This window comes from Ranitomeya imitator, chromosome 5 (assembly GCF_032444005.1).
Source record: "Ranitomeya imitator isolate aRanImi1 chromosome 5, aRanImi1.pri, whole genome shotgun sequence".
Classification (NCBI taxonomy): Eukaryota; Metazoa; Chordata; class Amphibia; order Anura; family Dendrobatidae; genus Ranitomeya; species Ranitomeya imitator.
The window spans coordinates 551,904,492-551,976,580 of record NC_091286.1 but is presented as its reverse complement, the minus strand read 5'-3'; the positions used below and the strand labels follow the sequence as shown (position 1 = coordinate 551,976,580).

Below are 72,089 nucleotides of genomic sequence, written 5' to 3'. Positions count from 1 at the left end.
TGCTGCACCCATCCTGCGCCCCCATCCTGTCATGTGCTGCGTCCCCATCCTGCTTCCCCATCCTGTCATGTGCTGCACCCATCCTGCGTCCCCATCCTGGTATGTGCTGCACCCATCCTGCGTCCCCATCCTGGTATGTGCTGCACCCATCCTGCGTCCCCATCTTGCGTCCCCATCCTGTCATGTGCTGCACCCATCCTGCGTCCCCATCCTGCGTCCCCATCCTGTCATGTGCTGCACCCATCCTGCGTCCCCATCCTGTCATGTGCTGCACCCATCCTGCGTCCCCATCCTGTCATGTGCTGCACCCATCCTGCGTCCCCATCCTGGTATGTGCTGTACCCATCCTGCATCCCCATCCTGTCATGTGCTGCACCCATCCTGCGTCCCCATCCTGTCATGTGCTGCACCCATCCTGCGTCCCCATCCTGTCATGTGCTGCACCCATCCTGCGCCCCTATCCTGTCATGTGCTGCACCCATCCTGCGTCCCCATCCTGTCATGTGCTGCACCCATCCTGCGTCCCCATCCTGTCATGTGCTGCACACATCCTGCGTCCCCATCCTGCGTCCCCATCCTGTCATGTGCTGCACCCATCCTGCGTCCCCATCCTGGTATGTGCTGCACCCATCCTGCGTCCCCATCCTGCATTCCCATCATGTCATGTGCTGCACCCATCCTGTCATGTGCTGCACCCATCCTGCGCCCCCATCCTGTCATGTGCTGCACCCATCCTGCGCCCCCATCCTGTCATGTGCTGCACCCATCCTGCGTCCCCATCCTGTCATGTGCTGCACCCATCCTGCGTCCCCATCCTGTCATGTGATGCACCCATCCTGCGCCCCCATCCTGTCATGTGCTGCACCCATCCTGCGTCCCCATCCTGGTATGTGCTGCACCCATCCTGCGTCCCCATCTTGCGTCCCCATCCTGTCATGTGCTGCACCCATCCTGCGTCCCCATCCTGTCATGTGCTGCACCCATCCTGCGTCCCCATCCTGGTATGTGCTGCACCCATCCTGCGTCCCCATCTTGCGTCCCCATCTTGCGTCCCCATCCTGTCATGTGCTGCACCCATCCTGCGTCCCCATCCTGTCATATGCTGCACCCATCCTGCGTCCCCATCCTGCATCCCCATCCTGTCATGTGCTGCACCCATCCTGCGTCCCCATCCTGGTATGTGCTGCACCCATCCTGCATCCCCATCCTGTCATGTGCTGCACCCATCCTGCGTCCCCATCTTGGTATATGCTGTACCCATCCTGCATCCCCATCCTGTCATGTGCTGCACCCATCCTGCGTCCCCATCCTGTCATGTGCTGCACCCATCCTGCGTCCCCATCCTGTCATGTGCTGCACCCATCCTGCGCCCCCATCCTGTCATGTGCTGCACCCATCCTGCGACCCCATCCTGTCATGTGCTGCACCCATCCTGCGTCCCCATCCTGTCATGTGCTGCACCCCTCCTGCGTCCCCATCCTGCTTCCCCATCCTGTCATGTGCTGCACCCATCCTGCGTCCCCATCCTGGTATGTGCTGCACCCATCCTGCGTCCCCATCCTGCATCCCCATCCTGTCATGTGCTGCACCCATCCTGTTATGTGCTGCACCCATCCTGCGCCCCCATCCTGTCATGTGCTGCACCCATCCTGCGCCCCCATCCTGTCATGTGCTGCACCCATCCTGCGTCCCCATCCTGTCATGTGCTGCACCCATCCTGCGTCCCCATCCTGCGTCCCCATCCTGTCATGTGCTGCACCCATCCTGCGCCCCCATCTTGTCATGTGCTGCACCCATCCTGCATCCCCATGCTGGTATGTGCTGCACCCATCCTGCGTCCCCATCCTGCATCCCCATCCTGTCATGTGCTGCACCCATCCTGCGTCCCCATCCTGTCATGTGCTGCACCCATCCTGTGTCCCCATCCTGTCATGTGCTGCACCCATCCTGCGTCCCCATCCTGCGTCCCCATCCTGTCATGTGCTGCACCCATCCTGCGTCCCCATCCTGGTATGTGCTGCACCCATCCTGCATCCCCATCCTGCATCCCCATCCTGTCATGTGCTGCACCCATCCTGCGTCCCCATCCTGCGTCCCCATCCTGTCATGTGCTGCACCCATCCTGCGTCCCCATCCTGGTATGTGCTGCACCCATCCTGCGTCCCCATCCTGTCATGTGCTGCACCCATCCTGCATCCCCATCATGGTATGTGCTGTACCCATCCTGCATCCCCATCCTGTCATGTGCTGCACCCATCCTGCGTCCCCATCCTGTCATGTGCTGCACCCATCCTGCGTCCCCATCCTGTCATGTGCTGCACCCATCCTGCGACCCCATCCTGTCATATGCTGCACGCATCCTGCGTCCCCATCCTGTCATGTGCTGCACCCCTCCTGCGTCCCCATCCTGCTTCCCCATCCTGTCATGTGCTGCACCCATCCTGCGTCCCCATCCTGGTATGTGCTGCACCCATCCTGCGTCCCCATCCTGCATCCCCATCCTGTCATGTGCTGCACCCATCCTGTCATGTGCTGCACCCATCCTGCGCCCCCATCCTGTCATGTGCTGCACCCATCCTGCGCCCCCATCCTGTCATGTGCTGCACCCATCCTGCGTCCCCATCCTGTCATGTGCTGCACCCATCCTGCGTCCCCATCCTGCGTCCCCATCCTGTCATGTGCTGCACCCATCCTGCGCCCCCATCTTGTCATGTGCTGCACCCATCCTGCATCCCCATCCTGGTATGTGCTGCACCCATCCTGCGTCCCCATCCTGCATCCCCATCCTGTCATGTGCTGCACCCATCCTGCGTCCCCATCCTGCGTCCCCATCCTGTCATATGCTGCACCCATCCTGCGTCCCCATCCTGTCATGTGCTGCACCCATCCTGCGTCCTCATCCTGTCATGTGCTGCACCCATACTGCGTCCCCATGCTGGTATGTGCTGTACCCATCCTGCATCCCCATCCTGTCATGTGCTGCACCCATCCTGCGTCCCCATCCTGTAATGTGCTGCACCCATCCTGCGTCCCCATCCTGTCATGTGCTGCACCCATCCTGCGCCCCTATCCTGTCATGTGCTGCACCCATCCTGCGTCCCCATCCTGTCATGTGCTGCACCCATCCTGCGTCCCCATCCTGTCATGTGCTGCACACATCCTGCGTCCCCATCCTGCGTCCCCATCCTGTCATGTGCTGCACCCATCCTGCGTCCCCATCCTGGTATGTGCTGCACCCATCCTGCGTCCCCATCCTGCATCCCCATCCTGTCATGTGCTGCACCCATCCTGTCATGTGCTGCACCCATCCTGCGCCCCCATCCTGTCATGTGCTGCACCCATCCTGCGCCCCCATCCTGTCATGTGCTGCACCCATCCTGCGTCCCCATCCTGTCATGTGCTGCACCCATCCTGCGTCCCCATCCTGCGTCCCCATCCTGCATCCCCATCCTGTCATGTGCTGCACCCATCCTGCGTCCCCATCCTGCGTCCCCATCCTGTCATATGCTGCACCCATCCTGCGTCCCCATCCTGTCATGTGCTGCACCCATCCTGCGTCCTCATCCTGTCATGTGCTGCACCCATACTGCGTCCCCATCCTGGTATGTGCTGTACCCATCCTGCATCCCCATCCTGTCATGTGCTGCACCCATCCTGCGTCCCCATCCTGTAATGTGCTGCACCCATCCTGCGTCCCCATCCTGTCATGTGCTGCACCCATCCTGCGCCCCTATCCTGTCATGTGCTGCACCCATCCTGTGTCCCCATCCTGTCATGTGCTGCACCCATCCTGCGTCCCCATCCTGTCATGTGCTGCACACATCCTGCGTCCCCATCCTGCGTCCCCATCCTGTCATGTGCTGCACCCATCCTGCGTCCCCATCCTGGTATGTGCTGCACCCATCCTGCGTCCCCATCCTGCATCCCCATCCTGTCATGTGCTGCACCCATCCTGTCATGTGCTGCACCCATCCTGCGCCCCCATCCTGTCATGTGCTGCACCCATCCTGCGCCCCCATCCTGTCATGTGCTGCACCCATCCTGCGTCCCCATCCTGGTATGTGCTGAACCCATCCTGCGTCCCCATCTTGCGTCCCCATCCTGTCATGTGCTGCACCCATCCTGCGTCCCCATCCTGTCATATGCTGCACCCATCCTGCGCCCCCATCCTGTCATGTGCTGCACCCATCCTGCGCCCCCATCCTGTCATGTGCTGCACCCATCCTGCGTCCCCATCCTGTCATGTGCTGCACCCATCCTGCGTCCCCATCCTGCGTCCCCATCCTGTCATGTGCTGCACCCATCCTGCGCCCCCATCTTGTCATGTGCTGCACCCATCCTGCATCCCCATGCTGGTATGTGCTGCACCCATCCTGCGTCCCCATCCTGCATCCCCATCCTGTCATGTGCTGCACCCATCCTGCGTCCCCATCCTGTCATGTGCTGCACCCATCCTGTGTCCCCATCCTGTCATGTGCTGCACCCATCCTGCGTCCCCATCCTGCGTCCCCATCCTGTCATGTGCTGCACCCATCCTGCGTCCCCATCCTGGTATGTGCTGCACCCATCCTGCATCCCCATCCTGCATCCCCATCCTGTCATGTGCTGCACCCATCCTGCGTCCCCATCCTGCGTCCCCATCCTGTCATGTGCTGCACCCATCCTGCGTCCCCATCCTGGTATGTGCTGCACCCATCCTGCGTCCCCATCCTGTCATGTGCTGCACCCATCCTGCATCCCCATCATGGTATGTGCTGTACCCATCCTGCATCCCCATCCTGTCATGTGCTGCACCCATCCTGCGTCCCCATCCTGTCATGTGCTGCACCCATCCTGCGTCCCCATCCTGTCATGTGCTGCACCCATCCTGCGACCCCATCCTGTCATATGCTGCACGCATCCTGCGTCCCCATCCTGTCATGTGCTGCACCCCTCCTGCGTCCCCATCCTGCTTCCCCATCCTGTCATGTGCTGCACCCATCCTGCGTCCCCATCCTGGTATGTGCTGCACCCATCCTGCGTCCCCATCCTGCATCCCCATCCTGTCATGTGCTGCACCCATCCTGTCATGTGCTGCACCCATCCTGCGCCCCCATCCTGTCATGTGCTGCACCCATCCTGCGCCCCCATCCTGTCATGTGCTGCACCCATCCTGCGTCCCCATCCTGTCATGTGCTGCACCCATCCTGCGTCCCCATCCTGCGTCCCCATCCTGTCATGTGCTGCACCCATCCTGCGCCCCCATCTTGTCATGTGCTGCACCCATCCTGCATCCCCATCCTGGTATGTGCTGCACCCATCCTGCGTCCCCATCCTGCATCCCCATCCTGTCATGTGCTGCACCCATCCTGCGTCCCCATCCTGCGTCCCCATCCTGTCATATGCTGCACCCATCCTGCGTCCCCATCCTGTCATGTGCTGCACCCATCCTGCGTCCTCATCCTGTCATGTGCTGCACCCATACTGCGTCCCCATGCTGGTATGTGCTGTACCCATCCTGCATCCCCATCCTGTCATGTGCTGCACCCATCCTGCGTCCCCATCCTGTAATGTGCTGCACCCATCCTGCGTCCCCATCCTGTCATGTGCTGCACCCATCCTGCGCCCCTATCCTGTCATGTGCTGCACCCATCCTGCGTCCCCATCCTGTCATGTGCTGCACCCATCCTGCGTCCCCATCCTGTCATGTGCTGCACACATCCTGCGTCCCCATCCTGCGTCCCCATCCTGTCATGTGCTGCACCCATCCTGCGTCCCCATCCTGGTATGTGCTGCACCCATCCTGCGTCCCCATCCTGCATCCCCATCCTGTCATGTGCTGCACCCATCCTGTCATGTGCTGCACCCATCCTGCGCCCCCATCCTGTCATGTGCTGCACCCATCCTGCGCCCCCATCCTGTCATGTGCTGCACCCATCCTGCGTCCCCATCCTGTCATGTGCTGCACCCATCCTGCGTCCCCATCCTGCGTCCCCATCCTGCATCCCCATCCTGTCATGTGCTGCACCCATCCTGCGTCCCCATCCTGCGTCCCCATCCTGTCATATGCTGCACCCATCCTGCGTCCCCATCCTGTCATGTGCTGCACCCATCCTGCGTCCTCATCCTGTCATGTGCTGCACCCATACTGCGTCCCCATCCTGGTATGTGCTGTACCCATCCTGCATCCCCATCCTGTCATGTGCTGCACCCATCCTGCGTCCCCATCCTGTAATGTGCTGCACCCATCCTGCGTCCCCATCCTGTCATGTGCTGCACCCATCCTGCGCCCCTATCCTGTCATGTGCTGCACCCATCCTGTGTCCCCATCCTGTCATGTGCTGCACCCATCCTGCGTCCCCATCCTGTCATGTGCTGCACACATCCTGCGTCCCCATCCTGCGTCCCCATCCTGTCATGTGCTGCACCCATCCTGCGTCCCCATCCTGGTATGTGCTGCACCCATCCTGCGTCCCCATCCTGCATCCCCATCCTGTCATGTGCTGCACCCATCCTGTCATGTGCTGCACCCATCCTGCGCCCCCATCCTGTCATGTGCTGCACCCATCCTGCGCCCCCATCCTGTCATGTGCTGCACCCATCCTGCGTCCCCATCCTGGTATGTGCTGAACCCATCCTGCGTCCCCATCTTGCGTCCCCATCCTGTCATGTGCTGCACCCATCCTGCGTCCCCATCCTGTCATATGCTGCACCCATCCTGCGCCCCCATCCTGTCATGTGCTGCACCCATCTTGCGTCCCCATCCTGTCATGTGCTGCACCCATCCTGCGTCCCCATCCTGTCATGTGCTGCACCCATCCTGCGTCCCCATCCTGGTATGTGCTGCACCCATCCTGCGTCCCCATCCTGCGTCCCCATCCTGTCATGTGCTGCACCCATCCTGTGCCCCATCCTGTCATGTGCTGCACCCATCCTGCGTCCCCATCCTGTCATGTGCTGCACCCATCCTGCGTCCCCATCCTGTCATGTGCTGCACCCATCCTGCGCCCCCATTTTGTCATGTGTTGCACCCATCCTGCGACCCCATCCTGTCATGTGCTGCACCCATCCTGCGTCCCCATCCTGTCATGTGTTGCGTCTCCATCCTGCTTCCCCATCCTGTCATGTGCTGCACCCATCCTGCGTCCCCATCCTGGTATGTGCTGCACCCATCCTGCGCCCCCATCCTGTCATGTGCTGCGTCCCCATCCTGCTTCCCCATCCTGTCATGTGCTGCACCCATCCTGCGTCCCCATCCTGGTATGTGCTGCGCCCATCCTGCGTCCCCATCCTGCATCCCCATCCTGTCATGTGCTGCACCCATCCTGCGTCCCCATCTTGCGTCCCCATCCTGTCATGTGCTGCACCCATCCTGCGTCCCCATCCTGCGTCCCCATCCTGTCATGTGCTGCACCCATCCTGCGTCCCCATCCTGTCATGTGCTGCACCCATCCTGCGCCCCATCCTGTCATGTGCTGCACCCATCCTGCGTCCCCATCCTGGTATGTGCTGCGCCCATCCTGCGTCCCCATCCTGCATCCCCATCCTGTCATGTGCTGCACCCATCCTGCGTCCCCATCCTGCGTCCCCATCCTGTCATGTGCTGCACCCATCCTGCGTCCCCATCCTGTCATGTGCTGCACCCATCCTGCGTCCCCATCCTGTCATATGCTGCACCCATCCTGCGTCCCCATCCTGGTATGTGCTGTACCCATCCTGCATCCACATCCTGTCATGTCCTGCACCCATCCTGCGTCCCCATCCTGTCATGTGCTGCGTCTCCATCCTGCTTCCCCATCCTGTCATGTGCTGCACCCATCCTGCGTCCCCATCCCGGTATGTGCTGCACCCATCCTGCGCCCCCATCCTGTCATGTGCTGCGTCCCCATCCTGCTTCCCCATCCTGTCATGTGCTGCACCCATCCTGCGTCCCCATCCTGGTATGTGCTGCACCCATCCTGCGTCCCCATCTTGCGTCCCCATCCTGTCATGTGCTGCACCCATCCTACGTCCCCATCCTGCGTCCCCATCCTGTCATGTGCTGCACCCATCCTGCGTCCCCATCCTGTCATGTGCTGCACCCATCCTGCGTCCCCATCCTGTCATGTGCTGCACCCATCCTGCGTCCCCATCCTGGTATGTGCTGTACCCATCCTGCATCCCCATCCTGTCATGTGCTTCACCCATCCTGCGTCCCCATCCTGTCATGTGCTGCACCCATCCTGCGTCCCCATCCTGTCATGTGCTGCACCCATCCTGCGCCCCTATCCTGTCATGTGCTGCACCCATCCTGCGTCCCCATCCTGTCATGTGCTGCACCCATCCTGCGTCCCCATCCTGTCATGTGCTGCACACATCCTGCGTCCCCATCCTGCGTCCCCATCCTGTCATGTGCTGCATCCATCCTGCGTCCCCATCCTGGTATGTGCTGCACCCATCCTGCGTCCCCATCCTGCATTCCCATCATGTCATGTGCTGCACCCATCCTGTCATGTGCTGCACCCATCCTGCGCCCCCATCCTGTCATGTGCTGCACCCATTCTGCGCCCCCATCCTGTCATGTGCTGCACCCATCCTGCGTCCCCATCCTGTCATGTGCTGCACCCATCCTGCGTCCCCATCCTGTCATGTGATGCACCCATCCTGCGCCCCCATCCTGTCATGTGCTGCACCCATCCTGCGTCCCCATCCTGGTATGTGCTGCACCCATCCTGCGTTCCCATCTTGCGTCCCCATCCTGTCATGTGCTGCACCCATCCTGCGTCCCCATCCTGTCATATGCTGCACCCATCCTGCACCCCCATCCTGTCATGTGCTGCACCCATCTTGCTTCCCCATCCTGTCATGTGCTGCACCCATCCTGCGTCCCCATCCTGTCATGTGCTGCACCCATCCTGCGTCCCCATCCTGGTATGTGCTGCACCCATCCTGCGTCCCCATCCTGCGTCCCCATCCTGTCATGTGCTGCACCCATCCTGCGCCCCATCCTGTCATGTGCTGCACCCATCCTGCGTCCCCATCCTGGTATGTGCTGCACCCATCCTGCGTCCCCATCCTGCATCCCCATCCTGTCATGTGCTGCACCCATCCTGCGTCCCCATCCTGCGTCCCCATCCTGTCATGTGCTGCACCCATCCTGCGTCCCCATCCTGTCATGTGCTGCACCCATCCTGCGTCCCCATCCTGTCATATGCTGCACCCATCCTGCGTCCCCATCCTGGTATGTGCTGTACCCATCCTGCATCCCCATCCTGTCATGTGCTGCACCCATCCTGCGTCCCCATCCTGGTATGTGCAGCACCCATCCTGCGTCCCCATCCTGCATCCCCATCCTGTCATGTGCTGCACCCATCCTGCGTCCCCATCCTGCGTCCCCATCCTGTCATGTGCTGCACCCATCCTGCGTCCACATCCTTTCATGTGCTACACCCATCCTGCGTCCCCATCCTGTCATATGCTGCACCCATCCTGCGTCCCCATCCTGGTATGTGCTGTACCCATCCTGCATCCCCATCCTGTCATGTGCTGCACCCATCCTGCGTCCCCATCCTGTCATGTGCTGCTCCCATCCTACATCCCCATCCTGTCATGTGCTGCACCCATCCTGCGTCCCCATCCTGTCATGTGCTGCACCCATCCTGCGTCCCCATCCTGGTATGTGCTGTACCCATCCTGCATCCCCATCCTGTCATGTGCTGCACCCATCCTGACCCCCATCCTGTCATGTGCTGCACCCATCCTGCGCCCCCATCCTGCGTCCCCTTCCTGTCATGTGCTGCACCCATCCTGCGCTCCCATCCTGTCATGTGCTGCACCCATCCTGCGTCCCCATCCTGGTTTGTGCTGCACCCATCCTGCGTCCCCATCTTGCGTCCCCATCCTGTCATGTGCTGCACCCATCCTGCGTCCCCATCCTGTCATATGCTGCACCCATCCTGCGCCCCCATCCTGTCATGTGCTGCACCCATCTTGCGTCCAAATCCTGTCATGTGCTGCACCCATCCTGCGTCCCCATCCTGTCATGTGCTGCACCCATCCTGCGTCCCCATCCTGGTATGTGCTGCACCCATCCTGCGTCCCCATCCTGTCATGTGCTGCACCCATCCTGCGCCCCATCCTGTCATGTGCTGCACCCATCCTGCGTCCCCATCCTGGTATGTGCTGTACCCATCCGTCATCCCCATCCTGTCATGTGCTGCACCCATCCTGCGTCCCCATCCTGTCATGTGCTGCACCCATCCTGCGCCCCCATCCTGCGTCCCCTTCCTGTCATGTGCTGCACCCATCCTGCGCTCCCATCCTGTCATGTGCTGCACCCATCATGCGTCCCCATCCTGGTATGTGCTGCACCCATCCTGCGTCCCCATCTTGCGTCCCCATCCTGTCATGTGCTGCACCCATCCTTCGTCCCCATCCTGTCATATGCTGCACCCATCTTGCGTCCCCATCCTGTCATGTGCTGCACCCATCCTGCGTCCCCATCCTGTCATGTGCTGCACCCATCCTGCGTCCCCATCCTGGTATGTGCTGCACCCATCCTGCGTCCCCATCCTGCGTCCCCATCCTGTCATGTGCTGCACCCATCCTGCGCCCCATCCTGTCATGTGCTGCACCCATCCTGCGTCCCCATCCTGTCATGTGCTGCACCCATCCTGCGTCCCCATCCTGTCATGTGCTGCACACATCCTGCGTCCCCATCCTGTGTCCCCATCCTGTCATGTGCTGCACCCATCCTGCGTCCCCATCCTGGTATGTGCTGCACCCATTCTGCGTCCCCATCCTGCATCCCCATCCTGTCATGTGGTGCACCCATCCTGTCGTGTGCTGCACCCGTCCTGCGCCCCCATCCTGTCATGTGCTGCACCCATCCTGCGCCCCCATCCTGTCATGTGCTGCACCAATCCTGCGTCCCCATCCTGTCATGTGCTGCACCCATCCTGCGTCCCCATCCTGCGTCCCCATCCTGTCATGTGCTGCACCCATCCTGCGCCCCCATCCTGTCATGTGCTGCACCCATCCTGCGTCCCCATCCTGGTATGTGCTGCACCCATCCTGCGTCCCCATCTTGCGTCCCCATCCTGTCATGTGCTGCACCCATCCTGCGTCCCCATCCTGTCATATGCTGCACCCATCTTGCGTCCCCATCCTGTCATGTGCTGCACCCATCTTGCGTCCCCTTCCTGTCATGTGCTGCACCCATCCTGCGTCCCCATCCTGTCATGTGCTGCACCCATCCTGCGTCCCCATCCTGGTATGTGCTGCACCCATCCTGCGTCCCCATCCTGGTATGTGCTGCACCCATCCTGCGTCCCCATCCTGCGTCCCCATCCTGTCATGTGCTGCACCCATCCTGCGCCCCATCCTGTCATGTGCTGCACCCATCCTGCGTCCCCATCCTGGTATGTGCTGCACCCATCCTGCGTCCCCATCCGGCATCCCCATCCTGTCATGTGCTGCACCCATCCTGCGTCCCCATCCTGCGTCCCCATCCTGTCATGTGCTGCACCCATCCTGCGTCCCCATCCTGTCATGTGCTGCACCCATCCTGCGTCCCCATCCTGTCATGTGCTGCACCCATCCTGCGTCCCCATCCTGGTATGTGCTGTACCCATCCTGCATCCCCATCCTGTCATGTGCTGCACCCATCCTGCGTCCCCATCCTGTCATGTGCTGTTCCCATCCTGCGTCCCCATCCTGTCATGTGCTGCACCCATCCTGCGCCCCCATCCTGCGTCCCCATCCTGTCATGTGCTGCACCCATCCTGCGCTCCCATCCTGTCATGTGCTGCACCCATCCTGCGTCCCCATCCTGGTATGTGCTGCACCCATCCTGCGTCCCCATCTTGCGTCCCCATCCTGTCATTTGCTGCACCCATCCTGCGTCCCCATCCTGTCATATGCTGCACCCATCCTGCGCCCCCATCCTGTCATGTGCTGCACCCATCTTGCGTCCCCATCCTGTCATGTGCTGCACCCATCCTGCGTCCCCATCCTGTCATGTGCTGCACCCATCCTGCGTCCCCATCCTGGTATGTGCTGCACCCATCCTGCGTCCCCATCCTGCGTCCCCATCCTGTCATGTGCTGCACCCATCCTGCGCCCCATCCTGTCATGTGCTGCACCCATCCTGCGTCCCCATCCTGGTATGTGCTGCACCCATCCTGCGTCCCCATCCTGCATCCCCATCCTGTCATGTGCTGCACCCATTATGCATCCCCATCCTGCGTCCCCCATCCTGTCATGTGCTGCACCCATCCTGCGTCCCCATCCTGTCATGTGCTGCACCCATCCTGCGTCCCCATCCTGGTATGTGCTGTACCCATCCTGCATCCCCATCCTGTCATGTGCTGCACCCATCCTGCGTCCCCATCCTGTCATGTGCTGCTCCCATCCTGCGTCCCCATCCTGTCATGTGCTGCACCCATCCTGCGCCCCCATCCTGTCATGTGCTGCACCCATCCTGCGTCCCCATCCTGTCATGTGCTGCACCCATCCTGCGTCCCCATCCTGTCATGTGCTGCACCCATCCTGCGTCCCCATCCTGTCATGTGCTGCACCCATCCTGCGTCCCCATCCTGGTATGTGCTGCACCCATCCTGCGTCCCCATCTTGCATCCCCATCCTGTCATGTGCTGCACCCATCCTGTCATGTGCTGCACCCATCCTGCGCCCCCATCCTGTCATGTGCTGCACCCATCCTGCGCCCCCATCCTGTCATGTGCTGCACCCATCCTGCGTCCCCATCCTGTCATGTGCTGCACCCATCCTGCGTCCCCATCCTGCGTCCCCATCCTGTCATGTGCTGCACCCATCCTGCGCCCCCATCCTGTCATGTGCTGCACCCATCCTGCGTCCCCATCCTGGTATGTGCTGCACCCATCCTGCGTCCCCATCCTGTCATGTGCTGCACCCATCCTGCGTCCCCATCCTGTCATATGCTGCACCCATCCTGCGCCCCCATCCTGTCATGTGCTGCACCCATCTTGCGTCCCCATCCTGTTATGTGCTGTACCCATCCTGCGTCCCCATCCTGGTATGTGCTGCACCCATCCTGCGTCCCCATCCTGTCATGTGCTGCACCCATCCTGCGTCCTCATCCTGGTATGTGCTGCACCCATCCTGCGTCCCCATCCTGCGTCCCCATCCTGTCATGTGCTGCACCCATCCTGCGCCCCCATCCTGTCATGTGCTGCACCCATCTTGCGTCGCCATCCTGTCATGTGCTGCACCCATCCTGCGTCCCCATCCTGTCATGTGCTGCACCCATCCTGCGTCCCCATCCTGGTATGTGCTGCACCCATCCTGCGTCCCCATCCTGTCATGTGCTGCACCCATCCTGCGTCCCCATCCTGCGTCCCCATCCTGTCATGTGCTGCACCCATCCTGCGCCCCCATCCTGTCATGTGCTGCACCCATCTTGCGTCCCCATCCTGTCTTGTGCTGCACCCATCCTGCGTCCCCATCCTGCGTCCCCATCCTGTCATGTGCTGCACCCATCCTGCGTCCCCATCCTGGTATGTGCTGCACCCATCCTGCTTCCCCATCCTGTCATGTGCTGCACCCATCCTGTGTCCCCATCCTGGTATGTGTTGTAGCCATCCTGCGTCCCCATCCTGGTATGTGCTGCACCCATCCTGCGTCCCCATCCTGTCATGTGCTGCACCCATCCTGCGTCCCCATCCTGCGTCCCCATCCTGTCATGTGCTGCACCCATCCTGCGCCCCCATCCTGTCATGTGCTGCACCCATCCTGCGTCCCCATCCTGGTATGTGCTGCACCCATCCTGCGTCCCCATCCTGTCATGTGCTGCACCCATCCTGCGTCCCCATCCTGTCATATGCTGCACCCATCCTGCGCCCCCATCCTGTCATGTGCTGCACCCATCTTGCGTCCCCATCCTGTTATGTGCTGTACCCATCCTGCGTCCCCATCCTGGTATGTGCTGCACCCATCCTGCGTCCCCATCCTGTCATGTGCTGCACCCATCCTGCGTCCTCATCCTGGTATGTGCTGCACCCATCCTGCGTCCCCATCCTGCGTCCCCATCCTGTCATGTGCTGCACCCATCCTGCGCCCCCATCCTGTCATGTGCTGCACCCATCTTGCGTCGCCATCCTGTCATGTGCTGCACCCATCCTGCGTCCCCATCCTGTCATGTGCTGCACCCATCCTGCGTCCCCATCCTGGTATGTGCTGCACCCATCCTGCGTCCCCATCCTGTCATGTGCTGCACCCATCCTGCGTCCCCATCCTGCGTCCCCATCCTGTCATGTGCTGCACCCATCCTGCGCCCCCATCCTGTCATGTGCTGCACCCATCTTGCGTCCCCATCCTGTCTTGTGCTGCACCCATCCTGCGTCCCCATCCTGCGTCCCCATCCTGTCATGTGCTGCACCCATCCTGCGTCCCCATCCTGGTATGTGCTGCACCCATCCTGCTTCCCCATCCTGTCATGTGCTGCACCCATCCTGTGTCCCCATCCTGGTATGTGTTGTAGCCATCCTGCGTCCCCATCCTGGTATGTGCTGCACCCATCCTGCGTCCCCATCCTGTCATGTGCTGCACCCATCCTGCGTCCCCATCCTGCGTCCCCATCCTGTCATGTGCTGCACCCATCCTGCGTCCCCATCCTGGTATGTGCTGCACCCATCCTGCGTCCCCATCCTGTCATGTGCTGCACCCATCCGGGGGCCTGAGCAGGCGGGGACACCGGCGCGCTATGGGGGTCTGGTGCCGGTATCGCCACCAGCTCTGGCCCCCCAGCACTTACTATACTCACCTGTCTGTCCCGTTCCAGCGCTGCGCTCCGCCATCTTCCCGGTCTCCTGGCTGTGACTGTTCAGTCAGAGGGCGGCGCCGGCGCGCATTAAGCGCGTCATCGCGCCCTCTGAACTGAAGGTCACAGGCCGAAGACCGGGAAGATGGCGGCGCTCAGCGGTGGAACGGAGGACAGGTGAATATGGCCGATACTGACCCTCCTGGCGGTCCCTGCTTCTCTGTTGGAGATCGCGGTGTGCGTTCAGTGTGAACGCATACCGCGATCTCCCGGGAGTGTCACTCTGTGAGGCCCAGACTGCGCCGGCGCTTGCGCCTGCACAGTCTATAAAGGCTTCGGACAGAGTGACGCTCCCAGCGTTATATTATAGATACCATAATACATGCCCTCTGTAGTCCCATTGGTGGTGTCTGGTTATCTAGATTTTTCTCTTGGGAAATTTCTCATCATGCGCACAAAAAAACGCAAACGCAAGAAAAAACGCAGCGTTTTTTTAACCGCATGCGTCTAAAAAACGCCGCGTTTGTACGCGTTTATATGCGTTTTTTCAACCACTTGCGGATGCGGATTAAACGCTGCGGATTTAAACGCAAATGCGAAACTAGCCTTACATTTGCATGGCATGGAGTCAACTAACATCTGATACCTGCGAGCAGATGTTCCATCCCAAGCTGGCTGGATTACATTCCACAGTTCTTTTATATTCTTAGGTTTTGTATCAAAAACAGCAGTTTTCATGTCACTCCACAAATGCTCCATCAGATGGAGACCTGGGGACTGACCTGGCCACTTTATACAATCAATGTGGTTGCTCTGGAACCAGAATGTTGCCCTGCTCAAATACCCATTTCAAAGGCAGTTCTTCTTCAGCATAAGGCAACATGACCTCTTGCAGTACTTTGATATATTCAAACTGATCCATGGAGCCTGGTATGCAATAAATTGGCCTAAATCCATAGGATAAGAAACATTCCAAAACCATTATGCTTGCACCTCCATGTTTTAGAGTCTTGAATTCAGTGTTTATGGGTCAACTCACTAACTGTCTGTGGCCTTTGTCTACAGAATATTGCGCCATTTCTCTTTAGGCCAGTCAGTGTGTTCTTTGGCAAACAATTTTTTCAACACATCTTTTTGGCTTCACGTACGAGTCGGCTGATGGTTGCAGGATTCACAGTTAACTGAAGATCTTCTTTGAGCTACATTAGATGCCTTTGCCTTTTTTTGTGATTCTACGATCTGTGGATGGTGGTATTTATTTTCCTACCACTTGTTTTGTTTGCCATTTTAAAGAATTGGAAATCTTTTTTCCTGAAAATCCAATTATTTTCTGCACTTCTTAATGTTTTCCCGTTTCCAATCAACTTCTTGATCAAAGTTTTCTCCTTCGGTACAATGTCTGTAACGAACCATGTTATGCACTGAGCAAGAGCTAAAACCAGCAGGAACAACATTTGCTGCCCTACTTTAAATAAGGGCAATAATCGACACCGGTTTCTTCACAAAATGAATGCTGGTTGTCCATTACTCGCCTACACCTAGTCATGATTTTTTTCACATCATGTATGATCTTTCTTCCAAAAACCATAATTAAGTGCGTTAGTGATGTTGGCCTATTATTTTGCACATAACTGTAAAGATAATCACATAAAAAGCCTGAAAACTTTGCATCACATCAGTTTCTTTCTTGTCTAAGCAAGAAAGCAGACCTCACTCCACACCCACATAAAAACCTGCTCAATTATACAGAACACAGGCAACTCAATCTGGAAAGCCTGAAGCAGAAAAGACGACTCCTCAACAACGGACTGAGGATGAATCTTCTGCAGTGTTATTCATTTGAAGGGCAGTTCCAGTAAAAATGTAAACTTAGCAGTAGCACACAACATGATCTCCTTTTGTAATAAGAGCATGGCTTCCACATAGTAGCACTTCATGGCTGTTACCTCCATAAGAATTCAATCAAAGTCATACCAAAAGTCAGGATTTTCATGCATTCATGGCAAAACCAGTGTTTTATCTTGTTGGTGAACCCTAGGATCCCTGAATACTTCCACTATAAAATGTAGCAGTTAAATATTCAGAATTTTCCCAGGATACTGATACTATCAGGTCAGAGGGGTATTAGGCAAATGTTTAGGGCTCATGCAAGTGCCCATATACATGAGCACGAAGTCAACGGAACCAGCAAACTTGTTTCAACCATATAGAACAATGGTTTCAAGCACTAGTCTACTTACGAATGTTCGTTCTAGTTCAAAAGGCAGGGCAGGCCATGCTAGGTTATTTTTTTTTTTTTGCCCGATCAATAGTACTATCTGTATCATTGGGCTGAAATCTAACACGGCAGATGCAGTTAGATCTTTTCTGGCTGCCAAAGGACCCACATATGTCTCGTGTATAGGCACCTTTTAGACCAGACCTACAGAATGGGTTTGCTCTCAAAGGTCATTTTGACCAAGATTGCTGTATACCACAGGATAGTACAAATGAATGGTACTAATATAAGCAGGTCATTACTACAAATTCTAAATTGGTGACTTGTGTCCAGTGGTACTTCATGGGTGTCAATGAGACCCCATTCACTTAATGCTGTGATATAGCATCAGTCTTTGGCAGAGGGATCTGTGGTGGAGTCGAAGTTACTGTGCAGCCCCAGCCTTCTGTATATAGGCCTTAACACTCTCCATGCACGTCAGGTAAAAGAAGAATTAGCCAAGTTAAATTTCAACATCCAATCCTTCTCTCAGGGGAGATAAGCTATCATAGGTGACTGTTTTCAATTAGGAATAAGCTGCCACATACTTTGTATGGCCAAGCATGCATATGTGGGAAGGAGAGCTGTTCGCAGAACAAATACCAGGCTGACTGCTATTGAAGGTGTATGGGTTCCATAAAAAGATTTTTTTCTGGTTTAAAAAAAAACAATAAAAAAAAACAAAAACAGTTTTGCTAACTCTTTCTGGGTCCGTCGATGAGTCTCCAACACTGCCACGGGTGCCACAGGTGTCTTATTGTCTGCAATGCAAACAAGTCTACAGCACTACAGCCAGTGAAAGCTTAGCAGCTCTGACTGGCTGGTGCCGTCAACTCATGCAGAGCCAATGAGCTCAGTTATTGGCTGAAGCATATTCAATATGATGACTTTGTTGTAGATCTAAATCAAATTTGCAGACGATGCAAAGCTAGGAGAAATAACCAACACTAGAGGAGACAGAGAAATTATCTAGATAAGCTTGATCAATGAGCAGCGACTAATAGAATGGTATTTAACAGAGAGAAATGCAAAATTCTACATCTGGGTAAGAAAAATTAAAATTACATCTACAGAATAGGAGAAACAGAACTAAGCTATAGCATGCATAAAAAAGACTTGGGTATGCTAATAGATCACAGACTACACATGAGTCAACCGTGTGATGCAGCAGCAAAAAGGCACAGTTCTAGTATTAAGGGAAGCATAGAATTCATATCACGTGAAGTAATTATCCCCCTCTACTCTTCCTTGGTCAGAACTCACCTGGAATACTGTGTCCCGTTCTGAGCACCACATTTTAATAAAGACATTGAAAAACTGGAGCAATTTCAGAGAAGAGCTACCAGGATGGTAAGTGGACTGAAAAGTATGTCCTACAAGGAACGGATAAAGGATCTGGGAATGTTTAGCTTGCAAAAAGGAAAAAAGGCTAAAAGGAGACTTAATAGCAGTCTACAAATATCTGAAGGGATGTCGCAGTGTAGAAGGATCATCCTTATTCTAATTTGCACATGGAAATGCGAGAAGCAGTGGAATGAAACTGAAAGGGAAAAGATACAAATTCTCACCATGAGAAGTGGCGAATTCTCCTTCAAAGGAAGTTTTCAAACATAGGATGGAGAGACATCTGTCTGAGATGGTTTAGTGAATCCTGAATTGAGCAGGGGGTTGGACACGATGACCTTGGAGGCCCCTTCCAACTCTGACATTCTATGATTCAAGACAATAAGTCACTGGGTGCTGCAGTAGAGACTTAATTTTAGACCCAGGGAGTCAGAGTAAAGGCCCCTTCACACTAAGCGACGCTGCAGCGATACCGACAACGATTCGGATCGCTGCAGCGTCGCTGTTTGGTCGCTGGAGAGCTGTCACACAGACAGCTCTCCAGCGACCAACGATGCCGGTAACCAGGGTAAACATCGGGTAACTAAGCGCAGGGCCGCGCTTAGTAACCCGATGTTTACCCTGGATACCATGCTAAAAGTAAAAAAAAACAAACACTAGATACTTACCTACCGCTGTCTGTCCTCCAGCGCTGCGCTCTGCTTCTCTGCTCTCCTCCTGTACTGTCTGTGAGCCGGAAAGCAGAGCGGTGACGTCACCGCTCTGCTTTCCGGCTCACAGCCAGTACAGGAGGAGTGCAGAGCACAGCGCTGGAGGACAGACAGCGGTAGGTAAGTATCTAGTGTTTGTTTTTTTTTACTTTTAGGATGGTAACCAGGGTAAACATCGGGTTACTAAGCGCGGCCCTGCGCTTAGTTACCCGATGTTTACCCTGGTTACCAGTGAAGACATCGCTGGATCGGTGTCACACACGCCGATCCAGCGATGTCTCCAGGGAGTCCAGCGACGAAATAAAGTTCTGGACTTTGTTCAGCGACCAACGATCTCCCAGCAGGGGCCTGATCGTTGGTCGCTGTCACACAGAATGATTTCATTAACGATATCGTTGCTACGTCACAAATAGCAACGATATCGTTAACAATATCGTTATGTGTGAAGGTACCTTAAAGCAGTTTGTCTAAGCGGCTCTGTATAAATGACACCTTTTGTAGAACCTGCATATGTATTAGTGAACTACGAATATAATGCCCTCAATCTTGGCTATAAGTCACTGCCTTAAATTATCATGTGGAAAACAGTAGATTACTTACTGGTAATTGGATTTTCAGGAACCCACAAACAGCACCATGGAGAGAGGATCCACCACCAAGGACAGGAAACCATACAGTTTTAACAGGTGGAGCCCTCTAGTATGCTTCAGTGGTTTACAGAGCATGAGAAGAAGTTTGTTTGGTTAATTTAGTAGACAGAAATATATGCAAGGTTTGGCAGTTCACGGCACACCCGTGATATACCACCACATTCTTTACACAAATACATCTAACTTTTTTTTGTGACACCCTGTGAGTCAAATGTGCGCCATTCAACAGAGAAGACTGAGAAGGGAGGGAATAAGGAAGGGTGCTGTTTTGAGTTCTGGAAAATCAGACTACAGGTAAGTAATCATTTTTTCCATTTCCCATGACAGTAACATGGAGAGAGATTACAGAGGAGTTCCCTAGGGAGTGACCATGGCTCATAAAACTTTCCTCCCGAAATTTAGATTAAACCTATAGTGTTTGAAAAAACAAGAAAGCAAAGACAACGTGGCTGACCTACAGGCTTGTTCCAGAGAGGCATTAGCCCTCTCTGCCCAAAATGTGGAAACGGCCATTGTGCACTGTGCTTTTACATTATCAAGGGGGAAAAGGCCTCTCGATATGTAGGCCAGAGAAATCCATATTCTGACCCATCTGCAATGTACCCATGGCCTCTTCTGGGACCCTGAAAGAGAACACACGGAGGTAAATTTTCTGAACTTTTTTGGTGACTCTAAATATTGTATTAGGCATCTCCTGATTTCTAGGGTGTGAAATTCTCTTTCCCCTTCATTTTTAGGGTTATCTGTTGTGAGTTCCGTTCTGGAGCTCCCTCCTGTGGTTGCTAATGGTATTTTTGCGAGTTCTGCCCTTGGGCTCCCTCTGGTGGTTTCAAGTGGAACTGCTGCTCCGTTAGGTAGCTGTGGCAGCTGCCTTCACTAATCGCCTTGCCTGGGTTTGTTATTTAAACCTGCTCTGGGCTTTAGTCTATGCCTGCTGTCAATGTTCTTGGTTGGATTTGATTCTTCCCTTGGATTTCTCATATGGCCAGTCCTTGTCTGCAAAAGATAAGTTTTGCTAGTTTGTTTGTCCATTTGTTTGGACTCTATTGCTTTGCATTTTGTCTCTTTGTCCAGCTTGTCAATATGTCTTATTCAGGCCAGCTGGAAGCTCTGGGAAAGCAGATTTGCCCCTCCACACCATGAATCGGTGTGGAGTTTATTTTTGTAAACTCTGCGTGGATTTTTGTAGTTTTTATACTGACCGCACAGTATCCTTTGCTCTCTGTCTATCTAGTTTAGTTTTGGCCTCCCTTTGCTGAAATCTAATTTCATTTCATTTGTTCGTCATGTCCCTCTCCTTTCACAGTCAATATTTGTGGTGGGGCTGTCTTTCCTTTTGGGGGTTTCTCTGAGGCAAGATAGCTTTCTATTTCCTTCTTTAGGGGTAGTTATATCTGAGGCTGTGACGAGGTGTCTAGGGAGTGTCAGGAACATCCCACGGCTATTTCTAGTTGTGTTGTTAGGATTAGGGACTGCGGTCAGTAGAGATACCACCTTCTCAGAGCTCGTTCCATGTTGCGTCAGCTGAGGCTTCTGAGCAGAAATGTTTGGAAGGCTGGCAAGCAATTGTTCTTTTGAGCATTTTTTTTCTACTCTGTGCCTGCAGTTGCCTAAGACACATGCTCAGATATCACGCTGTGCATGTAGCAGCTATCTTTGGTTTAAAGGCTGCTGCCTCAGATTCCCAAGTTTTCTTCAGAAAGCTTTCCGCCTTCCAATCATGTGTGTCCTTTAAAAGGCCTGAGTCGTTAAATTGGAGCACTGTCCCATGGGACACCTATATTGGACACTTGGTCCAAGATTTCCGAATGCCCTACTACAAAAGTATACTTTGGGATAATTTCTTTCGGGATAAAAGCTTTCTTGTCTGGCTTCTTCCACTCTTTTGTAATCAGCAAGGCAATGTACTTATGGACAGTGAAACATTTATTCTTCCTGACCTCTACTCCCTCGAACATTAGATCCTGCATGGATCTTAGCTCCTTAATATCCTCTGCCTTCACCAGTTTGCTCGCATCTTCTGCCGGAAAGCAAGATTGATATCCGCAGCTGTCGGAAGAGGATAACGACAATGATTTGTCTGAATCCTTACAGACTAGTTCTCAAACTTCAATCTCTTCACCTGAGCTTGAGTTTACACCAGCCTATCGAGGTAATGACTTTAATCCCCTTCAGAGATTTATTTCCACCCTGATCATGGTTTTCATATTTTCCATGAGGGAAGGGGATTCTTCTGCTAAGGTTCTCTTAATGCATTCCCCTTTAGTGCAAGTGGCTGATAATCTACACTTTCATAACACATACTCCTTGTGCTTAAATTTAGTTTGTGCTTTCCAAGGCCTGTCCTATAAATTGAAAAAAAAAAATACAGGCATTTAGGAAAATTTATCCAGAGATCAACCCTGGCTCACCCTACCTGAAGCAGGGCTATCGGGATGGGAGGGGCTGCTTCTGTAGGTCTCCAGGCTGGCTAATATCCTCCATTTGGAATCCCTCTTGCAGCATGGTCTTGATGTGAGGGGAAGTTTTTATCCTCCACCTTCCCAGGTCCAAAGGCGGGCTAGAGATATGTCCTGCCAAGCCCCCAGCTCTGGATCATACTGTTCTTGAGAACACACTAAGCTATAGCAGGCCATGACCCCATTATTAATGTCAGGATCCTCACTTCATTCCAGGGAAACGCCATGCCCCCAGAACCAAGGTCATCCATTTCTCTGGCTCCTAGAGATGCGCCATCCCATCCAGAAGTGACATCCAGGAAAGCACCAGGCCAAGCCCCCGGAATGGACATCACTCACTGCTGGCTCTCAGAGATGCACTGCGCCCAGCAAGGTCGTGCTCATCGGAGCTGACCCTGCTTTGCTGCGCTCCCCGCCATCAGGGACTTCTGAATGCAGATCCACTTTGGAGATGCAGTGACCACAGCCTCAGATAGGATTTCTTTACTCCCTGGCAGTACCAAGAAGCTGCAGGGTCTCCCTCAAAACCATTAAACCACTTAAGTGTACTAGAGGGCTTCGTCTTTTAAAGCTGTAGGGTTTCCTGTCCTTTGGGGGGAGATCATCTCTTCATGGTGCTGTTGAGGGGATTGGGAAAAGAGACAATATTCAGAGTACTCTGCTTGCACAGCTTGATTTGCTGCAAGTGAAGATCTTTGGGCGTAGCTGGATCGAGCTCTTTGAAGGAAATGGTCAAACCGTGAACTCAGGAGCGCAAATCTTTAAAACAATACCTTTTGACCTGAAGATTACCCATATGGGGTGCTGCAATGTGTGCTGTATGTTTACATATTTGCCAGAAATGCAAGGTTGTGACTGTTAGAGGAAAAAGTGCAAAGTCTTCAGCAGAGAATAGCTACACTGAAGCTCAAGGAAGATTGGGATTTACTTGATAGAGCAGAAGACTATTCAGAATGTTGCAAAAGAAGAATATTTCAGCATTCCTGCAGAAGCTAATGACAGCAACATGTTCAGAAAGTTCAAAAGAGAAGTACTACCTTTCAATGTACCTGCAGAAGAGAAATCGAAGCATGCGACCTAAAGAAATCAGGATGCAGTCAGCACTCATACCGCTGAAGAACCACTACCAGGCTCTCACACAGGAAAACTATGAAGATGTACATCAAAAAATAAAAAAAAGTAAGCAATCAAAAGCCTCTTGAAGGGAGAAAAGTTGTTGTGGTGAAGAAGAAAAGGAGAGTGGTGGTTGTGGGCGATTCCTTACTGAGGAGAACAGAAGCGGCCATCTGCCAACCAGTATTAATACAGCAAAAAAGGGGCAGTAGTGTTTACGTGCCCAGGTTTCAGAACTAATGCACTCTCAGGATACAGCAAACCCATGTAGTAAAGATGGCGGCAACAAGGGTGCAAAATACTAATGAGACAATCACTCACTAAGCAATCAGCCCTTCCATGAACTGGTAGGTTATATTAGATTGGACAAAAGCAGCTTGTATAAGGCACTGGTCACAGATAATGGTCAGTATCTGGCTTACAGCCTATTAGTGATGCCCATACTACAGGGTGGGCCATTTATATGGATTCACCTAAATAAAATAGTAATGGTTGTTGATATCAACTTCCTGTTTGTGGCACATTAATATAAGGGAGGAGGAAACTCTTCAAGATGGGTGGTGACCATGGTGGCCATTTTGAAGTCAGCCTTATCTGTTTGATCTTTTCTTCTTTCTCTTCTGGGAGGCGACACTCCTGTGCCATCGAGTCCACAGTTATCCCCAAAAAGTTCTGAACCATTGCTGGCTCTAGCTTGGATCTTTTGAGGTTCAGCTGTCATCCCAGGGTCTTGAGTGTGTCCATCACTATTCTGACTTGCTCCTGACAGTGAGAAAAATTTTTCCCCACTATCAGGAAGTCGTCTAAATATGGTATTATCAGAGTATCTTTCTCTCTGAGATGTGCTGTGACCTCTGCAATCAGTTTTGTAAATACTCGTGGGGCTATTGCTATCGCAAAGGGCAGAGCCCTGTACTGAAAGTGATGTAACTGGGACCCCATCTGAACTGCCACTCTGAGAAACTGACGATCTTGCTGTCTGATTGGGACGTGGTAATAAGAGTCCTTTAGGTCTAGGACTGACATGTAACACCGATGATATAGGAGTTTCACTGCTGATTTTATCGTCTCCATTTTGAATGATTGAATTATTAGATATTTGTTGAGGTCTTTTAAATTTGTTGTCCTCCAAGAATTGTCCGGTTTTGATATGAGAAAATGGGGGGAATAAAAACCTTCCATCCTTCCTCTATCGGAACTTCTTCCAAGACATGTTTGTCTAGAAGAGATATTACTTCCCTTTCTATTACTTCCCCTACTCTGTTTCTCTTGTGAGGACTGTACTGGAGTCTGCATGTATCTTGTTGGAGGCCAGTGGTGAAATTTTAATTTTAGGCCTGATCCTATAATTTGTCTGATCCAGGCACTGGATGAGATCCTCTCCCAGGCTGGAAGGAAGTGAGAGAGCCTCCCTCCCACCTGAGGACTGTCACTGGGAGGGTTTCTTGGTGTCCCTGGGGGACTTGCCAAAATAGAAGCCTTTACCTCCCCTGGATCGCTTGTCAAAGTTGCTCCTCTCTCAGTCTCTATACTGTTGTCTTCGGAATTTTCGGCCTCTCTGAAAGGAGCCCTGAAAGGGCTGAAACGGCTGTTTTGGAAAATTCTTTTTGTCGCCAGTCTTCTCCAACACCTCATCTAATGCCGGTCCAAACAGGAAATTCCCTTCACATGGCAAAGAGCAAAGTTTCATCTTTGCTTGTGTATCTCCTGGCCACCATATCCCATGGCATCCTGTGTTGGCTAAAGCTGCTGACTTTGCTGCCAGTCCAGCTGACGCCTCAGCTAGAAATACTGCCACTGCTCTTATGGTCGGTATTGCCTCTAGGATAGTTTCTCTGGGAACTTTTTGTTCTACCTGATCCTCCAGGTTGTCTATCCATATTTTTAGGGATCTGGCTACACAGCGGGCCTTAGTGCTCCTGCCGAGGCTTCCCATGCTGTTTTTAGGCAACTATCTGTTTTTCTGTCCAAAGGCTTTTTTAGAGAACCTAAATCCTCGAATGGCAGGGAGGATTTTCTGGCAACTTTTGAAACCACCACATCAATCTTTGGAGCTCTATCCCAAGATGAGGACGCATCTTCCTCAAAAGGATATCTCCTCTTTAGGGAGTTGATTATCTGGGACTTTTTCTCCGGTTTTTGCCATTCCCTTTTGATAAGTTCTTGTAGTTGTTCATTAATAGGGAAAGATCTACGTTTTTTCTTTTGCAGCCCACTGAACATGAGTTCTTGTGCTGTCTTTTTTTACTTTGTCGTCTACCAGCCCCATGGTAGAACGGACGGCTTTTATAAGTTTATCTGTAGCTTCCACTGGAAATGTGTCTTCCTCTGAGCTACTTTCGGAGTAACGAGACCCATCCGAGTCTTCCTCTGATTCTGAGGAGTTCCTTTGAGATGCCACTGAGGGGCTGGATCTGTCCCTAGACTTAGTATCTGTATCGACGGTCTGCAATGCTTATACAGACCTACAGACTTCTGATTGGATCAGGGTTCTTAGACTCTCCGTAAAGGAGGGTGTTTCCTCCGCTACCGTCTTGTTAATGCAGTCCTGACACAGATTTTTATTCCAGGATTTAACACTTTCTTGCGTAAGGGACATTCCTTATTCTTAGTCTTTGATTTATACTTCTTGGGGACCTCCTATACTCCAGCCCCCAAATGAATGTAAGAAAAGAGGGGCGATAAGAGAAAAGAACAGACATTAGCATGCTGGACTTTCTCGAAGTTCACTCACCACTCGGACGCTAAAAGATATGGGTGCCGGATCTGGAGGTTGACTGGTTTTCTCAGCATCTCCCAGCGAGACCACAGAATCCTCCTTAGTATGGTGATCCGTCCGCATGCTGCCCGAGAGGCTTCTGCTGCTGCCATGGCGTATATGGCTCTTCTCATTTGTGTGAGACCGCCTCGCCTGCACCTCTAGCTGTGTCAAACAAAGAAAAAAATCGGCTTAAAAGCCGTAGCCAGCTCACCAACCAGACCATCAGACACGGAGCACGGAAGTTCGTCCTGACCCAGACGCCAAGCAGCAGCAATATACGAAAAATGTAGATACTCCAGCTCCAGTAAAATTGTGAAATTCTTTATTAATTCAACGTAGTCATAATAGGATAATCCTTACAGATAGTGGACAAAAACAGGTGATTACATGGATTGTGGCAACGTGTTTTGATCACTATGGATCTTACTCATGCCCATGTGGTTTCACAAATGAGTGCTACACATATAGCATCCATAGACCTATCACAAACCCTTCATTGATCACATGATAAACTGGGAAGGTCCTGAATCACATATATCAGAAAATCCAAATACAATTTATAAGACAAGGCATAAAAACGTGAAAAAACATAAAAATATTAACAGTAAAATATTAACATTAATGATACAAGATTTCATTCCTTTTGTTCAAACCCGCGGGGAAACGAGTATTAAGATCCTCTCCGTCTTTTAACATCACCCCCGTGACTATGAGAGTGAATTTTCTCAATGCCATGAATTCTAAAGGCTGTGGTATCACCATTATGTTTCATACCAAAGTATCTTGATACCATTGATACATTTCTATTTGTAATATTGCAGTTATTCACATCCCTCAGATATTCAGTGACCCGCGTTTTTATTTCCTTGACATGCACCCTATGTAGGAGGCCTGACATACCACGCAATCTATTTTATATATTACATTTTTGGTGTGACAATTGATGAAACTATTTATATTATAATTTTTGTTTTTTTCTGTATTTTGGAAGGTACTGCCCAAATGCGAGTGTGCACATGTACTACATGCTCAAGTACCGCATTTGAAAAAACCCTTACAATCAAGCCATGTATTTGGTTTGGATTTAGGTAAGGTTGAATTAGGAGCAATTATATATCCCCAATAGTCTGTGCCCTCCTCGCTACCACACTTACTCCATCCTTCAAAATATCCATAAGCGTATTGTCTTCATATAAAATAGGCAACCTTTTATTAATAATTTTTTTGATCTGACTGAACAGAGCTAAATTGTAGGCATACATGAGGCTTGTCAATATATTTCTTTTTGGTCAAACTATTAGTCATATTTGGTACCAATAAATCTTCTCTGCGTTTTCTGTCTGTAGCTCTATTAAGCGACCAATTCAGATATTTGCGAGCCCTAAATTTATTTCTGAGTTCACCAAATTCTTTTAATTTATCCTCTTCCCTACTACAGTTACGTTTCAACCTAGTGAACTCACCCACAGGTATAGATTTTATTGTGTGGGCTGGATGGCTACTAGCCGCATGTAAGGCCGGCGTCACACTACCGTGTTTTACGGACGTAAGAGAGGTGCTGAAAATACGGATTGCATACGGTACAATGCTTCTCTATGCCCCAGCTCCTATCAGCCGTATTTTACTGATCCGTATTATACGGTGTTCTACGGCCGTAGAAAATCGCAGCATGCTGCGTTTGTCACCGTATTGCGCAAAAAATACGCCAATGAAAGTCTATGGGTGCCAGAAAAATACGGATTACACACGGACCAGCAGTGTGACTTGCGAGAAATATGCAGCGGTGTTCTATAGAAAAGCCGGCAATTCAGTGCGGTGTACAGTAAAATCACACTGACAGGTTACAATAGAATAGCTAAAATAAATGTCTACACATAGTATAGGGGTGTATATATATATCTATATATATATATATATATATATATATATATATATCTATATATATATATATGGCAAAAAAGAGGCAGCACTCCATATAATCAGTATTTAACCTTGCAGGATTTAATCAACCCACTGTTCAGGGCGACGTTTCGGCTCAGACTGAGCCTTTCTCAAGGCTTGAGAAAGGCTCAGTCTGAGCCGAAACGTCGCCCTGAACAGTGGGTTGATTAAATCCTGCAAGGTTAAATACTGATTATATGGAGTGCTGCCTCTTTTTTGCCATATACTGAACTACTTGGATACATGGACTGTTATCCTGGGGCCCTGCACCTGAAGATAAGTTGATATTGTGCTGTTCCTTTTTTTCCCTATATATATATATATATATATATATATATATATATATATATATATATATATGTCAGTGAGACACATATATATTAATATATCATACAGCGCTAGATAGCTTAAAAGCCGGTAATTCAATTGCCGGCTTTTGCTATCTCCTTCCCAAACCCGACATGATATGAGACATGGTTTACATACAGTAAACCATCTCATATCCCTTTTTTTTGCATATTCCACACTACTAATGTTAGTAGTGTGTATGTGCAAAATTTGGGCGCTCTAGCTAATAATTTAAAGGGTTAAATCGCGGAAAAAATTGGCATGGGCTCCCGCGCAATTTTTTCCGCCAGAATGGTAAAGCCAGTGACTGACGGCAGATATTAATAGCCTGGAGAGAGTCCATGGTTATTGGTTCCCCCCCTGACGAAAAACATCTGCCCCCAGCCACCCCAGAAAAGGCACATCTGGAAGATGCGCCTATTCTGGCACTTGGCCATTCCCGTGTAGCAGTGGGATATGGGGTAATGAAGGGTTAATGTCACCTTGCTATTGTAAGGTGACATTAAGCCAGATAAATAATGGAGAGGCGTCAATAATGACACCTATCCATTATTAATCCAATTGTATGAAATGGTTAAAAAACACACACACATTTACAAAGTCTTTTAATGAAATAAATACACAGGTTGTTGGAATAGTTTATTATACTGGTAATCCACCGGAAGACCCTCGCTCTGTAAAAAAGGTAAATGTGTGTGTGTTTTTTATCCATTTCATACAATTGGATTAATAATGGATAGGTGTCATAATTGACGCCTCTCCATTATTAATCTGGCTTAATGTCACCTTACAATAGCAAGGTGACATTAACCCTTCATTACCCCATATCCCACTGCTACACAGGAATGGGAAGAGAGTGGCCAAGTGCCAGAATAGGTGCATCTTCCAGATGTGCCTTTTCTGGGGTGGCTGGGGGCAGATGTTTTTAGCCGGGGGGGAAGGTGGCAATAACCATGGACCCTCTCCAGGCTATTAATATCTGCCCTCAGTCACTGGCTTTACCATTCTGGCGGAGAAAATTGCGCCGGAGCCCACGCCAGTTTTGTCTGCGATTTAACCCTTTAATAGCTAGAGCGCCCAAATTTTGCACATACAGACTACTAACATTAGTAGTGTGGAATATGCAAAAAAAAAAAAAAAAAAAAGGGATATGAGATGGTTTACTGTATGTAAACCATGTCTCATATCATGTCGGGTTTGAGAAGGAGATAGGAAAAGCCGACAATTGAATTACCGGCTTTTAAGCCATCTAGCACTGTATATAAAAAAATTATATATATATATATATATATATATATATATATATATATATATATTTATATATATACACACACATATATACACACACAGTATATATGTTTTTACGATTTTTTGAGCACATGGATCAATTGTATGTCCGTATGTCGGTTTTGCAAAAAATCTCGCAGTACGGATGCCATATGGATTACATACGGAGGATGCCATGGGCAACATACGCTGACACACCCTGCCTACGGAGTACTTACAGATCACCATTTTTTGAATTTTGTGGCGTATTACGGTCGCCGTAAAATACGGACCGTATTTTTATACGCTGAGTGTGAGGCCGGCCTTATACTCATTTTCATCCATAATAATTATCAAGCCACCTTTATCACTTTTTTTGATTGTAATATTTTTCAGCTGCTTTAGTTCTTCTAGTGCTCTCCGTTGTTTCTGTGATAAATTGTTGTGAGTTTTTTTTGTTCCAACAGTCTTGTAAAGTTTTTAATCCCTTTACCCCCAAGGGTGGTTTGCACGTTATGGACCGGGCCAATTTTTACAATTCTGACCACTGTCCATTTATGACGTTATAACTCGGGAATGCTTCAATGGATCCCGGTGATTCTGACATTGTTTTCTCGTGACATATTGTACCTCATGATAGTGGTAAAATTTCTTTGATATTACCTGCGTTTATTTGTGAAAAAAAGGAAAATTTGGCGAAAATTTTGAAAATTTCGCAATTTTCCAACTTTGAATTTTTATGCAATTAAATCACAGAGATATGTCACACAAAATACTTAATAAGTAACATTTCCCACATGTCTACTTTACATCAGCACAATTTTGGAACCAAAATTTTTTTTGTTAGGGAGTTATAAGGGTTAAAAATTGACCAGCAATTTCTCATTTTTACAACACCATTTTATTTTAGGGACCACATCTCATTTGAAGTCATTTTGAGGGGTCTATTTGATAGAAAATACCCAAGTGTGACACCATTCTAAAAACTGCACCCCTCAAGGTTCTCAAAACCACATTCAAGAAGTTTATTAACCCTTCAGGTGCTTCACAGGAATTTTTGGAATGTTTAAATAAAAATTAACATCTAACTTTTTTTCACAAAAAATTTACTTCAGCTCCAATTTGTTTTATTTTACCAAGGGTTACAGGAGAAAATGGACCCCAAGCGTTGTTGTACAATTTGTCCTGAGTACGCTGATACTCCATATGTGGGGGTTACCCACAGTTTGGGCGCATGGCAGAGCTCGGAAGGGAAGGAGCGCCATTTGACTTTTCAATGCAAAATTGACTGGAATTGAGATGGGACGCCATGTTGCGTTTGGAGAGCCACTGATGTGCCTAAACATTGAAACCCCCCACAAGTGACACCATTTTGGAAAGTAGACCCCCTAAGGAACTTATCTAGAGGTGTGGTGAGCACTTTGACCCACCAAGTGCTTCACAGACGTTTATAATGCAGAACCGTAAAAATAAAAAATCATTTTTTTTTTCACAAAAATTATCTTTTCGCCCCCAATTTTTTATTTTCCCAATGGTAAGAGAAGAAATTGGACCACAAAAGTTGTGGCACAATTTGTCCTGAGTACGCCGATACCCCATATGTGGGGGTAAACCATTGTTTGGGCGCATGGCAGAGCTCGGAAGGGAAGGAGCGCCGTTTGACCTTTCAATACAAAATTGACAGGAATTGAGATGGGACGCCATGTTGCGTTTGGAGAGCCACTGATGTGCCTAAACATTGAAACCCCCCACAAGTGACACCATTTTGAAAAGCAGACCCCATAAGGAACTTATCTAGATGTGTGGTGAGCACTTTGACCCAATAAGAGCGTCACAGAAGTTTATAATGCAGAGCCGTAAAAATAAAACAAAAAATTTTTCCCACAAAAATAATTTTTTAGCCCCCAGTTTTGTATTTTCCCGAGGGTAACAGGAGAAATTGGACCCCAAAAGTTGTTGTGCAATTTGTCCTGAGTGCACTGATACCCCATATGTGGGGGAGAACCAGCGTTTGGGCGCATGGGAGGGCTCGGAACGGAAGGAGCGCCATTTGGAATACAGACTTAGATGGAATGGTCTGCAGGCGTCACATTGTGTTTGCAGAGCCCCTAATGTACCTAAACAGTAGAAACCCCCCACAAGTGACCCCATATTGGAAACTAGACCCCCCAAGGAACTTATCTAGATGTGTTGTGAGAACTTTAAGCCCCCAAGTATTTCACTACAGTTTATAACGCAGAGCCGTGAAAATAAAAAAAAAAATTTCCCCTCAAAATAATTTTTTAGCCCCCAGTTTTGTATTTTCTCGAGGGTAAATGGAGAAATTGGACCCCAAAAGTTGTTGTCCAATTTGTCCGGAGTGCGTTGATACCCCATATGTGGGGGGGAACCAGCGTTTGGGCGCATGGGAGGGCTCGGAAGGGAAGGAGCGCCATTTGGAATGCAGACTTAGATGGAATGGTCTGCAGGCGTCACATTGCGTTTGCAGAGCCCCTAATGTACCTAAACAGTAGAAACCCCCCACAAGTGACCCCATATTGGAAACTAGACCCCCCACGAACTTATCTAGATGTGTTGTGAGAACTTTGAGCTCCCAAGTGTTTCACTACAGTTTATAACGCATAGCCGTGAAAATAAAAAATCTCTTTTTTTCCCACAAAAATTATATTTTAGCCCCCAGTTTTGTATTTTCCCAAGGGTAACAGGAGAAATTGGACCCCAAAAGTTGTTGTCCAATTTGTCCTGAGTACGCTGATACCCCATATGTTGGGGTAAACTCCTGTCTGGGCACACGGGAGAGCTCGGAAGGGAAGGAGCACTGTTTTACTTTTTCAATGCAAAATTGGATGGAATTGAGATCGGTCGCCATGTCGCGTTTGGAGAGCCCCTGATGTGTCTAAACAGTGGAAACCCCCCAATTATAACTGAAACCCTAATCCAAACACACCCCTAACCCTAATCCCAATGGTAACCCTAACCACACCTCTAACCCAGACACACCCCTAATCCTAATCCCAACCACAAATGTAATCCAAACCCTAACCCTAACTTTAGCCCCAACCCTAACTGTAGCCTTAACCCTAACCCTAGCCCCAACCCTAGCCCCAACCTCAACCCTAACCCTAGCCCTAACCCTAACCCTAGCCCTAACCCTAGCCCTAACCCTAATGGGAAAATGGAAATAAATACATTTTTTAAATTTTTCCCTACCTAAGGGTGTGATGAAGGGGGGCTTGATTTACTTTTGTAGTGGGTTTTTTAGCGGATTTTTATGATTGGCAGCCGTCACACACTGAAAGACGCTTTTTATTGCAAAAAATATTTTTTGCGTTACCACATTTTGAGAGCTATAATTTTTCCATATTTGAGTCCACAGAGTCATGTGAGGTCTTGTTTTTTGCGGGACGAGTTGACGTTTTTATTGGTAACATTTTCGGGCACGTGACATTTTTTGATCGCTTTTTATTCCGATTTTTGTGAGGCAGAATGACTAAAAACCAGCTATTCATGAATTTCTTTTGGGGGAGGCGTTTATACCGTTCCGCGTTTGGTAAAATTGATAAATCAGTTTTATTCTTTGGGTCAGTACGATTACAGCGACACCTCATTTATATCATTTTTTTATGTTTTGGCGCTTTTATACGATAAAAACTATTTTATAGAAAAAATAATTATTTTTGCATCGCTTTATTCTGAGGACTATAACTTTTTTATTTTTTTGCTGATGTTGCTGTCTGGCGGCTCGTTTTTTGCGGGACAAGATGACGCTTTCAGCGGTACCATGGTTATTTATATCTGTCTTTTTGATCGCGTGTTATTCCACTTTTTGTTCGGTGGTACGATAATAAAGCGTTTTTTGCCGTGTTTTTTTTTTTTTTTCCTTACGGTGTTTACTGAAGGGGTTAACTAGTGGGACAGCTTTATAGGTCGGGTTGTTACGGACGCGTCGATACTAAATATGTGTACTTTTATTGTTTTTTTTAAATTTTATTTAGATAAAGAAATGTATTTATGGGAATAATATATATATATTTTTTTCATTATTTAGGATTTTTTTTTTTTTTTTTTTTTGCACACTTTGAAACATTTTTTTTAACTTTTTTACTTTGTCCCAGGGGGGACAATACAGATCGTTGATCTGCCAGTTTGCACAGCACTCTGACAGATCACCGATCTGTCTCAGAGTACTGCAGCGTTACCAAGTGCCTGCTCTGAGCAGGCACTTGGTAAGCCACCTCCCTCCCTGCAGGACCCGGATCCGCGGCCATCTTGGATCCGGGGCTCGAGCAGGGAGGGAGGTGAGGAGACCCTCGCAGCAACGCGATCACATCGCGTTGCCGCGGGGGTCTCAGGGAAGCCCGCAGGGAGCCCCTCCCTGCGCGATGCTTCCCTGCACCGCCGGCACATCGCGATCATCTTTGATCGCGGTGTGCCGGGGGTTAATGTATCGGGGGCGGTCCGTGACCGCTCCTGGCACATAGTGCCGGATGTCAGCTGCGATAAGCAGCTGACACCCGGCCGCGATCGGCCGCGCTCCCCCCGTGAGCGCGGCCGATCGCGCTGGACGTAATATTCCGTCCTTGGGAATTAAGGCCCACCCCACATGGACGGAATATTACATCCAATGGCAGAAAGGGGTTAAATCTTTCTCAATTAATTCTTGGAACTTGTCCATACACTCCACTCTTGTCTGTAAGGGATAAAAATAAGGGTTTTTGGTTTTAAATTTCTCTGACATATTCAAAGGTCTCTCTGTTGGTTCTTCTTGTTGTTCTTTTGATAGTTTCAACAAGCTATTTAGCGCGACTTGTTCTTTGAAGTCTAAGTTTTCAAATTCATTTTTTCAAAGTCTAAATCATGTTTTGATATTGTTAAATCTTCTGAGAAAAAATGTTTTTTTTATAGTTAAATGTCTCAAGTTTATATCTAGAATTGTCATAAACAAGTTAAAGTCGGTATCTGGCACAAAATTCAGACCCAAAGTCAGTACATCTAGTTGATCTTGAGCACATGTATAAATCACCCAAATCCATTCTGAAAAATAGCCGAGCTCGACAGAGACCAACCAATAGACCTCAGGTAAATTTTTCATCTACAGAGCCTGACTCGTCAGACACGAATGCCAGCACATCAGATGTTTCCATGGTGAGCCATACACATGAGAACAGAAAAAGACATGGAAAAGCATAAAAAAAAAAAACAAAAGAGGAAAAAGCTAACATATTAAACACCTTCTTCTCCACGGTATTCACGGTGGAAAATGAAATGCTAGGTGAAATCCCAAGAAACAATGAAAACCCTATGTTAAGGGTCACCAATCTAACCCAAGAAGAGGTGCGAAACAGGCTAAATAAGATTAAAATAGATAAATCTCCGGGTCCGGATGGCATACACCCACGAGTACTAAGAGAACTAAGTAATGTAATAGATAAACCATTATTTCTTATTTTTAGGGACTCTATAGCGACAGGGTCTGTTCCGCAGGACTGGCGCATAGCAAATGTGGTGCCAATATTCAAAAAGGGCTCTAAAAGTGAACCTGGAAATTATAGGCCAGTAAGTCTAACCTCTATTGTTGGTAAAATATTTGAAGGGTTTCTGAGGGATGTTATTCTGGATTATCTCAATGAGAATAACTGTTTAACTCCATATCAGCATGGGTTTATGAGAAATCGCTCCTGTCAAACCAATCTAATCAGTTTTTATGAAGAGGTAAGCTATAGGCTGGACCACGGTGAGTCATTGGACGTGGTATATCTCGATTTCTCCAAAGCGTTTGATACCGTGCCGCACAAGAGGTTGGTACACAAAATGAGAATGCTTGGTCTGGGGGAAAATGTGTGTAAATGGGTTAGTAACTGGCTTAGTGATAGAAAGCAGAGGGTGGTTATAAATGGTATAGTCTCTAACTGGGTCGCTGTGACCAGTGGGGTACCGCAGGGGTCAGTATTGGGACCTGTTCTCTTCAACATATTCATTAATGATCTGGTAGAAGGTTTACACAGTAAAATATCGATATTTGCAGATGATACAAAACTATGTAAAGCAGTTAATACAAGAGAAGATAGTATTCTGCTACAGATGGATCTGGATAAGTTGGAAACTTGGGCTGAAAGGTGGCAGATGAGGTTTAACAATGATAAATGTAAGGTTATACACATGGGAAGAAGGAATCAATATCACCATTACACACTGAATGGGAAACCACTGGGTAAATCTGACAGGGAGAAGGACTTGGGGATCCTAGTTAATGATAAACTTACCTGGAGCAGCCAGTGCCAGGCAGCAGCTGCCAAGGCAAACAGGATCATGGGGTGCATTAAAAGAGGTCTGGATACACATGATGAGAGCATTATACTGCCTCTGTACAAATCCCTAGTCAGACCGCACATGGAGTACTGTGTCCAGTTTTGGGCACCAGTGCTCAGGAAGGATATAATGGAACTAGAGAGAGTACAAAGGAGGGCAACAAAATTAATAAAGGGGATGGGAGAACTACAATACCCAGATAGATTAGCGAAATTAGGATTATTTAGTCTAGAAAAAAGACGACTGAGGGGCGATCTAATAACCATGTATAAGTTTATTAGGGGACAATACAAATATCTCGCTGAGGATCTGTTTATACCAAGGAAGGTGACGGGCACAAGGGGGCATTCTTTGCGTCTGGAGGAGAGAAGGTTTTTCCACCAACATAGAAGAGGATTCTTTACTGTTAGGGCAGTGAGAATCTGGAATTGCTTGCCTGAGGAGGTGGTGATGGCGAACTCAGTCGAGGGGTTCAAGAGAGGCCTGGATGTCTTCCTGGAGCAGAACAATATTGTATCATACAATTATTAGGTTCTGTAGAAGGATGTAGATCTGGGGATTTATTATGATGGAATATAGGCTGAACTGGATGGACAAATGTCTTTTTTCGGCTTTACTAACTATATACTATATAAAAGAGACAAGGTGGTAGGAAGCACAAAAAAATCAATTAGGAGTAGTGACCAGATACAAAAAGCACAAGTCATTAACACAAGATCAACTAGATGTACTGGCTTTGGGTCTGAATTTTGTGCCAGATACCGACTTTAACTTGTTTATGACAATTCTAGATATAAATAAATTTATGAGACATTTAACTGTAAAAAAAAACATTTTTTCTCAGAAGATTTAACAATATCAAAACATGATTTAGACTTTGAAAAAAATTAATTTGAAAACTTATACTTCAAATAACAAGTCGCGCTAAATTGCTTGTTGTTCTTTTGATAGTTTCAACAAGAAGAACCAACAGAGGGACCTTTGAATATGTCAGAGAAATTGAAAAACCAAAACCCTTATTTTTATCCCTTACAGACAAGAGTTGAGTGTATGGACAAGTTCCAAGAATTAATTGAGAAAGATTTAAAAACTTTACAAGACTGTTGGAACAAAAAAACTCGCTACAATTTATCACAGAAACAACTGAGAGCGCTAGGAGAACTAAAACAGCTGAAAAATATTACAATGAAAAAAAGTGATAAAGGTGGCTTGATAATTATTATGGATGAAAATGAGTACAAGGATAAAATGCATGAACTTTTGTCGGATATATCTACGTATGAAAAACTGAATCAGACTAGAGAATTCAATGAAAAAATTGCAGAATTATATGAAGGTCTAAATTTAGCAGTTATTAATAAAAAAAACAAGCGGAATATCTTTATGTACAGTTTCCGAAATTGCCTATTATGTATGGTCTTCCAAAAGTGCATAAAAGTGGCGGTTTTCCAGCAATGCGCCCCATAGTATCAGGCATCGGATCAATGTCAGAACATTTATGTGAGTGGGTCGACTCATTGTTGCAACCCATAGTTATGAAAATGCCGGGATATATTAAGGACTCGAGAGAAGTTTTAAAAACATTTACCAGTTGGAAATGGAAACAGAATTATACTTGGCTTAGTTGCGACGTTGTGTCGCTGTATACCCCATGACATAGCTATGAGAGCTTTGCAATTTCATCTCACAGATTATGGACAGTACTCTCAAGATTTAATACATTTTGCTTTACATATTATTTTTCCTTATGAAACATAATATTTTTTTGTTTGGTGATGAAATATATGTACAAAAGTCGGGAGTTCCAGTGGGGGCGAAATACTCAGTCATTAGCCAATTTAACGATGGCATATTGGGAACAAAAATTCATATATTCGGCAGAAAATCCAATTACCGTATATACTCGAGTATAAGCCGAGATCTTCAGCCCAAATTTTTGGGCTGAAAGTGCCCCTCTCGGCTTATACTCGAGTCACGGTAGCGGTGGGGTCGGCGGGTGAGGGGGAGAGGGCACTGAGGTATACTTACCTAGTCCCAGCGATCCTGGCGCTCCCCCTGCTGTCCCACGGTCTTCTGTGCTGCAGCTTCTTCCCCTCTTCAGCGGTCACGTGGGACCGCTCATTAGAGAAATGAATAGGCGGCTCCACCTCCCATAGGGGTGGAACCGCCTATTCATTTCTCTAATCAGCGGTGCCGGTGACCGCTGACAGGAAGAGCTGCAGCACAGAAGACCGTGTGACAGGCGGGGAGAGCCAGGATCGCTGGGACTAGGTAAGTATGTCATACCTGTCCCCGTTCCAGCCGCCGCTCCATCTTCCCGGCGTCTATCTCTGCTCTGACTGTGCAGGTCAGAGGGCTCGATGACGCATATAGTGTGCGCGGCGCCCTCTGCCTGATCAGTCAGAGCGGAGAGAGACGCCGGGACCGGACGCCGGAACGAGACGCCGGGAGCTGCAATCAAGAGAGGTGAGTATGGCTTTTTTTTTTTATTGCAGCAGCGGCACAGATTTATGTGGAGCATCTATAGGGAAATATGAACGGTGCAGAGCACTGTATGGGGCAGTATGAACGGTGCAGAGCACTATATGGGGCAGTGTGAACGGTGCAGAGCACTGTATGGGGCAGTATGAACGGTGCAGAGCACTATATGGGGCAGTATGAACGGTGCAGAGCACTGTATGGGGCAGTATGAACGGTGCAGAGCACTGTATGGGGCAGTATGAACGGTGCAGAGCACTATATGGGGCAGTATGAACGGTGCAGAGCACTATATGGGGCAGTATGAACGGTGCAGAGCACTATATGGGGCAGTATGAATGGTGCAGAGCACTGTATGGGGCAGTATGAACGGTGCAGAGCACTATATGGGGCACAGATATGGGGCAATATGAACGGTGCAGAGCACTATATGGCACAGATATGGGGCAATGTGAACGGTGCAGAGCATATATGGGGCACAGATATGGGGCAATATGAACGGTGCAGAGCATATAGGGCACAGATATGGGGCAATATGAACGGTGCAGAGCATATAGGGCACAGATATGGGGCAATATGAACGGTGCAGAGCACTATATGGGGCACAGATATGGGGCAATATGAACGGTGCAGAGCATATAGGGCACAGATATGGGGCAATATGAACGGTGCAGAGCACTATATGGGGCACAGATATGGGGCAATATGAACGGTGCAGAGCACTATATGGCACAGCTATGGGGAAATAATGAACAGTGCAGAGCACTATATGGCAGAGCTATGGGGAAATAATGATCTATTTTTATTTTTGAAATTCACTGGTAAATGCTGCATTTCCACCCTAGGCTTATACTCGAGTCAATAAGTTTTACCAGTTTTTTGTGGCAAAATTAGGGGGGTCGGCTTATTCTCGAGTATATACGGTAGTGGAAATACAATCTTACATGCAGCTAGTAGCCATCCAGCCCATACTATAAAATCTATACCTGTGGGTGAGTTCACTAGGTTGAAACATAACTGTAGTAGGGAAGAGGATAAATTAAAAGAATTTGGTTAACTCATATAAATTTAGGGCTCGCAAATATCCAAATTGGTCGCTTAATAGAGCTACAGACAGACAGAAAACGCAGAGATTTATTGGTACCAAATGTGACTAATGGTTTGACCAAAACGAAATATATCGACAAGCCTCATGTATGCATACAATTTATCTCTCAGTTCAGTCAGATCAAAAAAAAAAAATTAATAAAAGGTTGCCTATTTTGTATGAAGACAATACGGTAATGGATATTTTGAAGGATGGAGTAAGTGTGGTAGCGAGGAGGCCACAGACTATTGGGGATATAATTGCTCCTAATTCAACCTTACCTGAATCCAAACCAAATACATGGCTTGATTGTAAGGGTTTTTTCAAATGCGGTACTTGAGCATGTAGTACGTGTGCACACTCGCATTAAGGCAGTACCTTCCAAAATACAGAAAAACAAAAATGATAATATAGTTTCATCAATTGTCACACCAAAAATGTAATATATAAAATAGATTGTGTGGTATGTCAGGTCTCCTATATAGGGTGCACGTCAAGGAAATTAAAAACGCGGGTCACTGAATATCTGAGGGATGTGAATAACTGCAATATAACAAATAGAAATGTATCAATGGTATCAAGACACTTCGGTATGAAACAATGGTGATACCACAGCCTTTAGAATTCATGGCATTGAGAAAATTCACTCATAGTCGTGGAGATGTTAAAAGACGCCTACTCACTAGAGATACATACATGATAGCCACCTTAGGGAGAGACCCAAGTTGGGCTAAATGTAGCGGGATGAAAGAGACCGAAAAGCCCTCTACTTAAAGGAAATACATAGTGGATGCTTTCCTGAAACGGAAAGTACTTGCAAGCAGCATAATACAAAGAATAGCAGGTTTACCCAGAATCCTTTGCAGTAGGCGGAGCTATGCAAATCATCTCTTTCCACCCCTGTCTAATCCACAGCGCTTGGAACCGCCAAGCGTGCAATGCTGCGGATTAGTTTCTAAATTTACACAGCCAACCAATTCCTACCTGTGGACACGTGTTTCGGGCTTTAGGCCCTCATCAGCACAGGGCTGGAATTGGTTGGCTGTATGGAGTGGGGCTCGGTGAGCAAGCGATACATACATGCTAGCCACCTTAGGGAGAGACCCAAGTTGGGCTAAATGTAGCGGGATGAAAGAGATGATTTGCATAGCTCCGCCTACTGCAAAGGATTCTGGGTAAACCTGCTATTCTTTGTATTATGCTGCTTGCAAGTACTTTCCGTTTCAGGAAAGCATCCACTATGTACTCACTAGAGAGGCTTTTTGGATATACAATCTTAATACTCGTTTCCCTGCGGGTTTGAACAAAAGGAGCGAAATCTTGTATCATTACTGTTAATATTTTTTCACATTTTTATGCGTTGTTTTATAAATTGTATTTTGATTTTCTGATATATGCGATTCAGGACCTTCCCATTTTATCATGTGATCAATGAAGGGTTTGTGATAGGTCTATGGATGCTATATGTGTAGCACTCATTTGTGAAACCACATGGGCATGAGTAAGATCCATAGTAATCGAAACGCGTTGCCACAATCCATGTAATCACCTGTTTTTGTCACAATCCATGTAATCACCTGTTTTTGTCCACTACATGTAAGGATTATCCTATTATGACTATGTTGGATTAATAAAGAATTTCACCATTTTTCTGGAGCATCTACATTTTTCGTATATTGCTACCTCTTGCTGTGGCTGTAAATGTTCTGGTGAAAAAAAAAAAATCTCCATTCTACCCCCTACCACGCAAGAGCAGTCACCTTCAACCTGGACTGGTTAGTGACACAGGGCAGCACTTATGGTTCATTTAAATAAACTCGCTTCCTTTTTTTTTTTTTAATGGATCACCTGGTTGATCCTGCCTTTTACTGGCCGCTCAGCACTTAGTGCTACAATCAGGTGTATGTGCTCTCCTGTATGTTAATCTTATTGATTACCTGGTTGATCGTGCCTTTGTAGTAGTCCAGCCTCAGCTGGTAAATTAATGCATTTGTGCCTCATTCTGTGCGCACCGCCGATAGTCACATCCGGTGCGCGCTACTTAATCAGTTATTCACCTGGTTGATCCTGTATCTGCTGTCGTGGCGCAATGCCTGCGCCGCATATCTATGCCAGAGCGTGCACCTGGTAACCACTTCCGGTGCACCCTGCTGTGCTGTCCTCCAGGTGCGCATCCAGTCATAACTTCCGTTGCGCGCCAAATTTTTCAGCCCCCTGCCCCTTAGTCCTGTATCAAACGTTCCGAGTACTGCCACCGGGTATTGTGTGCACGCGCGTACCCATTTTCCTGGTACCCGGCTGGGAACGATGCACGCCACGGATCTCCAGGAGTAGAAATATGTCCACGCCACGGATCTCCAGGAGGCAGCACAGCACTCACCCCCAGCATCCTGATGCTCCCCAGCGCTGCCTTCTTCAGACACTGCTCCATTGTGCAGCCTCAGGTACCGACCAGGGAGGAGGAGAACCTGCTTTCTATGCTCGACAGGGAGGCCCCCCATACCTCTGAGACTTACCCAGCCCGGGCACCAGTGTGCCTTACGGGCTGCATGGCCACTTTAGGTCAACGGGAGGCACCTAATAGTACCTACATGCAGCCCCTGAGGCTCAATCTTTGCCTGGGCATTGCCTCACGGGTTGTGGCCATGCTTCGCTCAGGGGAGCATGGAATACATGGCCCCAAGGCGACTACTGGTGAAGCAAACAAATTTCTGCCCAAATCCACCCGACTCAGGCATCCTCTTCTTCCGAAGTATTTATCTTGAGGGTTCCCCATCAAGGACAGGAAACCAACTGATGTGGAGAGACGAGCTGCCCCTTTCATCTTGAAGGTTTCCTGTCCTTGAAGGGTGGATCCCCTCAAAAAAAAAAAAAAAAAAAAAAAATCTCAACTTCAAAGCATTTGATAATGTATAACACTATACGTATTGAAAAAGTGACCAAGTATGGGATTGACAAGGCTATGGTTAGATGGATTCATAACTGGCTCAGTGATCGTACTCAGAGTGGTAATAAATGGTTACACATCTAATTGGAAGTGTATTTCAAGTGTGGTACCATGAGGCTCTGTCCTGGCCCCAATGTTATTTAACATGTTTATAATTGATCTAGATAAGGAAACTGGAGGTAAACTAATCAAATTTGCAGACGATGCAAAGCAAGCAGGGATAGCCAACTAAAGAGAAGTCAAAGTATTCAGAAGATATAGATGAGCTAGGACAATGTGCAGCAACTAATAGAATTTAACAGGGAGAAATACAAGATTCTACATCTGGGCAAGAAAAACAAATTACTTCTACAGAATGGGAGGAATAGAACTAAGCAACAGTATGTGAGAAAGACTGGTATACTAATGGATCCCAGCCTGCACATGAGTTTGTGTGATACAGCAGCAAGAAAGTCAAACTGCTCTGGGATGTATTGACAAGCATAGAGTTAGATCACATGAAGTAATTACCCCCACTACACTTCATAGGCCAGGCCTAATATGGAATACCGTGTCTAGGTCTGGGCAGCGTATTTATCATTCAAGGAACGGTTAAAGGATCTGTGAATGTATAAGCTTGTTTAAAAAAAAAAACAAAAAGGCAGACTTTATAGTCTACAAGTATCTGAAGGGATGTCATAGTGTACAAGGCGCATCCTTATTTTCATTGCTTTCATTTGCACATGGAAACACAAGAAGCAATGGAATTAAACTGAAAAGGGAGAAGGTGGATTAGATTTTAGAAAACTTTTTGAAAGTGAGGGTGATCAATGAGTGAACAGGCTGCCATGAGAGGTGTCAAGTTCTCCTTCAATGGAAGTCTTCAGAGACTGGGCAAACCTTTGTCTGAGATGGATTTGTGAATCCTACATTGAGCGGGGGATTTGACACGATGACCCTGGAGGTCCCTTCCAACTCCAGGGTCATCAGGCCATTCTAGGATTATTAATCAAACCAACTTAAATTTAATAAATACAAGCTGAAATACCAAACAACCCATGTACTAACGAGGTGCCATTTTAGGAATACATGGCATTTTTTCTAGGCCTTGTTAACCACTTTAATATTTCTTAAGAATAAGATGCATGGTACCTGGCCTGGGCACACCAACACATGCAAGTTGGCAGGGCTGACTCCAGGTTTTTGTGGGTCCCAGGCAAAAGTCTCACTGGATCCCCTTAACACAACAGCAGAGACATAGGTATAGTACAAAGCCAAAGACTAAATTACACGAGTGATAGGTAGTGATGAGAGCGTGTAATCGTTGCTCGGGTTTTCCCGGTCACGCTTGGTTGGTCTCCGAGTATTTATGACTGCTTGGAGATTTAGTTTTCATGGTGGCATCTTTATGATTTACAGCCACTAGCCTGCTTGATTATGTGGGGATTCCCTAGCAACCCCCAGATGTACTCAGCCTGGCTAGTAGCTGTAAATAATTCAGCTGCCAGGATGAAAACAATCTTCGAGCAGTCAAATACTCGGAGATCACCCGAGCAACGAGTACACTCGCTCATCACTAGTGATTGTAAATAAAACCGTGCAGAAAAATCAGAAATCCTTGCAGCGCGTGTCCTGGGGGAGGGATTCAAAAGTTTATTTAAATCCTCCATACAGTACGAGCCCCATATATTGCTTCATACAGACAGAATGGACACCATATAATGCGCCGTACAGCCCAACGGGCCACAATACTCCATACCAAAAAAAAAATAAAAATAATGAAGTGCTCAAACCTCCTCACAGGCCCGGACTACTCAGCAGAGGGTGCACAGTAATGATTATATTGCGCCCACAGTCCTGAGATGTCAGTCAAGTGACGTGAAAAACTGGAGCTGCGCATGAACAGGGAGAGGCAAGTAAGTGGGGTGCCCACATGTACCAGTGTCCGACGGCAAGTGTGCCCCCAGCTTGCCCAGAGACTAGGATAAAATTAACAGCTATAACACTATCTGAAAGAAGGAAAAAGGAAAAAAAAAAAAAATCCTTGAAAACAAAATAAAGATATTTATAATTTCATTTATTTCTGAATGGAGACAACTCTTCAATGTATATAACCAGGATTAGAAGGAACGTTCAATAAATACTTTAATACCCAAGCGTTCGATTACACTTCTGTAACTTGCGCTTTTGTAGTGCAGCCACCGAATGGACAGTCAAGATCTGGAAATGGAAGGTGGCCAAGATTAGGTACATAATTCAATTATAACCCTCATGGACAAGATTGGATATTACAAAAATAAAAGCGAACCAGAAATCAGTACTGCAAGTTATATGAAATATACAAGCATTTTTATAGTAAGGAAACTTTATAGTTTATCTGGTCAGTTTGGTTATACAGAAATGTAAGGGGCGACTGCTCTATTGAATGATTAATGAAAGACTGATAGCGTAAACTAATGCCTTGTATGAAATAATTAAAGCCTCTGACCGTGAGGTGGGGGATTTCAATGCAATGACAAGACAGCACCAAAAAGCTTAAAGGCTATGAAAAAAATAAAATAAATTGTGTGAAAATTAGTAAGAGGTGCAATACCATTTAAAAAAAAATTAGACTAAAAGAAGTGGAGAAAGCGGTAGCGCCTCAAGACTTCATATATATTTTTTCACAGTTGCGGTATTAGTGAGTGCCGAAAGTGATGTTTATAGGGGAGTAAAGATGGTAAATGCTGTCATTAGTGCTACAGGGGCCGACTGATGAAATGACATGAGAACCAAGATGGCCTGGCTTTGGTCATGGGATAAAAAAAAAAGTGCACATGTTCAGCTGATGAACAAACATCAGCCAAAAAAAAAAAAAAAAAATATATAGATAAAAATCCAACAAAACAGAATTTCAAGATGTGATGCAGAATACATCTCAAATAAGGAATCCTCATAATTACGTCAGGCCCAGTTCATACTTTCCCATTTGATGGGGAAAACCGGATACAGATACAGCAGGTAGAAAGACACGAGATATGGATGGCATATACTGGAGTTACATTTGTATACTGTAAACCAAAAAGGATGAAACGCTAATCTCATCAATGTCCGACTTAGAAAAGCCAAGTGCAATGCACCAGTTAAAGGGGAAGTGGCAATCCTGAAAAATGAGGTTTCCCCCGACAATACCCCATGTATTAAATTGCACGAGTGGCCAAAGACCACACAATGAAGGCGACATGAGCACTTCCAGCAGCAGCCATGATACATTCCATGATGGTGTCAGTCTTTGCTTGTTGTCACCATCATTACTTCAGTAGGTGCCCTCTGGTCCACTTTCACTCCTTTGGTCTCCCATCTTCACAGACAAGACATTCCTGGTTATCCATTCAGCAGGTAGACGACCACTTCGTAGGTGCACATCATTATCGCTGTGTTCGGGATCTGTCTAACCAGATGAGTAGTGAGACCACGGTACAGGGAGCCATAGCCTTCCTCCTTCACAACCAAAGACAGCGTCTGGAAGAAAGCTCGGTACTTTGTCCCCTCTTCACGTAATCTTGTCCGTACAACCTCTGAAATGGGGAAGAGAAAAAAAAAAAATTACCGTATATACTCGAGTATAAGACAAGATTTTCAGCCCATTTTTTGGGCTGAAAGTCCCCCCTCTCAGCTTACACTAGAGTCAGACCCATGGGTCGGGAGCTGTCTAATTATACTTACCTGCTCCTGGCACGGTCCCTGCAGGTCCCTGGTGCCACAGCTTCTTCCTGTAGTGAGCGGTCACATGATACCGCTCATTACAGTAATGAATATGCTGCTCCACCTCCCATAAGGGTGCGCTGCGCAATAGTCACCTTTCCTCGTTCCGATGCCGCGCCGTCTTCAGCAGTGACGCTCAGGTCAGAGGGCGCGGTGACGTGGTTAGTGCGCTCCCTCTGCCTGAACATCAGTGCAGAAGATGCTGAAGACGGAGCGGCACGAGGAAAGGTGAATATTGCAAGTGTCGGGGGCCTGAGCGATAGCAAGTGGGGCAAGTGTCTGTATGGAGCATCTTATGGGGCCATAATTAACATTTGTGCAGCACTGTATGGGGCAAATGTCTATATGGAGTATCTTATGGGGCCATCATAAACTTTATGGAGCATTATCCCATAGAATGTAAGTCCACATGGACAGGGTCCTCTCCCCTCTGAACCAGTCTGTCATTGTAAACTTGATTACTGTAAATGATATCTATAACCCTGTATGTAACCCCTTTCTCATGTACAGCACCATGGAATTAATGGTGCTATATAAAAAAAAAATATAATTATAATAATATGGGGCTCTTGATTCAATATCAATATTCAAAAACACTTAACCTACTGATGTCTCAATTTTACTTTTATTGGTATCCATTTTTACTTTTGACATTTACCGGTAGCTGCTGCATTTCCCACCCTAGGCTTATACTTGAGTCATTAAGTTTTCCCAGTTTGTGGCAAAGTTATGGGGGGGGGGCTTCTACTCGAGTATATACGGTACTAATATTTTAACAGTGAACTGAGCAAGGGAACATAACCAGGCCTAATGCTAATGGCAGAAATTATGCAGGGGGTAGCTTTAATAGCCATATACATGAGAGCAGGGGAACCAAGATGGCCACAAGGAGGTAGCAGTCAGTCACATGAGAAACTGCACTGAAGCCCAAACTGCTACAAGTGAAGGGGAAAAAAAAAAAAAAAGTAAAATTAAAAAAAAAAAAAGTAGTATTCATTACATGGCACTCACCATGAGGGTATGCTATTGAGGTGGCACAAGTCTTAGAAGTTGCGGCTGCCAACATGAGTCCAACAAAGTCAGAAGCTTCTTTCGCAGACTCCTCATTGTCATCAATGGATGATGCAATTTTATGTTCCAGCAGTTTGCGCTTAATACTTTCGTAAATAACAAAATGGATAACAGTTTCAGAGATTCCGGCATAGGAGGCTGACATGCCCCTGTAAAAACCCTTCACACCATCTGCCTTGTACACTTTGCGGATGCACTCCAGAGCACTCATCCGTCTTTCACCTCGGTTTCTGGAGGGGGAAAAAAAAAAAAAAAAAATTAAGTTGTGACAACGTAATTTGTAGCTGAACACATGTATGTTTTTTTTTGTGATTGACCTAGGCTGCTGTACACACAGCAGCCCTGCCCTAGGCTTTGTTTGATTGTGCACCTGTGTCCAAGCCTGTCTCACCCTTCATCTGTGGTGCTGGTTAGGCAGCGTGGAGGTTGTACATGAAATGTCTATGTCCAGACCTGGTCGGCCTTTATTTGTGCTGCCCTCTGGTGCCATGGGAGGGATTCAGAAATGCTTCAGGTACAGCTTGCATTTAATGTGGTCTTGCTTTTTAGAGGCCGTAATGGCACAGCGAAGATAACGTAGAGTAGGACTGCCCCATTATGAGAATGCCGTGATGTGGCGGCTCAAAGAATCGATCAATTGTTTGCTAAAGGTCTCATTTCTGAAATACAGTTAGAAATCAATATGTGCACTTTAGGTTTTGCATTCTGACCATAAGCAGCGCTGGCTTCTCCCCCTTTTTTTACTTTGAACACATGTGGGCTTAGTCCCAAGTATAATTTTATCTTTTTTGATTAGGAACGATCCAGGTGAATCAGATGTCCCTGCAAACATTTGTCGGCCTCTTGGAACACATGGCGGTGGTTTATTTTTATTTTATTTAACAGAAGGGTTTGTTATGAGGTGGTTTCATTTCAAAGTGAAAGATTCCTGAAGTCTCATGCACACGTTGCTTACTTGTAATCACAGAAGCTCATGTAGATTATTAGAGCAGTCAGTTATTACATGTCTCATGTACTGATAATGCCCTTTTATTTAAAATAAGCTCTGGAGGCAGATTCTCAGGACGATCCATGTCACGCTCAGATCTTAACAGCTCATTTACATATAAGAAAAACATGGAATTTCTCAGGAATATCTTGACCTCAGCCATGTATCATTTTATGACTTGCATGCCCATACAGATGGCACAGGAGGGCTGACAGAAACCCTTTAAAGATTGGAGTATGAACCAATAAATGAGCCTAAATGTTTGATAAAACCTTCCACACTTAATGTACCTTACCCTGTTTTCTGCCACCAATATTAAGAGACAAGAAAAACTTACCTTGCGTCCAGCTGCAGCCGTGTTTTCACTAGCCAGATGGGATTGGTGGCCGTGATCGCAGTAAAGCCTAAATAAATGACACGAATTCATTATTCTATATTACGTCAAAACTAACCAGTCAGTGATGACATGCACTAGTGACATTCTATAGAGGAAAAGGAGCTAGGTTTAAAGCTAGGGGAAGCATAGCTCAATATTACAGTAAACCTACTTCTACTAAGCCCCACAACCCAACTCTAAGCCAAAACCTTAAACTGAAGGTTACTTGCTTCAACAGGGAAAACTAAGTTATTTTTAAGAACTCAAAGGCAATAGGAAAAAAAAAAAAATTAAAGAAAAATCAAAGGTTCATATTGCCCTTCTGGTAAAGTTCTTGAGGAATACTACTATATCAGTAACATGATGGGAAAGTTTTAAATGCAATACAAAAAAAAAAAAAAATTAACTGGAAGTGACACCATGGTAGCTGAGGTTTTAGTAGTGTGAACTAAACCAATTCGACAGGAAATACAAAGGGATCCAGGAAGAGAGAAAAATCATCATAATCAATTTCCTAAGTCACACTCGTTTTGCCTAGGGAGGTGCTTACGCAAATATTAAGAGGACCTCCTTGACACAGGCTAAAACCCAACAGCGTCAGTGAGCATGTGCAGCAAGGACGACGGACAGCAGTGCGATTGGCCACAATAAGGGGAGTGGTCTGACTGCACATGCTCACAGAATACAGTCCTGTAGTGTTAATAGGACAGTCCTTCTGTACTAAAGTGATTACCTCCCTAGACAGAACTAGGAGATTAGGAATTCGTCCCCAACGATATTAGCAAAATATAAATTCATATTTTTACTTTAGCTATTCCTGGAGAGCCCCATTTAAGGAGAGTTTGTCACCCCCAAAACACCAATTAAACCTGAACACCGCACTCACTGTACTTCAGCAGGCGTCAGTGCAGGGATGGGGACTTAATGCAGGCTTACTCTGGGCAAGCAAGCGCTGTCAGTTATGGCAAAAAAAAAAAGTGCAGTGAGGACCCCAAATTTGCATGTGCAATACATACAAAAAAAATAAAGTAAACTGAAATCTATACTGCATATTTTTAAAGGGGCCAAGTCCCATATATAAATTGTACAATAAAAAAAAAAAAAAAAAAAAAAAAAAGCTACAAATACAGGTAAAAAAAAACAAAACACCAATGTACATTACATATAAAGGCAAGGTAATATGAGGGGCATATTGCGCCCCTCATTATCTTGCCTTTATATGTAATGTACATTCACATGTCTATTTTTCCTGAATACATTTTGTAAGTTTTTGAAGGATTGTTACTCCGTTTTTGGTGCTTAAATTGTAATCATGAAGTGACCACAATACAATTAGCCTATTTTGAGATGGTAGGCCTCTACAACTACGGTATCTGTGCTAGTATTGTTTTCATATAATTGAACAAGTAGATCAATTTGAGTTTTGGGGGTGACAGTACCTCTAAAGCACAGTCCCTTCAGTCTAGCACTCTCCCCTCCAAGCACCGTTCTATAGCACACATGCTTTATCGCCACCAGTACAGCTTTAGGAAAGGTAAAACAAAAGAAAATGAAATATGAAGACTTGCATGTGGTTATTGTCAGAGATCTGGCCATAAAAATGCAATGTCCAGATCTAGAAATAAAGAGTGCTGCTCATGCAGTGCCAGAGATGACGGAGAAAGACAACCATGGCGTGTTCATACACCCCGATATATTCTCCATTCACACAGAGCTCATGAAGACAGGCTGCAAACCAGATGCTTTGGCCCATGAGATGTTGTGACCATTGCCTGACTATTAAAGGGATAGAAGGAACACAATCTCCCTGACAAAGACTTAAAATGATGGACTTAAGCAAGGGTGATCAACTCTTATTCCTGAAACTGCTACAGTACACAGTTGTGGTGACTGTTCACGGCTCAAAGTGTTGAACAAGCCCTAGTACCAAAGGAATCCTAAAGGTGCAGAAAATTGGAAATTTCTATTAGAAATATTAGAAAATTCTGCACATTGATTCTTTGTGTAGGTATTCACTGGATGCCAGCCTTTCCAAAATCCACAATGAAGTCAGCAGTATGAATTAAATCCACAGCTTAATGAATACATGAAGATAGTTTCAGATTCTTTAGAAAAATAAAAATCTGCATGTTCTGTGATTTGTGAACATATCGATTTGTCCAGGAATGACCCACAGGTTTGTGGTGCATGAAATAAAAGTTGAGGGAGAGAATAGCAGATCTCCATTATGTATTTTTTTTTTTTTATAGTGTTACAGCATTTCATTCAAAGTACCAGGTTATTTTGCCGGTTATTTATCTTGATCAGGAATTATTCCTTTGGCTCTGTGAATCTTAAGCTTACGCTTTTGTCCATTAATTTTTGTACTGCAGATGTTGCTTTAGGACATGTATCTTACCAGCGCTTTCTCCCCATTTCTTCTATGCACTGGTTCTTTCAGCTGCTGCGATCTTGCTCACTTTAGCACCATGTTTGTGTATCATAATGGTTTAATAAAATGTTGTATTGATTTGTACCAAACCCCATATTTTTGGATGGCTCCCGTGTCAGCTATTTTTTTAGTGATTGATTACATTTACATCATTGACCCAGTCATCCATTTGTAAGCTGGTTTTCTGGTATTTGGCTTGGGGGTATGTCGTCCTCTGGCCATGAGGACCATTTTGTAGGTTGTCACATACAGGGCCTGTTCACATGACTATTTTCAGCCCGAGTGCTGTCTGGGGTAGTGCAGGTGAGTTCTCAATGAATCTGTATGTGGAGAAAAATGCTTGGATGCCATACACAGCCCCAGTAGAATCCATTTTTTTCCCCAGATCCATAGCAATTCTTTACACAGGAAACTGTAAATGGTCCTGTAAAGTATTAATTGCTGCTGTAAAACAGATTGCATTTGAAAGTCAAGAAAAAAAAAAAAATCCCACATTCCTGGATTAACCTGACTTTATATACGCTCATGTGAACCTACCCTTAGGTTTGTCAAAATTGATGCTGCACCTACTCTCCACAGGAGTGGGCCTTATGTCATTTACCAGGCGCAGAGATGGGCACTCATTTTAACATTCACAAGATGCAAAATATGATTTATGAAATAGCCAATTTATTCCAGCAGCTGAAACTGCCCTGTGAGATTACAGCACAGCGCGCCCTCATTGTGTTTGCTTTACCATGTTGTCCGAGCTTATTCATGGTCAGAAAGTTACACAATGAGTTTGTCATGTAATGCTGGGACAAGATAATACATTTGCGATTTGGCTCAGTTTCCAATGGGACAGTGCCCAGAACACACAAATATTGTCTAGATAATATCCAGAGTTGGCAAGCGGACTAAGGATGCCACCGTGCACGATCACCTGCAAATAAAACTCCGGCCAATGTGAAGCTGTAATAGCCCATATAATAAATTTACTGATACATCACCACATACCAAAGGCCCTAAAAGGCTTAAAAGGATTTAGATTCGTTGTAGAGTTTACTTTAAGGTACCTTCACACTGACCAACTTCACAACGATATCGCTAGCGATCCGTGACGTTGCAGCATCCTGGATAATGATATCGTTGTGTTTGACACGCAGCAGCGATCAGGATCCTGCTGTGACATCGTTGGTCGGAGCAGAAAGGCCAGAACTTTATTTTGTCGCTGGATCTCCCGCAGACATCGCTGAATCGGCGTGTGTGATGCCGATTCAGCGATGTCTTCACTGGTAACCAGGGTAAACATCGGGTTACTAAGCGCAGGGCCGCGCTTAGTAACCCGATGTTTACCCAGGTTACCATTGTAAAAAAACAAACAAAAAAAAAAAAAAATACATACTCGCATTCTGGTCCCCGTCACGTCCCCGGCGTCTGCTTTCCTGCACTCCTCCTGCATCCTGTGTAAGCGCCGGCCGTAAAGCAGAGCGGTGACGTCACCGCTGTGCTCTGCTTTATGGCCGGCGATGACACAGGATGCAGGAGGAGTGCAGGGAATCGGACGCTGGGGGACGTGTCAGGGACCGGAATGCGAGTATGTGTTTTTTTCCACATTTACAATGGTAACCAGGGTAAACATCGGGTTACTAAGCACGGCCCTGTGCTTAGTAACCCGATATTTACCCTGGTTACCAGTGAACACATTGCTGGATCGGCATCACACACGCCGATTCAGCGATCTCAGCGGGTGATCCAGCGACGAAATAAAGTTCTGGCCTTCTAGCTCCGACCAGCGATGTCACAGCAGGATCCAGATCGCTGCTGCGTGTCAAACACAACGATATCGCTATCCAGGACACTGCAACGTCACGGATCGCTATCGTTGTAATGTTGTTCAGTGTGAAGGTACCTTTATTCTACAGGACGTGCAGTGTCTGCGCATTGAAGTAGATGAAAATAGCTGCAAAAAAAAAAAAAAAAAAAAAAAAAAAAAAAGGACATGACCGCTCTAATTTATGACCCCAAACACACCTCCAGGCTGTGTAAGGGCTATTTGACCAAGAAGAGTGATGGGGTGCTACGCCAGATGACCTGGCCTCCAGTCACCAGACCTGAACCCAATCGAGATGGTTTGGGGTGAGCTGGACCGCAGAGTGAAGGCAAAAGGGCCAACAAGTGCCAAGCATCTCTGGGAACTCCTTCAAGATTGTTGGAAGACCATTCCCGGTGACTACTTGAAGCGCATCAAGAGAATGCCAAGGGTGTGCTAAGCAGTCAAAGCAAAAGGTGGCTACTTTGAAGGACCTAAAATATAACACATAACAAAAGTGTGAAACTACTGAAATTAAGTATATAATTCCACATGTGTTAATTCATAGTTCTGATGCCTTCAGTCAATTTTCATAGTCCTGAAAACACAGAAAAATCTTTACATGAGAAAGTGTGTCCAAACTTTTGGTCTGATCTATTTTTTTTTTTTTAGATCTAGGAGATTGGCTTTTAAGTCTACAGTCAGCCCCATGAATTTTTATTCATTGCCATTCTTATACAAAATAGAATGTCCATTCATTAAACTTTGAAGAGCTTTTCAGGCACTCCAAAAGGTGGCCCACCAGTCTTATGATTGGCTTTCAATACTTGAGGGAGTAACAAGAGCTGTGGCCCCTTTATCCAGGTACAAGAGTGTGGCTGTCCCTTGTACTACAATTGAGCAGAGTGTCACAGACTGTTCTTATGATTAGTCCGTATTCCGTGGTTAGACTCCACTGGTTGTATATTGCTATGGCCCAACATCCTTACATGGGCACAAAAACATAAGGTTTGTCAAGTTAGTGAATGGTTTACAACAAAAAGACAATTCATGTCAGTGTAATACTGATATTACACTTCAGTGAATGACTTGATAGAGGAAGGCATACAGAACCATGAGCCGATGAATATACACGCACACACCTCACATAAAATACACCTTTGGCTAACTTCATAAATCTGACTGCGATATCTGCATTTCTTAACATTTCTCAATGCTTTCTCTTTATTCCCCATTAAAAAAAAAGGTAATTACAATTCCAATGTGCTGTTCTTACTCTTTTGGCTGCAGATAGAAGCTGGGTCAAGTACTCACGAGGGTTAACTTAGTCCATATTTCCGCAGGACGAGACCTGCAGGAGGCGAGCATGAGATGACACAATCTCGCGCCTTTCACAGTGGAAATGTACAGTAAACGCCTAAAATAGACACAGGCTTTTCTGTATCGCAACAACAAGCAGTGGTCCACAACATTGCGTACCAATGAAGCCCACGGAGGCGGATTTCACAATATATAGACTTGCAGAATGGGGAAAAGAAAACAAAAAAAGAGTGGAGAAAAAGATAAAGGCTGAAAACAAGAAGGGTTTATAATTTAAAAGAGAAAAAAAAAAAACACATTACAAAAAAAACAAACAAAAAAAAAAAACAGGGGAACTTTCTTGCGTAAGGGACATTCCTTATTCTTAGTCTTTGATTTATACTTCTTGGGGACCTCCTATACTCCAGCCCCCAAATGAATGTAAGAAAAGAGGGGCGATAAGAGAAAAGAACAGACATAAGCATGCTGGACTTTCTCGAAGTTCACTCACCACTCGGACGCTAAAAGATATGGGTGCCGGATCTGGAGGTTGACTGGTTTTCTCAGCATCTCCCAGCGAGACCACAGAATCCTCCTTAGTATGGTGATCCGTCCGCATGCTGCCCGAGAGGCTTCTGCTGCTGCCATGGCGTATATGGCTCTTCTCATTTGTGTGAGACCGCCTCGCCTGCACCTCTAGCTGTGTCAAACAAAGAAAAAAATCGGCTTAAAAGCCGTAGCCAGCTCACCAACCAGACCATCAGACACGGAGCACGGAAGTTCGTCCTGACCCAGACGCCAAGCAGCAGCAATATACGAAAAATGTAGATACTCCAGCTCCAGTAAAATTGTGAAATTCTTTATTAATTCAACGTAGTCATAATAGGATAATCCTTACAGATAGTGGACAAAAACAGGTGATTACATGGATTGTGGCAACGTGTTTTGATCACTATGGATCTTACTCATGCCCATGTGGTTTCACAAATGAGTGCTACACATATAGCATCCATAGACCTATCACAAACCCTTCATTGATCACATGATAAACTGGGAAGGTCCTGAATCACATATATCAGAAAATCGAAATACAATTTATAAGACAAGGCATAAAAACGTGAAAAAACATAAAAATATTAACAGTAAAATATTAACATTAATGATACAAGATTTCATTCCTTTTGTTCAAACCCGCGGGGAAACGAGTATTAAGATCCTCTCCGTCTTTTAACATCACCCCCGTGACTATGAGAGTGAATTTTCTCAATGCCATGAATTCTAAAGGCTGTGGTATCACCATTATGTTTCATACCAAAGTATCTTGATACCATTGATACATTTCTATTTGTAATATTGCAGTTATTCACATCCCTCAGATATTCAGTGACCCGCGTTTTTATTTCCTTGACATGCACCCTATGTAGGAGGCCTGACATACCACGCAATCTATTTTATATATTACATTTTTGGTGTGACAATTGATGAAACTATTTATATTATAATTTTTGTTTTTTTCTGTATTTTGGAAGGTACTGCCCAAATGCGAGTGTGCACATGTACTACATGCTCAAGTACCGCATTTGAAAAAACCCTTACAATCAAGCCATGTATTTGGTTTGGATTTAGGTAAGGTTGAATTAGGAGCAATTATATATCCCCAATAGTCTGTGCCCTCCTCGCTACCACACTTACTCCATCCTTCAAAATATCCATAAGCGTATTGTCTTCATATAAAATAGGCAACCTTTTATTAATAATTTTTTTGATCTGACTGAACAGAGCTAAATTGTAGGCATACATGAGGCTTGTCAATATATTTCTTTTTGGTCAAACTATTAGTCATATTTGGTACCAATAAATCTTCTCTGCGTTTTCTGTCTGTAGCTCTATTAAGCGACCAATTCAGATATTTGTGAGCCCTAAATTTATTTCTGAGTTCACCAAATTCTTTTAATTTATCCTCTTCCCTACTACAGTTACGTTTCAACCTAGTGAACTCACCCACAGGTATAGATTTTATTGTGTGGGCTGGATGGCTACTAGCCGCATATAAGGCCGGCGTCACACTACCGTGTTTTACGGACGTAAGAGAGGTGCTGAAAATACGGATTGCATACGGTACAATGCTTCTCTATGCCCCAGCTCCTATCAGCCGTATTTTACTGATCCGTATTATACGGTGTTCTACGGCCGTAGAAAATCGCAGCATGCTGCGTTTGTCACCGTATTGCGCAAAAAATACGCCAATGAAAGTCTATGGGTGCCAGAAAAATACGGATTACACACGGACCAGCAGTGTGACTTGCGAGAAATATGCAGCGGTGTTCTATAGAAAAGCCGGCAATTCAGTGCGGTGTACAGTAAAATCACACTGACAGGTTACAATAGAATAGCTAAAATAAATGAATACACATAGTATAGGGGTGTGTATATATATATATATATATATATATATATATATATATATGGCAAAAAAGAGGCAGCACTCCATATAATCAGTATTTAACCTTGCAGGATTTAATCAACCCACTGTTCAGGGCGACGTTTCGGCTCAGACTGAGCCTTTCTCAAGGCTTGAGAAAGGCTCAGTCTGAGCCGAAACGTCGCCCTGAACAGTGGGTTGATTAAATCCTGCAAGGTTAAATACTGATTATATGGAGTGCTGCCTCTTTTTTGCCATATACTGAACTACTTGGATACATGGACTGTTATCCTGGGGCCCTGCACCTGAAGATAAGTTGATATTGTGATGTTCCTTTTTTTCCCTATATATATATATATATATATATATATATATATATATATATATATATATATATATATGTATATATATATATGTATATATATATATATATATGTCAGTGAGACACATATATATTAATATATCATACAGCGCTAGATAGCTTAAAAGCCGGTAATTCAATTGCCGGCTTTTGCTATCTCCTTCCCAAACCCGACATGATATGAGACATGGTTTACATACAGTAAACCATCTCATATCCCTTTTTTTTTGCATATTCCACACTACTAATGTTAGTAGTGTGTATGTGCAAAATTTGGGCGCTCTAGCTAATAATTTAAAGGGTTAAATCGCGGAAAAAATTGGCATGGGCTCCCGCACAATTTTTTCCGCCAGAATGGTAAAGCCAGTGACTGACGGCAGATATTAATAGCCTGGAGAGAGTCCATGGTTATTGGTTCCCCCCCTGACGAAAAACATCTGCCCCCAGCCACCCCAGAAAAGGCACATCTGGAAGATGCGCCTATTCTGGCACTTGGCCATTCCCGTGTAGCAGTGGGATATGGGGTAATGAAGGGTTAATGTCACCTTGCTATTGTAAGGTGACATTAAGCCAGATAAATAATGGAGAGGCGTCAATAATGACACCTATCCATTATTAATCCAATTGTATGAAATGGTTAAAAAACACACACACATTTACAAAGTCTTTTAATGAAATAAATACACAGGTTGTTGGAATAGTTTATTATACTGGTAATCCACCGGAAGACCCTCGCTCTGTAAAAAAGGTAAATGTGTGTGTGTTTTTTATCCATTTCATACAATTGGATTAATAATGGATAGGTGTCATAATTGACGCCTCTCCATTATTAATCTGGCTTAATGTCACCTTACAATAGCAAGGTGACATTAACCCTTCATTACCCCATATCCCACTGCTACACAGGAATGGGAAGAGAGTGGCCAAGTGCCAGAATAGGTGCATCTTCCAGATGTGCCTTTTCTGGGGTGGCTGGGGGCAGATGTTTTTAGCCGGGGGGAAGGTGGCAATAACCATGGACCCTCTCCAGGCTATTAATATCTGCCCTCAGTCACTGGCTTTACCATTCTGGCGGAGAAAATTGCGCCGGAGCCCACGCCAGTTTTGTCTGCGATTTAACCCTTTAATAGCTAGAGCGCCCAAATTTTGCACATACAGACTACTAACATTAGTAGTGTGGAATATGCAAAAAAAAAAAAAAAAAAGGGATATGAGATGGTTTACTGTATGTAAACCATGTCTCATATCATGTCGGGTTTGAGAAGGAGATAGGAAAAGCCGACAATTGAATTACCGGCTTTTAAGCCATCTAGCACTGTATATAAAAAAATTATATATATATATATATATATATATATATATTTATATATATACACACACATATATACACACACAGTATATATGTTTTTACGATTTTTTGAGCACATGGATCCATTGTATGTCCGTATGTCGGTTTTGCAAAAAATCTCGCAGTACGGATGCCATATGGATTACATACGGAGGATGCCATGGGCAACATACGCTGACACACCCTGCCTACGGAGTACTTACGGATCACCATTTTTTGAATTTTGTGGCGTATTACGGCCGCCGTAAAATACGGACCGTATTTTTATACGCTGAGTGTGAGGCCGGCCTTATACTCATTTTCATCCATAATAATTATCAAGCCACCTTTATCACTTTTTTTGATTGTAATATTTTTCAGCTGCTTTAGTTCTTCTAGTGCTCTCCGTTGTTTCTGTGATAAATTGTTGTGAGTTTTTTTTGTTCCAACAGTCTTGTAAAGTTTTTAACCCCTTTACCCCCAAGGGTGGTTTGCACGTTATGGACCGGGCCAATTTTTACAATTCTGACCACTGTCCCTTTATGAGGTTATAACTCGGGAATGCTTCAATGGATCCCGGTGATTCTGACATTGTTTTCTCGAGACATATTGTACTTCATGATAGTGGTAAAATTTTTTTGATATTACCTGCGTTTATTTGTGAAAAAAACGAAAATTTAGCGAAAATTTTGAAAATTTCGCAATTTTCCAACTTTGAATTTTTATGCAATTAAATCACAGAGATATGTCACACAAAATACTTAATAAGTAACATTTCCCACATGTCTACTTTACATCAGCACAATTTTGGAACCAAAATTTTTTTTGTTAGGGAGTTATAAGGGTTAAAAATTGACCAGCAATTTCTCATTTTTACAACACCATTTTATTTTAGGGACCACATCTCATTTGAAGTCATTTTGAGGGGTCTATTTGATAGAAAATACCCAAGTGTGACACCATTCTAAAAACTGCACCCCTCAAGGTTCTCAAAACCACATTCAAGAAGTTTATTAACCCTTCAGATGCTTCACAGGAATTTTTGGAATGTTTAAATAAAAATTAACATCTAACTTTTTTTCACAAAAAATTTACTTCAGCTCCAATTTGTTTTATTTTACCAAGGGTTACAGGAGAAAATGGACCCCAAGCGTTGTTGTACAATTTGTCCTGAGTACGCTAATACTCCATATGTGGGGGTTACCCACAGTTTGGGCGCATGGCAGAGCTCGGAAGGGAAGGAGCGCCATTTGACTTTTCAATGCAAAATTGACTGGAATTGAGATGGGACGCCATGTTGCGTTTGGAGAGCCACTGATGTGCCTAAACATTGAAACCCCCCACAAGTGACACCATTTTGGAAAGTAGACCCCCTAAGGAACTTATCTAGAGGTGTGGTGAGCACTTTGACCCACCAAGTGCTTCACAGACGTTTATAATGCAGAACCGTAAAAATAAAAAATCATTTTTTTTTCACAAAAATTATCTTTTCGCCCCCAATTTTTTATTTTCCCAATGGTAAGAGAAGAAATTGGACCACAAAAGTTGTGGCACAATTTGTCCTGAGTATGCCGATACCCCATATGTGGGGGTAAACCATTGTTTGGGCGCATGGCAGAGCTCGGAAGGGAAGGAGCGCCGTTTGACCTTTCAATACAAAATTGACAGGAATTGAGATGGGACGCCATGTTGCGTTTGGAGAGCCACTGATGTGCCTAAACATTGAAACCCCCCACAAGTGACACCATTTTGAAAAGCAGACCCCATAAGGAACTTATCTAGATGTGTGGTGAGCACTTTGACCCAATAAGAGCGTCACAGAAGTTTATAATGCAGAGCCGTAAAAATAAAACAAAAAATTTTTCCCACAAAAATAATTTTTTAGCCCCCAGTTTTGTATTTTCCCAAGGGTAACAGGAGAAATTGGACCCCAAAAGTTGTTGTGCAATTTGTCCTGAGTGCGCTGATACCCCATATGTGGGGGAGAACCAGCGTTTGGGCGCATGGGAGGGCTCGGAAGGGAAGGAGCGCCAATTGGAATACAGACTTAGATGGAATGGTCTGCAGGCGTCACATTGTGTTTGCAGAGCCCCTAATGTACCTAAACAGTAGAAACCCCCCACAAGTGACCCCATATTGGAAACTAGACCCCCCAAGGAACTTATCTAGATGTGTTGTGAGAACTTTAAGCCCCCAAGTATTTCACTACAGTTTATAACGCAGAGCCGTGAAAATAAAAAAAAAATTTCCCCTCAAAATTATTTTTTAGCCCCCAGTTTTGTATTTTCTCGAGGGTAAATGGAGAAATTGGACCCCAAAAGTTGTTGTCCAATTTGTCCTGAGTGCGTTGATACCCCATATGTGGGGGGGAACCAGCGTTTGGGCGCATGGGAGGGCTCGGAAGGGAAGGAGCGCCATTTGGAATGCAGACTTAGATGGAATGGTCTGCAGGCGTCACATTGCGTTTGCAGAGCCCCTAATGTACCTAAACAGTAGAAACCCCCCACAAGTGACCCCATATTGGAAACTAGACCCCCCACGAACTTATCTAGATGTGTTGTGAGAACTTTGAGCTCCCAAGTGTTTCACTACAGTTTATAACGCAGAGCCGTGAAAATAAAAAATCTCTTTTTTTTCCACAAAAATTATATTTTAGCCCCCAGTTTTGTATTTTCCCAAGGGTAACAGGAGAAATTGGACCCCAAAAGTTGTTGTCCAATTTGTCCTGAGTACGCTGATACCTCATATGTTGGGGTAAACTCCTGTCTGGGCACACGGGAGAGCTCGGAAGGGAAGGAGCACTGTTTTACTTTTTCAATGCAAAATTGGATGGAATTGAGATCGGTCGCCATGTCGCGTTTGGAGAGCCCCTGATGTGTCTAAACAGTGGAAACCCCCCAATTATAACTGAAACCCTAATCCAAACACACCCCTAACCCTAATCCAATGGTAACCCTAACCACACCTCTAACCCAGACACACCCCTAATCCTAATCCCAACCGCAAATGTAATCCAAACCCTAACCCTAACTTTAGCCCCAACCCTAACTGTAGCCTTAACCCTAACCCTAGCCCCAACCCTAGCCCTAACCCTAGCCCCAACCTCAACCCTAACCCTAGCCCTAACCCTAGCCCTAACCCTAATGGGAAAATGGAAATAAATACATTTTTTAAATTTTTTAATTTTTCCCTACCTAAGGGTGTGATGAAGGGGGGCTTGATTTACTTTTGTAGTGGGTTTTTTAGCGGATTTTTATGATTGGCAGCCGTCACACACTGAAAGACGCTTTTTATTGCAAAAAATATTTTTTGCGTTACCACATTTTGAGAGCTATAATTTTTCCATATTTGAGTCCACAGAGTCATGTGAGGTCTTGTTTTTTGCAGGACGAGTTGACGTTTTTATTGGTAACATTTTCGGGCACGTGACATTTTTTGATCGCTTTTTATTCCGATTTTTGTGAGGCAGAATGACTAAAAACCAGCTATTCATGAATTTCTTTTGGGGGAGGCGTTTATACCGTTCCGCGTTTGGTAAAATTGATAAATCAGTTTTATTCTTCGGGTCAGTACGATTACAGCGACACCTCATTTATATCATTTTTTTATGTTTTGGCGCTTTTATACGATAAAAACTATTTTATAGAAAAAATAATTATTTTTGCATCGCTTTATTCTGAGGACTATAACTTTTTTATTTTTTTGCTGATGTTGCTGTATGGCGGCTCGTTTTTTGCGGGACAAGATGACGCTTTCAGCGGTACCATGGTTATTTATATCTGTCTTTTTGATCGCGTGTTATTCCACTTTTTGTTCGGTGGTACGATAATAAAGCGTTTTTTGCCGTGTTTTTTTTTTTTTTTCCTTACGGTGTTTACTGAAGGGGTTAACTAGTGGGACAGCTTTATAGGTCGGGTTGTTACGGATGCGTCGATACTAAATATGTGTACTTTTATTGTTTTTTTTAAATTTTATTTAGATAAAGAAATGTATTTATGGGAATAATATATATATATTTTTTTCATTATTTAGGATTTTTTTTTTTTAATTTTTTTTGCACACTTTGAAACATTTTTTTTTTTACTTTTTTACTTTGTCCCAGGGGGGACAATACAGATCGTTGATCTGCCAGTTTGCACAGCACTCTGACAGATCACCGATCTGTCTCAGAGTGCTGCAGCGTTACCAAGTGCCTGCTCTGAGCAGGCACTTGGTAAGCCACCTCCCTCCCTGCAGGACCCGGATCCGTGGCCATCTTGGATCCGGGGCTCGAGCAGGGAGGGAGGTGAGGAGACCCTCGCAGCAACGCGATCACATCGCGTTGCTGCGGGGGTCTCAGGGAAGCCCGCAGGGAGCCCCCTCCCTGCGCGATGCTTCCCTGCACCGCCGGCACATCGCGATCATCTTTGATCGCGGTGTGCCGGGGGTTAATGTGTCGGGGGCGGTCCGTGACCGCTCCTGGCACATAGTGCCGGATGTCAGCTGCGATAAGCAGCTGACACCCGGCCGCGATCGGCCGCGCTCCCCCCGTGAGCGCAGCCGATCGCGCTGGACGTAATATTCCGTCCTTGGGAATTAAGGCCCACCCCACATGGACGGAATATTACGTCCAATGGCAGAAAGGGGTTAAATCTTTCTCAATTAATTCTTGGAACTTGTCCATACACTCCACTCTTGTCTGTAAGGGATAAAAATAAGGGTTTTTGGTTTTAAATTTCTCTGACATATTCAAAGGTCTCTCTGTTGGTTCTTCTTGTTGTTCTTTTGATAGTTTCAACAAGCTATTTAGCGCGACTTGTTCTTTGAAGTCTAAGTTTTCAAATTCATTTTTTCAAAGTCTAAATCATGTTTTGATATTGTTAAATCTTCTGAGAAAAAATGTTTTTTTTATAGTTAAATGTCTCAAGTTTATATCTAGAATTGTCATAAACAAGTTAAAGTCGGTATCTGGCACAAAATTCAGACCCAAAGCCAGTACATCTAGTTGATCTTGAGCACATGTATAAATCACCCAAATCCATTCTGAAAAATAGCCGAGCTCGACAGAGACCAACCAATAGACCTCAGGTAAATTTTTCATCTACAGAGCCTGACTCGTCAGACACGAATGCCAGCACATCAGATGTTTCCATGGTGAGCCATACACACGAGAACAGAAAAAGACATGGAAAAGCATAAAAAAAAAAACAAAAGAGGAAAAAGCTAACATATTAAACACCTTCTTCTCCACGGTATTCACGGTGGAAAATGAAATGCTAGGTGAAATCCCAAGAAACAATGAAAACCCTATGTTAAGGGTCACCAATCTAACCCAAGAAGAGGTGCGAAACAGGCTAAATAAGATTAAAATAGATAAATCTCCGGGTCCGGATGGCATACACCCACGAGTACTAAGAGAACTAAGTAATGTAATAGATAAACCATTATTTCTTATTTTTAGGGACTCTATAGCGACAGGGTCTGTTCCGCAGGACTGGCGCATAGCAAATGTGGTGCCAATATTCAAAAAGGGCTCTAAAAGTGAACCTGGAAATTATAGGCCAGTAAGTCTAACCTCTATTGTTGGTAAAATATTTGAAGGGTTTCTGAGGGATGTTATTCTGGATTATCTCAATGAGAATAACTGTTTAACTCCATATCAGCATGGGTTTATGAGAAATCGCTCCTGTCAAACCAATCTAATCAGTTTTTATGAAGAGGTAAGCTATAGGCTGGACCACGGTGAGTCATTGGACGTGGTATATCTCGATTTCTCCAAAGCGTTTGATACCGTGCCGCACAAGAGGTTGGTACACAAAATGAGAATGCTTGGTCTGGGGGAAAATGTGTGTAAATGGGTTAGTAACTGGCTTAGTGATAGAAAGCAGAGGGTGGTTATAAATGGTATAGTCTCTAACTGGGTCGCTGTGACCAGTGGGGTACCGCAGGGGTCAGTATTGGGACCTGTTCTCTTCAACATATTCATTAATGATCTGGTAGAAGGTTTACACAGTAAAATATCGATATTTGCAGATGATACAAAACTATGTAAAGCAGTTAATACAAGAGAAGATAGTATTCTGCTACAGATGGATCTGGATAAGTTGGAAACTTGGGCTGAAAGGTGGCAGATGAGGTTTAACAATGATAAATGTAAGGTTATACACATGGGAAGAAGGAATCAATATCACCATTACACACTGAATGGGAAACCACTGGGTAAATCTGACAGGGAGAAGGACTTGGGGATCCTAGTTAATGATAAACTTACCTGGAGCAGCCAGTGCCAGGCAGCAGCTGCCAAGGCAAACAGGATCATGGGGTGCATTAAAAGAGGTCTGGATACACATGATGAGAGCATTATACTGCCTCTGTACAAATCCCTAGTCAGACCGCACATGGAGTACTGTGTCCAGTTTTGGGCACCAGTGCTCAGGAAGGATATAATGGAACTAGAGAGAGTACAAAGGAGGGCAACAAAATTAATAAAGGGGATGGGAGAACTACAATACCCAGATAGATTAGCGAAATTAGGATTATTTAGTCTAGAAAAAAGACGACTGAGGGGCGATCTAATAACCATGTATAAGTATATAAGGGGACAATACAAATATCTCGCTGAGGATCTGTTTATACCAAGGAAGGTGACGGGCACAAGGGGGCATTCTTTGCGTCTGGAGGAGAGAAGGTTTTTCCACCAACATAGAAGAGGATTCTTTACTGTTAGGGCAGTGAGAATCTGCAATTGCTTGCCTGAGGAGGTGGTGATGGCGAACTCAGTCGAGGGGTTCAAGAGAGGCCTGGATGTCTTCCTGGAGCAGAACAATATTGTATCATACAATTATTAGGTTCTGTAGAAGGATGTAGATCTGGGGATTTATTATGATGGAATATAGGCTGAACTGGATGGACAAATGTCTTTTTTCGGCTTTACTAACTATATACTATATAAAAGAGACAAGGTGGTAGGAAGCACAAAAAAATCAATTAGGAGTAGTGACCAGATACAAAAAGCACAAGTCAATAGAGATACGTAATGTGGTCAATCTGTCTTCCCAGACATTAACACAAGATCAACTAGATGTACTGGCTTTGGGTCTGAATTTTGTGCCAGATACCGACTTTAACTTGTTTATGACAATTCTAGATATAAATAAATTTATGAGACATTTAACTGTAAAAAAAAACATTTTTTCTCAGAAGATTTAACAATATCAAAACATGATTTAGACTTTGAAAAAAATTAATTTGAAAACTTATACTTCAAATAACAAGTCGCGCTAAATTGCTTGTTGTTCTTTTGATAGTTTCAACAAGAAGAACCAACAGAGGGACCTTTGAATATGTCAGAGAAATTGAAAAACCAAAACCCTTATTTTTATCCCTTACAGACAAGAGTTGAGTGTATGGACAAGTTCCAAGAATTAATTGAGAAAGATTTAAAAACTTTACAAGACTGTTGGAACAAAAAAACTCGCTACAATTTATCACAGAAACAACTGAGAGCGCTAGGAGAACTAAAACAGCTGAAAAATATTACAATGACAAAAAGTGATAAAGGTGGCTTGATAATTATTATGGATGAAAATGAGTACAAGGATAAAATGCATGAACTTTTGTCGGATATATCTACGTATGAAAAACTGAATCAGACTAGAGAATTCAATGAAAAAATTGCAGAATTATATGAAGGTCTAAATTTAGCAGTTATTAATAAAAAAAACAAGCGGAATATCTTTATGTACAGTTTCCGAAATTGCCTATTATGTATGGTCTTCCAAAAGTGCATAAAAGTGGCGGTTTTCCAGCAATGCGCCCCATAGTATCAGGCATCGGATCAATGTCAGAACATTTATGTGAGTGGGTCGACTCATTGTTGCAACCCATAGTTATGAAAATGCCGGGATATATTAAGGACTCGAGAGAAGTTTTAAAAACATTTACCAGTTGGAAATGGAAACAGAATTATACTTGGCTTAGTTGCGACGTTGTGTCGCTGTATACCCCATGACATAGCTATGAGAGCTTTGCAATTTCATCTCACAGATTATGGACAGTACTCTCAAGATTTAATACATTTTGCTTTACATATTATTTTTCCTTATGAAACATAATATTTTTTTGTTTGGTGATGAAATATATGTACAAAAGTCGGGAGTTCCAGTGGGGGCGAAATACTCAGTCATTAGCCAATTTAACGATGGCATATTGGGAACAAAAATTCATATATTCGGCAGAAAATCCAATTACCGTATATACTCGAGTATAAGCCGAGATTTTCAGCCCAAATTTTTGGGCTGAAAGTGCCCCTCTCGGCTTATACTCGAGTCACGGTAGCGGTGGGGTCGGCGGGTGAGAGGGCACTGAGGTATACTTACCTAGTCCCAGCGATCCTGGCGCTCCCCCTGCTGTCCCACGGTCTTCTGTGCTGCAGCTTCTTCCCCTCTTCAGCGGTCACGTGGGACCGCTCATTAGAGAAATGAATAGGCGGCTCCACCTCCCATAGGGGTGGAACCGCCTATTCATTTCTCTAATCAGCGGTGCCGGTGACCGCTGACAGGAAGAGCTGCAGCACAGAAGACCGTGTGACAGGCGGGGAGAGCCAGGATCGCTGGGACTAGGTAAGTATGTCATACCTGTCCCCGTTCCAGCCGCCGCTCCATCTTCCCGGCGTCTATCTCTGCTCTGACTGTGCAGGTCAGAGGGCTCGATGACGCATATAGTGTGCGCGGCGCCCTCTGCCTGATCAGTCAGAGCGGAGAGAGACGCCGGGACCGGACGCCGGAACGAGACGCCGGGAGCTGCAATCAAGAGAGGTGAGTATGGCGTTTTTTTTTATTGCAGCAGCGGCACAGATTTATGTGGAGCATCTATAGGGAAATATGAACGGTGCAGAGCACTGTATGGGGCAGTATGAACGGTGCAGAGCACTATATGGGGCAGTGTGAACGGTGCAGAGCACTGTATGGGGCAGTATGAACGGTGCAGAGCACTATATGGGGCAGTATGAACGGTGCAGAGCACTGTATGGGGCAGTATGAACGGTGCAGAGCACTGTATGGGGCAGTATGAACGGTGCAGAGCACTATATGGGGCAGTATGAACGGTGCAGAGCACTATATGGGGCAGTATGAACGGTGCAGAGCACTATATGGGGCAGTATGAACGGTGCAGAGCACTATATGGGGCAGTATGAACGGTGCAGAGCACTATATGGGGCAGTATGAACGGTGCAGAGCACTATATGGGGCAGTATGAATGGTGCAGAGCACTGTATGGGGCAGTATGAAAGGTGCAGAGCACTATATGGGGCACAGATATGGGGCAATATGAACGGTGCAGAGCACTATATGGCACAGATATGGGGCAATGTGAACGGTGCAGAGCATATATGGGGCACAGATATGGGGCAATATGAACGGTGCAGAGCATATAGGGCACAGATATGGGGCAATATGAACGGTGCAGAGCATATAGGGCACAGATATGGGGCAATATGAACGGTGCAGAGCACTATATGGGGCACAGATATGGGGCAATATGAACGGTGCAGAGCATATAGGGCACAGATATGGGGCAATATGAACGGTGCAGAGCACTATATGGGGCACAGATATGGGGCAATATGAACGGTGCAGAGCACTATATGGCACAGCTATGGGGAAATAATGAACAGTGCAGAGCACTATATGGCAGAGCTATGGGGAAATAATGATCTATTTTTATTTTTGAAATTCACTGGTAAATGCTGCATTTCCACCCTAGGCTTATACTCGAGTCAATAAGTTTTCCCAGTTTTTTGTGGCAAAATTAGGGGGGTCGGCTTATTCTCGAGTATATACGGTAGTGGAAATACAATCTTACATGCAGCTAGTAGCCATCCAGCCCATACTATAAAATCTATACCTGTGGGTGAGTTCACTAGGTTGAAACATAACTGTAGTAGGGAAGAGGATAAATTAAAAGAATTTGGTGAACTCATATAAATTTAGGGCTCGCAAATATCCAAATTGGTCGCTTAATAGAGCTACAGCCAGACAGAAAACGCAGAGATTTATTGGTACCAAATGTGACTAATGGTTTGACCAAAACGAAATATATTGACAAGCCTCATGTATGCCTACAATTTATCTCTCAGTTCAGTCAGATCAAAAAAAAAAAATTAATAAAAGGTTGCCTATTTTGTATGAAGACAATACGGTAATGGATATTTTGAAGGATGGAGTAAGTGTGGTAGCGAGGAGGCCACAGACTATTGGGGATATAATTGCTCCTAATTCAACCTTACCTGAATCCAAACCAAATACATGGCTTGATTGTAAGGGTTTTTTCAAATGCGGTACTTGAGCATGTAGTACGTGTGCACACTCGCATTAAGGCAGTACCTTCCAAAATACAGAAAAACAAAAATGATAATATAGTTTCATCAATTGTCACACCAAAAATGTAATATATAAAATAGATTGTGTGGTATGTCAGGTCTCCTATATAGGGTGCACGTCAAGGAAATTAAAAACGCGGGTCACTGAATATCTGAGGGATGTGAATAACTGCAATATAACAAATAGAAATGTATCAATGGTATCAAGACACTTCGGTATGAAACAATGGTGATACCACAGCCTTTAGAATTCATGGCATTGAGAAAATTCACTCATAGTCGTGGAGATGTTAAAAGACGCCTACTCACTAGAGATACATACATGCTAGCCACCTTAGGGAGAGACCCAAGTTGGGCTAAATGTAGCGGGATGAAAGAGACCGAAAAGCCCTCTACTTAAAGGAAATACATAGTGGATGCTTTCCTGAAACGGAAAGTACTTGCAAGCAGCATAATACAAAGAATAGCAGGTTTACCCAGAATCCTTTGCAGTAGGCGGAGCTATGCAAATCATCTCTTTCCACCCCTGTCTAATCCACAGCGCTTGGAACCGCCAAGCGTGCAATGCTGCGGATTAGTTTCTAAATTTACACAGCCAACCAATTCCTCCTGTGGACACGTGTTTCGGGCTTTAGGCCCTCATCAGCACAGGGCTGGAATTGGTTGGCTGTATGGAGTGGGGCTCGGTGAGCAAGCGATACATACATGCTAGCCACCTTAGGGAGAGACCCAAGTTGGGCTAAATGTAGCGGGATGAAAGAGACCGAAAAGCCCTCTACTTAAAGGAAATACATAGTGGATGCTTTCCTGAAACGGAAAGTACTTGCAAGCAGCATAATACAAAGAATAGCAGGTTTACCCAGAATCCTTTGCAGTAGGCGGAGCTATGCAAATCATCTCTTTCCACCCCTGTCTAATCCACAGCGCTTGGAACCGCCAAGCGTGCAATGCTGCGGATTAGTTTCTAAATTTACACAGCCAACCAATTCCTACCTGTGGACACGTGTTTCGGGCTTTAGGCCCTCATCAGCACAGGGCTGGAATTGGTTGGCTGTATGGAGTGGGGCTCGGTGAGCAAGCGATACATACATGCTAGCCACCTTAGGGAGAGACCCAAGTTGGGCTAAATGTAGCGGGATGAAAGAGACCGAAAAGCCCTCTACTTAAAGGAAATACATAGTGGATGCTTTCCTGAAACGGAAAGTACTTGCAAGCAGCATAATACAAAGAATAGCAGGTTTACCCAGAATCCTTTGCAGTAGGCGGAGCTATGCAAATCATCTCTTTCCACCCCTGTCTAATCCACAGCGCTTGGAACCGCCAAGCGTGCAATGCTGCGGATTAGTTTCTAAATTTACACAGCCAACCAATTCCTACCTGTGGACACGTGTTTCGGGCTTTAGGCCCTCATCAGCACAGGGCTGGAATTGGTTGGCTGTATGGAGTGGGGCTCGGTGAGCAAGCGATACATACATGCTAGCCACCTTAGGGAGAGACCCAAGTTGGGCTAAATGTAGCGGGATGAAAGAGACCGAAAAGCCCTCTACTTAAAGGAAATACATAGTGGATGCTTTCCTGAAACGGAAAGTACTTGCAAGCAGCATAATACAAAGAATAGCAGGTTTACCCAGAATCCTTTGCAGTAGGCGGAGCTATGCAAATCATCTCTCTCCACCCCTGTCTAATCCACAGCGCTTGGAACCGCCAAGCGTGCAATGCTGCGGATTAGTTTCTAAATTTACACAGCCAACCAATTCCTACCTGTGGACACGTGTTTCGGGCTTTAGGCCCTCATCAGCACAGGGCTGGAATTGGTTGGCTGTATGGAGTGGGGCTCGGTGAGCAAGCGATACATACATGCTAGCCACCTTAGGGAGAGACCTAAGTTGGGCTAAATGTAGCGGGATGAAAGATGATTTGCATAGCTCCGCCTACTGCAAAGGATTCTGGGTAAACCTGCTATTCTTTGTATTATGCTGCTTGCAAGTACTTTCCGTTTCAGGAAAGCATCCACTATGTACTCACTAGAGAGGCTTTTTGGATATACAATCTTAATACTCGTTTCCCTGCGGGTTTGAACAAAAGGAGCGAAATCTTGTATCATTACTGTTAATATTTTTTCACATTTTTATGCGTTGTTTTATAAATTGTATTTTGATTTTCTGATATATGCGATTCAGGACCTTCCCATTTTATCATGTGATCAATGAAGGGTTTGTGATAGGTCTATGGATGCTATATGTGTAGCACTCATTTGTGAAACCACATGGGCATGAGTAAGATCCATAGTAATCGAAACGCGTTGCCACAATCCATGTAATCACCTGTTTTTGTCACAATCCATGTAATCACCTGTTTTTGTCCACTACATGTAAGGATTATCCTATTATGACTATGTTGGATTAATAAAGAATTTCACCATTTTTCTGGAGCATCTACATTTTTCGTATATTGCTACCTCTTGCTGTGGCTGTAAATGTTCTGGTGAAAAAAAAAAAAATCTCCATTCTACCCCCTACCACGCAAGAGCAGTCACCTTCAACCTGGACTGGTTAGTGACACAGGGCAGCACTTATGGTTCATTTAAATAAACTCGCTTCCTTTTTTTTTTTTAATGGATCACCTGGTTGATCCTGCCTTTTACTGGCCGCTCAGCACTTAGTGCTACAATCAGGTGTATGTGCTCTCCTGTATGTTAATCTTATTGATTACCTGGTTGATCCTGCCTTTTACTGGCCGCTCAGCACTTAGTGCTACAATCAGGTGTATGTGCTCTCCTGTATGTTAATCTTATTGATTACCTGGTTGATCGTGCCTTTGTAGTAGTCCAGCCTCAGCTGGTAAATTAATGCATTTGTGCCTCATTCTGTGCGCACCGCCGATAGTCACATCCGGTGCGCGCTACTTAATCAGTTATTCACCTGGTTGATCCTGTATCTGCTGTCGTGGCGCAATGCCTGCGCCGCATATCTATGCCAGAGCGTACACCTGGTAACCACTTCCGGTGCACCCTGCTGTGCTGTCCTCCAGGTGCGCATCCAGTCATAACTTCCGTTGCGCGCCAAATTTTTCAGCCCCCTGCCCCTTAGTCCTGTATCAAACGTTCCGAGTACTGCCACCGGGTATTGTGTGCACGCGCGTACCCATTTTCCTGGTACCCGGCTGGGAAGGATGCACGCCACGGATCTCCAGGAGTAGAAGTATGTCCACGCCACGGATCTCCAGGAGGCAGCACAGCACTCACCCCCAGCATCCTGATGCTCCCCAGCGCTGCCTTCTTCAGACACTGCTCCATTGTGCAGCCTCAGGTACCGACCAGGGAGGAGGAGAACCTGCTTTCTATGCTCGACAGGGAGGCCCCCCATACCTCTGAGACTTACCCAGCCCGGGCACCAGTGTGCCTTACGGGCTGCATGGCCACTTTAGGTCAACGGGAGGCACCTAATAGTACCTACATGCAGCCCCTGAGGCTCAATCTTTGCCTGGGCATTGCCTCACGGGTTGTGGCCATGCT

General features: G+C 46.1%; 1 protein-coding gene across 4 annotated transcripts; it reads right to left on the bottom strand.

Annotated features, from left to right (window-relative positions):
* Positions 1-44,460: 44,460 nt before the first annotated feature.
* On the bottom strand, positions 44,461-54,204 carry LOC138638390 (solute carrier family 25 member 36-like). 4 transcript variants are annotated; one of them, XM_069727630.1, is made up of 4 exons: positions 54,083-54,204; positions 48,545-48,611; positions 47,160-47,449; positions 44,461-45,961 (listed from the first exon to the last, which is right to left on the bottom strand). In XM_069727630.1, the coding sequence occupies exons 3-4, from the start codon at positions 47,428-47,430 to the stop codon at positions 45,768-45,770; spliced, it is 465 nt and encodes a 154-aa protein (XP_069583731.1). In that variant the 5' UTR covers positions 47,431-47,449; positions 48,545-48,611; positions 54,083-54,204; the 3' UTR covers positions 44,461-45,767. The 4 variants fall into 4 exon arrangements, with proteins under 4 accessions (XP_069583731.1, XP_069583732.1, XP_069583733.1 ...); XM_069727631.1 differs by having other exon boundaries at positions 54,061-54,144; XM_069727632.1 differs by having other exon boundaries at positions 54,121-54,139.
* Between the last annotated feature and the right edge of the window lie 17,885 nt (positions 54,205-72,089).

What these genes read in the sequence shown, in the direction of transcription:
- LOC138638390 (XM_069727630.1), bottom strand. Translation starts at nt 47,430, where the DNA reads ATGAGTGCTCTGGAGTGCATCCGCAAAGTGTACAAGGCAGATGGTGTG. An exon ending in CTCAATAGCATACCCTCATG is followed by an intron (nt 45,962 to 47,159) that starts GTGAGTGCCATG and finishes TCCCCATTTCAG; the next exon opens with AGGTTGTACGGACAAGATTA.